We start from the raw sequence: 72089 nt of genomic DNA, 5'->3' as shown, positions 1-72089 counted from the left end.
CCAGCAGCCTCTTGTGGCTTACAGCTAACAGTAGATGCTCACTGGGATTCATTTTCATTGCAAGCCACATCCGCTTATCCATATTATCCATGTCACTGCTCTCTTTAGTAATTCTAGTTTTACCTCTGTTGCCTGCTTGTTTGAGCACTTTCAAATTGGATAGAAAGTATTATATTATGTGTCACTTTAACTGTTTACCAGTTTAGAAATATTACATTTTTGTATGCATCCTCTTTTTCTGTACTGGTAAATATCAGAGGTGTGAATAAATAAGTGGAAATAAAGGGAATAAATAAATAAATAAGTGGAAGTACAGGGAAGCAGACCATACTTTTCTTAAAAATATGTCTAGTGCTTGAATAAAATAAATGTATTTTCCAGGATGGCTTACACTCACTTTGAAAGCACAGAGGTTACAAGGACCTACATGTTGTAAGACCACTGCAGAGTAGACAGCTCTGTCTTGGTCACTGGAACTGCAAAGAGAATAAGGATTGGTAGTTAGCGCTGACAGCAGAGCACTGGTCTCAGGAATGAGGAAATATCCCTGCCCCAGCTCTTGGAATAATTTGCGGACACTTGACCTTAGTGGAGCGCTCTCAGCCTGTTTGTAGAAACCATCTCAGTTTTCCAGTACCTCCCTGGTATTTTTTGAAAGAGACACCAAAAATACTTTTGCACACCTCTCTCTTTCAACGCCTAACCCATGAACCCTGCAGCAAGACTTGCCACAGATGTACATGCCAGGAGGCTACAGCTATGATTTCTCCTTACTTATTACTGCCTCCATCCCCCTTCAGTCGCTGGGCAGTCCAAAGGCAATCAGGCACATACATATTTCTTCAGACATGGAAGCATTACCGTCATGCAGGTGAGGTGAAGGCAGATGCTGATCTTAAGCCTGTACAGACCTAGGACATCAATAACTAGCAGGTCTCACATTTTCATTTCAATCCATGTATTTGCACTGGAGGTATTTTTACTACCCAACTGCTGACTATTAGTCATAAATATTCATGTTGGCTTATAAAATAGCTCTAATAATTTTATATAAAAAAAAGTTTTTCCAGATTTTATTCCTCCTACACATACGTAAGATTTTTGGTCACAAGGAATGTATCTGTGGTTCATTTATATCCGGGTGTTGTTAAGCTCATCACTGTTCAACTAGAAGCCAGCAGTATGATTCACAAATTATTTTCCATCACCATATACCACTACAAAAGAAACTTCTATAATATAATCCAACCTCCTGGTTGTTAAAAAAACCAGGACCTTTCTGTTGTAGGTGAAACATTGAAATCTTGGATTTGTGCTCATCATTTATTCCAAGGGAAAAAATACAAGCACACTTTTTGGCAGATACAAATCATTCCTGTTAAAGAGAAGGTAGGCCATAATACTTTACAAGTTGTTTCAAAAGATAGTAGTGGGAGCTGTTTTTCAAATCAATGATTCCTGAGAACTCACTAGAACACACTGTTTACACATGTGAACAAACTGGATCATTTCCAAAGAGGGGAGAATAGCTTTGAGCCATGACTTCCAAAGCATACTTACTGACAACAGCTTTCTAGCCTGTGTAACTTCTGCTTTTACCAAATCCAGGGTCCACAGAGAGGTTCCTCCACATTCTGACCACCTGCAGTGTGGAGTTATGAATATCCAGAAATACAGCGGTGTTTCTCTTTTTATAAAGTGCACTACAAACCCTCCCCTCTCAAGATCCTTTAATATATCCCAGAGAAATATTCCACAAAATACCTCTTCAGACTGTACAAATGAGCCTCTACAAATGCTACAGATCTATCATATGTATTATACATACATGCAGAGAGAAAGAGAGAGATACTTTCTACAGCTTATTTCTGTGTAGGATGAAAAACACAAACACAAAGAAAGGGAATCAGAAGAAAAATACAGAACTTGGAATAGTTACTCTTTAAAAATACAGTGAGATTATTTTAAAACAAAGATTGCATCAGAGTTTGAGACAAAGAAGTCCTGGCAGGGACAAAATCTACACCCGTATCTAGAGAAAACAGAGGGGAAAAAAACCTGTTAATGAGTAAGATCTTAATTCGGTGTATTGCAGGCATACAAATTTATTACCCATTATCACCAAAAGATTACAATTGTCAGATTTCTGTATATGGAGATAAGTGTGTTTCATAAAGTAGCATTAACTAACATAACTATAAAGGAAAGAAGTGCAAAGAGAAGCATATTAAAATAGTACCCATTCAAGCATTATAATGAATAAATACGTAAAAAATGGAAAATTAGAACTGACTCTACTTGGATAACTGGAGAAGGTCACAGACCTGATTTTTTTCCTCCATTTTTAGCATTATGAAATAGAAAAAAATGAAGTATGAAATTAAAAAGAAAAAGCTCCCTCAAGCCTTCCAAATCCCCTGCAGTTCTTCACTGGAGAGTGATTTTGACATAGTGCTACAATCATAGAAAAGTGTCAACACCATTATAGTGTCCTACTGAAGAGCCTTATGTGCATTTTAATGAAAGGAATAATGAATGGCTAAATGCACATTCCCTACTTTATTGTTTTGTAACAGTAAAAAGGATGTGCTCAAAAGTAGCTTTTAAGGTTCCATTTGTATCTGGTCCTTGTCTATATTTTGTTGTTACCTGCTGGTAAGTCACCTACCCCTGGAGATGGTCTCTAAGCCAGGCCCATGTTTGGACCTGAAATCTTTTGATGCAGTTGGGCTTTAACAGCATCAAGACACCACCACTAAGTTGAGGCCTCTGGCATGCTGCCCTGCAGTGTGGACCCATGCCTTGGGACCCCCCCATCCAGCCATAAGCTTGTAAGAGCCATGTGCCCTTAGGGCTACACAGCAGCCTACATGTCCTGTAACAGAATACACTTTTATAGAAAATCTGGCTTAGACCTCAAGTCTTCAGAGAGTTAAGAGACATCAGAGCAAAGAACATGGGCTTTTGAGAAATACTTTCTTATATACATACACACACAGAGACCTCTTAGAAGTCTTCTAGTTCACAGTGCTGGAGAAAGGCACAGCAGAAACAGAGTTTGCAACTGACAGTTTCTTACATAAAATAATATGAGCTAGGTATCTGTGCTGTGGGTAAGTCATCTTGTAAGAAACCACATCATCAGATAACAGGATTTGTAGGGTAGGGCAAGGGGAATAGATAATGATAGAAAAGACATGAGGCAACAAGGGAAATTCTGACAGAAGTCAAGGAAAATAATTGTCATGAAGGCAGTGGGTAGGCACTGGCAGAGGTGCCCACACAGGCTATGGAAACTCTACCTTTGAAGATACTCCATATGCTGCTGGACAAGCCCCTCAGCAACCAGATCTAACTACTAAGTTGGCCCTGCTTTGAACTCAGGACTGACCAGATGGCCTCCAGAAATCACTGCGGACCTGAATTATTGTTACGATTCTCTGACATGCTAGGAGAAGGGATTTTAGGCTCTTTTTTCACATATGTGAAATAAATCCCTCCCCCATGACATAAAATATAACAGCAGTACTATATTTGTCTATATTTCTGAGGTAATCAAAACACACAAGAGGCTCATATATTCATCACACAAGCAGTATTTGCCTCAGAAATATTGCAGTCTGTAGCCGAGACAAAGGCAGGTGAGAAGTATTGGGAGAGGACTAGGTCATAGTATAATATCCAAGCAGGGAAGATCACTCCAGATAATGAGACTACAGTATGACAGCACGGTTGTTATTTGCACTGCTCATCCATGTGGAGAGAATGAGACACAAAACTCAATGACAGCACATTTATTATCTCTCACCGGGTCTTAAAAGTAAATACAGCTAAATTGGCTGGAATTATCTCTTTTAGGACCCAGATATACCACAAAATATTTGGGAAAAGTGAAGAAATATTACAGAGGTAAAGATACACATTGTGAGTGCTGCATGGCTTGGTATGATCAACATGTAGTATTGGGCTCAGTGGCACAAGACAATGAGAATGAAACTGGGATCTGGCATATTTTCACAGTATAACAATATAACTATTTAAGTGAATAATCATACATTGAATTTCTTCATTTAGTTCACTCCAGTTTCAGTCATGCATCATTTAATGTGTGAATTCTGTTTCTGAAGGCACTAATTTAATTGAAAGCCTTGAGAGAGGACTTTGTCCATGTTGCAAGCACAAGTTTATAGTGTGTAGGCTGGATTCAACATATTGATGCTCAAAACTGGTGCATATCACAGAAACATTACAATTATGTACACACACCAGACAAGTCCCAAAGGTATCTTCATCTCTGTGACTATACATATGTCTGTGCAGCCAAGCCATGAGTAGCATGTAGCAGCTAGGCATCATGATTCTGCTTAAGCCCTCATGGGCTTTGCAAAATAGGTACCTATCTTACCCACAAGGCCCAAACCCAAATGAACTAAAAAAAAAAAAAAAAAAAACGACTAGTCTGGCAGTGGCACAAACAGATGAATAGCACCCTTCTCCCCTCTTGTCTGAACACTCCCAGAAAAGTGACTGCCCTCTATAAGACAGGGTATTCTGGGAACTGGAGTACCCCTCCATCTCTCCTTTCCTACTAAACATTTCAGTAATTTGGAAATTACTAAGATTTTTTGAGAGAAAGCCAGATAAAAATTCACTAGCTTAGTAATTTGGGCATTGATCCAGAAAGAGGGATGTGGAATCCATCTAATTCCATAGTGTGCTGAAATTTTATATGAAAAGTAGAAAGGTCTCATCAGAAGAAGATGGGACATGACAACATGAACTCAGTGCCTGGATCGTGCCATAAGTGGAGGGGGTTCAAGCTCCAGCAGGCAGAGAAGAGAATGGAGTGATCTCCTTTCTTATTCTCCCAAACGATTTGGTAATCAGTTGGTCACTGTCACTGAGCTGATTACTATTTGTAGGGAAGGAGGGGAAAGGAGAAGGATGGGAAAAGGTGAAGTTGCTGCAGATACTTGATTTCAGGAGCATATTCACAGCAGGGACTTAGGGAGTGCTTCTTTGCAGTCCAACATTGAGCCTTCTTGAGAAACGCAGACTTTTTAAGCAGCTCTTTCTCCTCAGCTTTTTTTCATTTTCTAGCTTAGGTGGCTTCTTGGTCAATTCATCTGCTTCTGCAACAAGGTATGGCCATGCCAGCTTCTAGCTAAAAAAGGTACACAGCTGAGTATCCTTTGAAGGACACCAAATGAAAGCAAATATGCTGAGGGAACAAAAAATATTTATTGCCAAGAGCAGAGCCATGGATGATTCTCCATTCTTCCACTGAACACAGTTTTTCTCGAAAATTTCTGAGCAAATGAGGCGCTGCTGCAGGTCTGTGTAAGACCCTTGCACTCTCGTCCCATTGCTGCAGTAGCCTGGCTGCCTTGAGGAACAGTACTGAGCTGAAGGGCACCTGCTGCCCTCAGCAATCAGCTAACACACCCTTGCCTTTTCACAGATTTTAACATACAGCTGTAGGGGAGAACTCAAATGCTCTGTGAATAGAAATACTTTCCTCAAGCAGTGCTTCTCCTCATTTATGACAGTGAAAAGACACACCAAAAGAATAATTCTAAGAATATTAAATACATGCAGTTAAATTAGGAAGTCTAGCCTATGTATATTTCTGAACATTGGCAGACAGTGCAAAAGAATTTGGTTTTAAAGGTTCTGATATCACAGAATCATAAAAAAACCATGAAAAGATACCAGGTTTGGTATGAAAGGTGTTTTCATAAGTAATTATGCTAATGCATTTATCCAAATGTCTTTGCCTTAAACATCTTCATAGAAATAATACTACTCTCCACCTAAAGTTTGTGTACTCATGCAGTCAAGCCAGTCTTGAAATCAAGATGTGTTTCAGATCATCCAAGCAATGTTAATCACTATAAGATCTCTGAATCACTAGATATGCTATATTTGACTTCTTTATTCATAGCAAATAGAAGAACATTGGAATGCTTTCAAAGACCTAAACAGCCCATTTTCTCTACTTCAGTCACTACTCACAGGCTCTTCACTTACATATAGGAAACTAATGAAAACTGCAAAGCAGGAGGGATTGCTATTTAAATAACCATACACAAGTGTTTGTACATACCATTCCTGCTGCTGCAGTTTTGGACAGGATTGGACTATCTGCTTTGGACAGAACATTAACTCACGCTGACCTAGAGCTAAACTCACCCAAACTTTACTTAGACTGAAAACTGAGATTACCATGTTTTAAGGAAACAAATCTACACTTACTCACATTTAATTCTCACGTAATTTCATGCTGTATGGTAAGAGTGAGCAGACACATAGAATCAGCATAGTAACCACTTAAGCTTATTGCAGTTGATTCACAGGAAGCACTGGTAACTAAACAAAAAAGGAATTAAAATGTTTAAAAAAAAGCCCAACACATTTAGATGGCAGGCTTCAAGATTGTCATTGTATCAGGGACATGTCCTGGAGAACAGAATTCAAAACCAGTTGAAGCCAACAGCACAATTTATGAGAGGTAAAAGACAGGATAGGAATCAGGAAAGCTGAGAGGGAATTTGAGGAGCAGATACAGAAAGACACAAAATAATGCATTATGTAAATACCTGTGGAGCAGGATGGTTTTGAGAGAATCAGTGGTTCTACTGGGCTCTCAGGGAATGAAAGGAGCAATAAATGGGTACGAGGACACCACATCTGTTAAAGGCTCTTTTTGCTTCAAGCTTGTCAGACAAAATATCTGTTCTCCTTGTGATATAAAGAAGAGGCATTGTCAGAAATTAAAGCTTTTGAGATTTTCTTTAAGAGCTTTTAGAACAAAATAGTTTAATTAGTCTTGGGCCACCAAAGAACCAAGACTTGATTCATGAGGGCATTAGTGGTGTTTAATTGCTGCCTCATCATTACTCTCAGGAAAAAGTAGTCCAAACTTTACACCCTTAAGCTTCAATCCAGGGGGGTGTGCTGAGGACCCTAGATATTGTGCAAGGAAACTCCCTTGGTCCTGAGTGTGCTGAGGTCCTTAGCACTTGGCTGTGATTTTTATGAGCAAGTTGTTGCTTGATCACCCCTCACAGACCCTTTGCTTCATCTCCTAAATGCAGCACCTGGCATGGGCCACTTCAAGACAAACTTTCAGGCATCATGGGCCACCAGGAGTGTGGTTAGACTATTAAAGAAATGTCTCTGTTCTTCAGATATATCAAGGGGAAGCTCTATTTTTATACTGTCTGATTGACTGACACTAGCATGAGCTTTCAGCCCATGAGAGAGACATGTCATGAGATTTTTTGAGACAAAAGCAGTTCAGAAAAGTATGTAGACTGAGGGACGCCTACTCAATATCAGACTCATCAGCTGAACCACCTCGTGGCTGATCAGGGATTTTAGCAATTCAGAATCTGGCACGTCCATTTCAGCTTAGCCTATACAACCCCCTGCTGCTCCCTGTGTTTCCAGTTTAATTCACTCTAATGTGAATTCAAACAGCAAAAATAAAGCTAGGCCTCTACTTCTTATTGAATAAACAAACCCTGTTTATTCTTTGTCTAGATCAGTTTGGCGTGAGGAGGAGCTGGGCACAAGCTCTCTGGTCCCTTGACGTCAGTGGGAGAGAACAGCGCTGAGTTGCTCCCAGGAGGTCTGAGCCCACTGCAGAGTCAGCTCCCACTACAGCATACCAAATGCTGGATAAAAGCATTTTTATTTTCTTAACATGCATCCCGGGTAGAGTCTCCTTCCTCTTGGTCTGTAAGGAGGTGATGGCTGCAGGTTTATTAGTTCTCTGTCAGATGGAGGGAGGAAGCATTCAGTGCTCAGTATTGTTTTCACTGTGTCATCTCATTTATGCCAACAGCGTGTCTGCTTGCTCTTGTGAGGCTGGTCATTTGGGGATCCTTTCAAAGGTGACGCTGGCAGCAGAGTGTCTCCTTCAATTCAAGTATTTCACCTCTCCCTCTTCTTCACTAAACGAAGAGCCTGTGCTTGCTTCATCAGTGAATACAACAAAACAATTGTCTGCCCACAGTGTGAACTGTTTCCTTTGACTGGCAATGTATGCAAATCTGGCATCCTATTTTTTTCAGCAGAAATTATGTTTTATCATTTTAAGATGCTGGAATATTTTTAAGAGTTGCATAATCTTTCTGTATTCCTCCTTTCAGTGAAACATCCTAAAATTTCCACTATTGAAATAAAATTAATTACAGAGCAAGACCGTGTGAAGCAAATTGATAGAGATGTGTATCTGACTGTGTTACAGAAATAAACATTAGTGGAGGTCTGTACTATGTAAAAAAAGAAATTCAGTCTCCAGTCTGAATAACTCAAGCGTCCTACAAGAGGGTTCAGCAGTGAAAGACAGTGACAGTCAGGTTTGTTTCATTTATCTTGCCTCTGTCAAAATTTGCCCATATGTGCAGAAATAAGTTTCTTGTGTCTTCATCACTGGTGCTGCCTCTCTTTTCTCTCTGATGATAGTTCAGAGCTTTTGAAGTTATGGGCATCCTTATTTCCTCACATCAAGTGACAGCTTCATGAAGCAGTCTATGAATTGCCATTGGGAGTAAATTATATCAAATACCACCACACCTCATTCTGATTCTGGTGGAAACAAGCTGCTAGCTCTTGATTTCTAATTTGTCAGCTTTGGCAATGGTACTTACCAAGACAGCAGGTAATTCCTTCCTTTTCCAGAATTTCTCATGGGCATTGGTTTCTGGGGATACCTGATTTCCTACCTGATGCTTTAGGAAATTTTTTACTTTTAGAAGTATGATTTTGAGTTGAAAATTAGCCTTTTATTTTGCTGTGTGTTGGTGAAATTGCCAGGGTGGGGACAAGATAAAGTAGGGAGCACAGCCTAAAAACTAGACTCAAAAACCTCCATTTATTGCAGAAAGAAGATTGAACTTCCATTCTAGTAAGCAAGTAAATCAATAAATAATAAAAATAATGTTTACAAGGTTATAAATAGGCTTCAAAGTAAACACTCCATTAAGATGAATGGTACGGTTTGCACTCCTCTTAGAACTATTGATTCAGTCTGGATGCCTGTAGATTCATGAAAATAGCACTGCAGCATCCACATTTTAGGAGGTTTTCTCTCTACCAAGAAGTGCTATCTTTCAAAACAAAACAAAACTTTAAAATGGTACAAGGCAATTGTCAGAAGCTGTTACACATGTTTTCAGCTTTATGTTATTAAATAGTGAGGGGTTTTTTCCCCCGTAATAAGATTCTTCCACTTAAGTAATAGTAACAGAACTGAAAAAAAAACCAAAATTAAATCAATTTAGAAGAAAAAAAGTGGCCCTATTTAATCGCACAGTCTTACTCTATGAGAGGCCACCTCGTGAGCAGTTTTAAGAACATTCTGCTGATGACAGGTATTTATACCTTCATTTTTATGCATATAACCCCCTCCTTATTCATGTTACTTGCAGAATATCAGAATAAGAGATCTAAGAGATGTTCCTTAATAGGAAATTGGGTTTTTTTCTAACAAAAGATAGAATCTTGTGTCTCAAAAACTCATTAAAAAGTTTTAGGATTTTTTTTATTATTAAATGTGATACTACTATCTATTGGAGATAGAGTTCTAAATTAGTCACTTTTCCTTCATCAATTAGACAAATGTTTCACATACAACCGTTATCACTGTGGACCTAAAGCCAGGTAAGATGAATACAGCCATTGCATTCTGTCGCTGCCCACATGAATGCCCTCCAATTACAAGTTCCTTTTTGGTCATCCACTCTACCAGCAATAAAAAATATCACTGATAGGTTATAGATAGTAATTTCCAAAATCACAACTTTTCTCACAGAGCATGAACTTGAGGAGCCTGTGGAACTTCCTTTTTATTTTCTAAAGGTCCTTTTGACCATCACAGTCCTTAATGGAGACATATTCTGAAGTGACAGGATATGTTATTGAGTGAATTATTTCTAATGGTGCTAGACCATCTCTACTTGTAATTTGGTCACATGGGCATATTGTTTATTATCTAGATTGCACATAGATATACAGGGAGTGTCTTCAAATGACCAGAATGTCTTTTTTTGACTTTGAAAAAATTTGAGATTGCAAGCAAGATATGACTGATGCCAGCTTTTTATATAATGAAATCCAGCCAGAGATCCCTTGAACTGGACAGCAATGACAAGAGATTATAACAAAATGGAAACATGACAGACCACCTTCTGAGATCTCCTGGTGGTTGCTTAGGTTGCAGACCGTGATGCAGAGGTCTGTCTTTCGCATGGAACTAAATAAACTTACACAATCACTGGAATATTTTGTAATGTCTCATGTTCTCAAATGGTTTCCAGAAGCACACGACTCTCAGGTTTCTCTGCCTGGATCTAACTCCTACGTCCTCCTATGAAATTTATCCATCCTGAGTTTATTCTTCGTACCTCTTCTATGGTTTTGCATGTAGAGTTGTCGCCTGCTAGAATTAGCATAAATCTGGCCTAACATTGCCAGTGTTCTCACATGATCCACATGGCTTGAATAAAAGGTTGGTCATTTCTTGATAAGCTGTGCTTCTGTTTATAATTGTCAGCATTATTCTTCTATATGTGATTGATTCAATGGGTCTTACTCAAAAAGAAGATTGCAGGCAGAAAGCTAGTTTGAGGTTCAAGAATGTAAAGTATTGAATACAATATGGTCTTATGCAGGAATGAGAATGCCCTGCCAATGGATTGGAAGGAATGGAAGACCACTCCCTTCTGCTGCAAGATAGATAGGTTTGAGCTAATTGCTAAACCCCTGGTTTAGATTTCTACTGGTAGTCATCCAGTATCCATAGGAATACTATTGTACCTTGAACAGTGATCAAAATTCGTGGGCTGTCAGCTTTCTCTCTGCTAATTCACAGAACACCTGAGCAGCACTCACAGTCAGTTTGTCATTGGAGTTGAGCTGTTACCACCTGTTTCAATTTAACAATTAATTGTCTTTAAGTGTCACATCTTGATGTCCCTTCTGCGCTACAATTTTTCTTTGAAAAATATATTTCAGTACCAAGGAACCCTCCTCTGCTTTATAAATGCCACTGAAAATTTTGGTTTAAACCCATCAATGTTTGGGTTTGCGCTGTTTTGAAGCAGGTTAAGACATAAATTAAGAGACATAATTTATAGTCAGCATATTTTATTCAGGTCATTCATTTTATATTTCCTCAATTTGTGAGTAAATTAACCACACCTAAAAAAGACATGTCTTCACTTTGCAAGCCTAATAGTCTCACAGAATTATAAGCGTGTGGATTCAGCCATATGAAAGAGTCTCATTGTCACATATCTCTTTCATCTGGTCTAGAATTAAAGCAGAAGAGAGGAATGGTCTTGTCTACTTACATGGACTATCTCACTGGCAATATACTGGAGGACATTCCAGTAGTACTTATTGAACTATATACCATACTGCTTCTCAACATTTGTCCGGAATCCTATAGTCTGTCTATCACATGTGGTCTGTGTGCCCCAACTGTGTGAACCCAGTGGTTTTCCTTATCAATTCCATTGAGCTCTGGTGGTTCACATGCACAATATCACCATTATCATAAGGCAAATGCTTTCCTATGTGAAAATAGCACTGATATGGTAAGAATTAAATTAGGAGTACCATAGCATCTTGAACATACTCAACAAAAGGAAGCACGGTCCCTCAGAGAGTTTGCCTTTTTAATCTATAATCTGAACCTCAATTTCTGTCCTAAAAAGTTCTCTTTAAAAACTTACACTGGCCGGCTTTACAAAACAGAACAGTTCCTGCCCATCTGCCTGGTAAAGGCAGTTAGAGGCATTGCTGGAGAACAGCACAAGCAGACCCTTGGCATGGAGCTCTCTGGGATTGAGAAATTTCCACTGCCTAATGGAAAGTGTGGCAGATCTTCCTGGTGGAAGAATAAGGAAGAACTTCATAAGGAATCCTCATGAAGGTGTCCTTCCCCTAGGGACCCTGCTTGCAGTTTTCTCAACTTCTGGTTATTTTTGAAAGTATGCTGATAAGGAAGTCATTATGGGGATCATGTAGATGTGAACACTGTGTTCCGCTAATGGAACTTCAAGGATGTTGTTTTGCATCTTGCCTAAGAGGCCAAATACATCAACTTTATAATATACTCAATCTGTAAAAGCATGTGTCCTTAAAACTCCAGTCTCCTCACAAAGACAGGTCTCCTGTTAATGGAATCAATTAGTAGAGTTCAACATACCAGCAAATGAGAGCAAACAAAGCCAAACAAAATCCTTTTTTGCTTTAGATTTTTTTTTAATGAAACCTGTTGGTTCTTGCCTTTCAGACCCATCCCCCTTTACTTGCTGCTTGTTTCACTGCCATTATGTCTAAATTAATGATGTGTTTGGCAGTCAGACAACTGATCCAATTGGCTGCAATGTCACAGTTTGAAAATGCTCATCAGTCCTGCAGCCTACTCATTTTTTATGATTGACATTAACACAACCATTGAACAGTGTGCATGCTCCTGCTCTCCCCACACACTCAGCACACAAACAACAGCATTTACGTTAATTTGGTGAATATACAGTCATGCTCATTGAGTATGGGGAGCTTCATTGCAGAGGAGTGGGGAAGGAAACATTGCTGGATGAACAGTGACTTTGCAGCTGACTCTGGGAGCCCAGCCTGGTGTTGCACAATCCCTTTTAGAATAAGGCAGGATACACTTTTAGAGAGGGAGCTCTCTTAGAGTGGGCAAGCCTAGCGTAATTGCATTTCTAACTACTTGGCTGCAGCAAGAAGGCAGAAAAAACAAAGCTATTAATATCTAAGTCTCTCTGGCACTGACTCAACAAAAAGATTCGCATGCCTTGCAGTGCTAAAACAGACATCCCTCTCTTCCACCATCCAGATTATTAATGACAGTATCAGATAGTACAATAACCAGGATAGACTCCTGTGAAAGTCCATACAATTTAGCCTTCCATTTTGACAGTGAAACATCACTAACTACTATTTAAGTACAGTTTTCAAACTCTTTTTATACACACCCATCAATTTTTTTGTCTATAAAATTTTTTCCTTTGCTTGCTTATGTAAATGTCATGTGAGACAGTGTCAAAAGTTTTACTAAGATCAAGAAAAATAGCATCTGTTGTTTCTCCTCAGTGAGCAAGGTCTGTTACCCACTTTGAGGAAGAAATTATATTTGTTTCATGTTGTTTTTTCTTGACAAATCAGTGTTGACTGTTCCTCATCTTCTTACTTCTCAGGTGCTTAGAAATATTTTATTTGATTGCTCATTTATTTTTAGAAATTGAAGTTAGTCAGGCAGTCTGTAATTTCCCAGTACCATTTCTTTTAAAGATAGAAACCATCTACCAACCACAGTTGTCCAGGGACAATTTCATGGCAGTTCATTCACCCATCCCAAGTTCTCAAAGATAACTGTGAACAGCCATAAGATTTCATCAGTCAGTTCTTTAAGTACCCTCAGAGGAAAGTCATCAGGCTTAGCCGACTGAAAATCTCTCATTTACGTGCCTTCTCTTTAGGAGCCTGAGATCTTGCTTACCCATTTGCGGCTGGAATTATTTGTACTACTTGTCACCTCAAAACTCACTTCTTTAATGAAGAGCAATGTAGAAAAACTTATTTCAGTGTATTTTCCTAGAAGGAACCTCTAATACTTAAGTGCTGATGTCATAGGCATTAGAGCTGAAAGCATTTTCCCCTAGGTCAAGTGCAAAAATCCTGGGAAATAAACAAATTAATATTTTCTCATTTTAATTCTTTATCTTTCATTCTGCAGTCTTTTTTTTTCTTGAACTTTCAGTACGGCTACACATTTGCAGCAGTATTCTCAAGAATATTGAATTCTAATTAGTCTCACCATCTCACTTTGGCTTGTAGGTAAAAGAATTTCTTTTTTCCCCAGCCAAGAACAGTTAACAATTAAAGCACTCACAGTACAACTCTTACCTATATATCAATAGGATGATGTCTAATCAATTGGTTTAAGCACAGAACAGTGCTATCCTCTGAACCAGTAAGTCCAAAGCTATTCAGTAACACTACAAGGACGTAGCAGATTAAAGACAACAAGCGTCTTTCTCTGAAGCATCTACTATTAGTTTCTTTTAAATGTATAATTGATTGGGTCCCTCCAATATACCAATTCCTTCTACGTTGTTAGCAAGAACATCTCATCAAATACTCTTTGCTTCAGGACTGTAGCTATACTAACCATCTCACGGCAAGAGTGAAAAGTTCTGTGACAACGGGTTCACAAGACAAGGAAAAGGCTGAGAATAGCAAATGAGACCACCCATGCTTCACTCCCAAGTCTGAGAGCTCTGCAACAACAAAGCTTACTTTCTTACTTTAAACCTTTCATTGCCACTCAGTTTTGCTATGCAAATCAGAGCTTATAGAGGACAAGCAGAAACTAATATGAGAATGAAATGCATTGGTTCTAAGACAATCTTTACTACTTTACATGCCTGATCATTTAGAATGTATGTCAAAATTAGAATTATGCATGTGAACAAAAGGTAGTCTGAGTTAAATGTCTGAAAGGTTTTCTAATTGCAAAAAAAGTCATCAGCCTTCTTGGTTCACATAAAAGACGTATGCTTTACAGGCCTCTGGGAGAAATCTTTTAGCCTCCTCTTAAAAAATAATTATTTTGTGCACTTCAGGCTTTGTCAGTATCTATATCTAATTTTTCTATAACTAATCATGCTTTTCAAAAGAGGCATATTTTCATGAAGTCAGGGAACCTCCTTGAATTAGGTTTTCCTGGGTAAGCAACTGCTGAGAATATAAGTGCAAAAGATCTGGCAGCTATTGAAAAAGGTTACATGAAAAGCACAATAGCAAAATATGCCAGTGTGGAAGGAAGTAGGAAGCAGAGCAAGATGAAAATATAGAGTCCTTTGAAAATCAAAAGACAAGTAGGAAAAGCAACATATGACTAGGGGTATTGCAGAGCGGCTTTTGTATTTCACTGTAGCAAGGATTTACACTAACCCACCCAATATACCATCACAATGAATTAGGAACACCTCAGCTATGGAGGCAGTAACCTCTAGCAGTGGGATGGTAATGAACTGTAAGGGTCTCTTTCAACCACTCCAGTGAGATAAAGTAGAGCACCTCCATCTATACCCATAGGATGTGTATAATGAAACAATGTAAGCGTGGAGGATAAAATTAGAAGTGTTGAAGTGCAAAATTAATTATTACCAATAAGGACATGCATTTGAAATCAGGGGAAGATAAAAGAAAATATAGGTTCATCATTTAATGGAGGAGGAGAACAAATAACAGACACAAAGAAAGATGAAGCTTCCAATGATTGTTTTGCTTCAGTCTTCATGAAAAAGATTAACTGAGAGCAAATGTTACTGCAATTCATTTAAAAGACAACAGTATGGAGGCCAGAACAGAGAAGGGGTACATTCAGTAATATTTACTTAATTCAAATGTATTTAAGTTAGTGGTTCCTGATGACATTCACTACTGAGCACTTAAAAAATCACCCAAAGCAATCCCTGGGGCACTAGAACTACCTTTGAAAAGGATTCAAAAGACTGCAGAGGAGTCAGCATAGCACCTATCATTAAAAGGGGGGAATAGGACCATGGCATTATTCAGTGTCAGAAGCAATATTAGACAACGAACTAAATAATCAATGTATAAGCATCTTTAGGATATTAAGGTGATTAAAACTGCCAACATAGATTTGTCAAGAGTAAATCATATCAAATCAATCTACTCTCTCCTTGCAGAAGGACAGCTGCTCTGGTAATTGAAAAAGGCACAGTAATACCTGCAGTATACCTATACTTTGATAAGGTTTTTGAGTTTGTTTTGCATATCGTGGTATACATAAATCACACAAATATGGTCTAGATAAAATCACCATAAAACAGATGCAAACCTGACAGAAAGCGCATTTAAACCACAAATGCCCCAAATGCATTATCAGCATGGGAATGATTCAAGCAGGATTCTGCACTGAATTGTCCTAGACCCAGTCTGATTCAATGTGTTCATGAATGACTTGGGTGACAGAACAGGGAGTACACTTAAGACATTTGTGGTGACATAAGCACACAAGGGAAGACAATATCAGAAATCTAATTGATCTTGATACATTGGACGTCAAACTTGAAATTCAATAAAGACAAATGCAGAGCACTACACCAAAAAGAGACATCAGATACACAATTACAAAATGAAAAACTGAAGAGGCAGCAATCCATCAGAATGGAGCATGCTGCTACAGCAGTTTGCTGAGTGAATATGAGTAGAAGTTGTGACACTCCTGGGGAAAAAAATTAAGGCAAATCTAATTCTGGATGAAACTCAGAGGAGTGTCACAGGTAAGAAGCACAACACACTGATTCTGCTTTTTTCCAGTCAGTCAGGTATCCACTGCACCATGAAGCCCCATTTGTTCAACACGTGAAAACAGACAAAGCGTTTAGAAACAGGATAAAAGCCTGAAGGAAAAAAATCAAGCTAAGGAGGAGACACAGCAATCCATCAACATGTAAAAGCAGAGAGAGCTTATGATGGGTAAACAGAGGCAGCTGTGGCAGACAGCCGGAGGCAGCTAAACGGCCGTGGGTTACTCACAGTGCTACGCCACAGTCCTAGAAAGCCAGGCTGCCTGCTGCTGTTGCCACTGCTAAGAAAAGGGCTTGGATGCGTAGGGTTGGGGCTATTCTGGGGAGGAAGAGATCCCAGAAACAAGAGTCACTGTCCAGGATTGGGACAGAAGCAACAAGGTCTGTTTTCTACATCTTTCTGCTTGCAAGTTTGGCCTTTCCCCCTGGAAGCTGTCAACTTTCAGTCTTGCCTACACCATCGAGACGCTTTGAGCTGCGCTGTAGAAGGCATGTATAGAAAGCATGGGAATCAGTCCTTGATATCCACCCAGGGAAGGATAACAAGAATGTAATAGCTTTACAGCAGAACAGGTTTAGCATAGATATTAGGGGAAAAGTCCTAAAGAGAAGCACTGGAAATCATTGCCCAGAACATTATGGAATGTCCTTTGCTGGAGGGATGAAGACGCATTAGGGAAAAGAGATATTAGCATCTATAAGCAGGTGTGTGTTTTGTCTCTCTGGGAAGGAAGACAGAAAAGGGACCTCCTGAGGGCCCTTTCCATCTTCACATTTCTGATTAATAATATTCATTATGTCTCCACATTTTACTGGGAAAAACTGAAAGCAGCATATTGCACTCTGTGCTGATGGCAACTTTCAGAGTCCACCTTCACAGCCCTGGGACAACTAACTGGTAGCATAAGGTTCAGTATCATTTTTAGCTAGGATTATACGGTGTGTGACATCAGCCCATAGAAATTGTTTCTGGCTTCACTCTCTGGCATCAGTGAGCAAGTGCTAAGTCATACATCTGTTTGGGAATGCAATCACATTATTATCTCCAGACAGAGAACATAATCAACTAATTTCGGCCCTGGTATAAATGGATAACCGTTTATTATAAATGGATAACCATTCTCAGTTACCCTCTGAAGAAGCCTCCTTGTCTCCATTACTGCTGTATAGGTAAATTAAACTCCTCAATTTATGTGCTCCAAATTAGTTAAAATAATTTAAAGTAGATGGAGTTAACCGCTTGGAAGTTATTTCTCAATAACTAAGCTATTAGTAATCATTCCTAGGGCTCTTTATAATCAATGCTGGATTGTTTCTCAGTGAATATGCACATCTCCTTGATATTACTTCAGTGGAGTAATGCCAAGTTAAACCAACTGAGGATTTGGCCCACAATATCTCAAGGGTACTTCCTTTTAATTTAGTAATAATTACACCCTAGGCTAATATACTAGAAGGTCTTTGGCCTTTGAGTTAATGAAATAATACCAACATGGCCCTCAGAATCAATTTATTCAGCAAAGAGGAAAATTATTACTTCACAAACAGGAAGTAACCTCAATTTATTATAATAAACTTCATTGTGTATATAAAAAGAGAAAAAAAAGACAGAGGAGATGAACAAGTAGGAAGATAATTTTTAATATGATTTTCTATGGTTCTTATCTCCCTAGTCTCTGATAACCCAAACCAAAAGTGTAAACCATGGGCACACACACATGCACATACACACACACACAAACAAATTAAATTAATCCCAATTTCATCACTTACTAAAGGCCTCACAGAATTATTAGAAATGTTACAAAGGGATGAGAAGCAATATATGTTCTGCCACCCACAGGAAGGATTACACCTCAGACTAGATTAATAATAACCTGGTAATATATATCTTCCATCCTCCCAGTGAACTAAGTAGGGAGACCAAACATGTGGTCTCAGAACAAGAACCTAAACAACAAGGTGATGGCAGCTTCTCTCTTCTAAACTTCTCAATGAAAAGTTCTTTCATTTCCCTCTCCCATACCCCATTTTTGTGGAGGAAAAATACCAGGAAGAGCAAGGAGAGAAAAATAATAGGGTCCTTATAGCTCATTTTCTTACACTGAGCTAATTCTGTTGACTACCACACAATTATATCCACATAATCTTAGAGATAAACAGAGAATCAGGTCCTGCTGAAAACAAAGGAAAATTCCAGAGTCTCATACATTAAACATTGTATCCAAAAGGAGAGTTACAGCGGATGGATTTTTAACATTTTGGTCAAGTAAAACATGCACTTTATGCAGTAAGTTACATGCATATCCCTAAAATAATTATTTCTCATTCACGTCTGTACACATCCAAGGGGTTTATTATCGGTTTTCATAGTACAACTGTAGGACGAGAAATTTGCCCAAAGCTTTACACAATTAAATGGTCCTTCCCTGTTTTATACGAAAATGTTTACCACACTTCCAAAGAATAATTTAGTAGAGAACCCAACTAAGAGTGAATTTTTTAAAATATGACAACCAGTATTGATTTATATACCTAGACTACCAAACTAGAGCAACATCGGTATTGTAAATTATATTTTCACTCTCACAAGACATGAAATCATGCTGTGGAACAGAAGTAAAGGCTGGTTTTGCACATGAGCTACAGAAGTTTGAAATATTCTGGAGGGGATGCATTTACAGGCATTTCTGAAGAAGACTAGGTTATGTGATAATTTTGCATTATAAGCTTGATAAATTTGTGGTTTCACATCTTAATATGTATTTGGGTAAAACTAAACAGTTGCAGCTGATTTTTTCACTTGATTTTTAATTTAGAGAAATCTGGGTAACAGTGGAGAAGAGGACAAGTGAATCCTGCAAATACTGGAACCAAAGCAAAAATGTGTATGAAATGTTCTGAAGCACAAATCCTGTATTTTGCAAAACATATAGCAATGGAATTTAAGATGTATGCTTTGTTGTGTAAACTTGCTTCTCCAAAAATTAATGTGTTTTTCTGCACCAGTTGTATCCAAGCAGATACATTAACATAGAGTTCATACATGTATATACAGACACAGATATTAATTTTAAATAATTAAGTAGGTATGTACAGTTGCATTGAGGATCTGTCCCTTACATAAATATTATTTCACTATATTTACCTTGCATATCATGAGGTGGCAATATCTCTAATCATAAAGCCTTTATTAATTTAAGCTTAGTGCAATCTTCCCTATGAGCAAACATTGTATGATTCAGTTCATGTCTTCTTTATTCAATAAAAATTTAAGAAGACCATGAATGGTTCTTGGAAATCAATATGTAAGTGAGGAATGTTCTGAAGAAAATAGACTAGATTTCATTATAAGCTGAGTATTGTCTTGATGTATCCAGTGACAGAGATTTCCTGGAGTGAAGTCAAGACAACAATTTTATACACTGTAAAATGGTCTGAAAGTGTTTAGTCTGTGAGCTCCGAGGAAGGTTTTTGGCTTAAGTGTATATAAAAATAAAACCTTGCTAAACCTGCAAGCATAGAACATATATTTTAAAAATCAGATAATAGCCAGAAAGGACTCCATATTAATTTAAAAAATGGAATCTGTGTCTCTACATCTTCTGATGCTCTGGCAAGGGCCCAAATAAGAATAGGATGGAAGGTGTCCTAAGAAATGCTGTAGTTAGTCCTGCTGATGTTGCAGTAGCATAGACAGTACCAAGACTCAAGTTTGTGCTGCACTGGTAAATTAATTATTGAGGAAACCATAAAGCATGTTGCTTTTGATCATCTCTTTATCAAGCTTACCATCATGGTTGCAGATGCAAAACTGACATCATAAAATCTTCCCAGTTTGGCTTGTTGTGAAGGTTTTGCAGCCTTGCAGAACCTGATGGTGGGATGTACTTGGAAAGGGAGTCACTGCCAAATCTGAATGCTTGGCAGACACCTAGTGTCCTGGAAACATCAGCTACACATGCAATGGAGAAATAAGGTCCTTTACCCAGATGCTCAAAGAATATGGTTGTAATACAACTCTATGAACTCTTCTTAACAGATTGCACGAATTTTAAAGCTACAGAGTCACACTTGGTTATTTTATTGCTGTGTGTTTCTTTTTTCTGGGGCAGTGATCTTTGCATTCTTTCCTACACAGTGGTTGCATGAACAATGCACCCTGTCTCCTTCCTCCCTTCCCTCATCCACCTCAGCTACAGGTACTGAGGGCACTTACCTAAAGAGTCACTGGGGAGAGACAGAAGCCTCTCAGACTGTTGCAGTATCTACCATGAGGCTCTTCATTGGACAGAAGAACCTGCCTCCACTCTAAAAACAGTGACTTGAGCACCTGACAGTGTGTGGTTCAGATACAACCTTCAAGCTGGTTTGTCTTGACTTCTCGCAGGTGATGCTGACTTTCCAAACCATCTCCATGCCCTGTACTGCAGTTTGGACTCTGGTTTGGAAACTATGCAATCGAAACTTAAATACTGCACTAGCTTATCCTGTTACTTGGTTCTTCTACTGTCAAAGATCAAAATGTTTCTGCAAATCATGGGGACACTTGAACTGCTGTGGAAAAGGAGATAAAACTTTATAATAGAAAATACTAGACACACTAAATCAGGGCTTGCCAACAGTCCCTTCTTCTTACTTTATAAATCAAACTTGAATACATTGTTCCCAAACTAGTTAAAGCCCAATGCTTTTGTTGTGCTGCTGTACTTCAGAGGTAGCTTACAGAATATTACAAAAGTTACAGAATGAAACTGGTGTGAATGATAAGGGAGTTGACCATTCAAGTGTGAATTTCAAGCCTTACACTCTCAGTCTTGAAGAATCTAGAAAATATTGTGAAAACTTTGTTGACATTGGTCCAGAACCACTCAGCAGTCAGTTTATCAGGAAGAGAAAAAACACCAAAAAAAAAAAAATATTTTGTACAGAAACACTGCAAAGTGATGCAAGTATTTCACCTTATTTTAAAGCCCTCTGTAGAATTTTAGAGTATATGACATTTACTATTTTCCTATTACAAACAAGTGAAGATCCACTCTGAGTTAGTCTCATTGGGCAACAGTAAACTGGAAACTATAGTTAGTCCCAACCCGTTTCTAATAGCCTTGTGCTGGCCTCAAGGCATAACTGAAATTCTAATATATAAGACTGGAGCAGCTGCTAAATTTGAATTTATGTGTTAACTATTTAGAGGAATTAGTTAATTAACTTTAACATTGTTATAGTCTCTTTAACAGTGTTTCAAAATAACTGACCGTGATTAATAGACCATGATAGGAATTTTGATCAGTTGTGATCTAATGTTTCTAGGTTAAAAAAGGAAGAATTTATTACACATTAAATTTTTGTTTGAATTATTTAATTGTAGATTTCAATCTTGTCTCAAAATGTAATCTTCATCCATTCAGTGACATAAGAAGTTAGTGTCCTCTACCCAAACATTTACAAACCTTGCTTCCATTTCCTTTCCTTCTGTCATTACTTCATTTAATTTCATGTGGTTTTAATGAGTGATTGTTTTCAACAATTTTTGAGAGTTTCAGTCAGCAATATTTCATTCTGGAATAAACGCTAATGATCCATAAATTCTTAATGCCATATTTTTATAGCCAGTAAATTAGTCTTAAATGGGTTCAGTAAGTTCTGTGATGTATGTCATTAATTGTTAATGGTGTTTTAACTAGATAATTGTTGTAAAAGGTTGTTTATCATCACCATTGGTGGGTGACTGTTCCTTGCAATCTGTTCCGCCTGGTACTGCTGAACTTATGCTGTCTACCATTGTGTGCAGCAAAGAGATCAGGAGACTGTGAAGCATAGTTTGAATATCAAATTCAAACATGTCCAGTGCATAATGAACCTACAGACCATCAGACTTAATAAGGTCAGATTACTTTTCATCTTTCAAACAGAAACACATGTGTATCATATACTAGTGCTCTCTGCACATAGTGTAAATGAGTTATAAATGAGTCCTTCCGAAGTAGTAAAAATGCCTAAGCTTAGATCCAAGCCAATTCAGGCATTAAATTACCTAAAGATTATGCTATCCAGTGACTTAGTGACCTGAGTAGCAAGTGAAGCTTGGGTAGTCATTAGTGGTTTCTCCTTAGGATAAAGAGGTAGTATTACCTTAATGACATGCAGTAATTAGAGGAAAAGTTCATCAAGTGCTAAGTAAAGTGCACTTTTCAATACACAAGAGTAAGTCAGTAACAGTGAATTGAATCTCCTCTTTGGACTTGAATCCTTAACCAATATTACAACTTCACAGGCTGTTTCCACCAAGTTAATCATCAAGGAAACAGATAACTTTGGTAAGGTCAGATCTAACTACAAAGCATAGGAATACAAAGTCTTGTTTCACCAAACACAGGAGGCACTAAGCATCCAGAAGCAATGCCTTTGCTTGCTATTCCAAGTCTCTTTCTGGTTTGCCCTCATTCCTAAAAACACACGTGCTCTTTTGTCCTTGATCTCAGGGGTGGGTTTTCTTAGGGTATTGCTACAAATATTGCTCTTTGGTGTCTTTGGGTTCTCTTTTCACATTTTCTCTGGCATTCTTTGGCAGCCCCACAATTTTTCTTTGACACACAGCTCCCTCAGAGGAGTCCTGGCCCCTTGCATTTTCTTTCCACTGGCAGTCAGCTGCACAGTTTGACTCCTAACTGGTTGGTGCATGGCCTGCTGGTCGGTCACAGTTTGTTTGCACCCCATTCCATGCAGCTTTTATATGTTTACCCCAAATGACAGGTAGTGGACATTTGACCTCAGTTTTAGGGTAAAATCTTTAGCATAAGATGCACCCAGTCCTTAGGAGAACAATACAGGTAGAATGAACTGTGCAGACTGAGGCCAGCCCCTGGATCATACCTGCTGTTCTTTCCCCTTATCTCCTCCTGTGCCTGATGTTACATGGAGCACCATGGACAGTATGAGCAGAGGCTGGATTTTGTGTGTGTAAACAGGGGCTAGTGAAAGGGTATTATGTGCCAGCTTCAAATCCTCCCAGGACAGATTAGGTGTTTCTTAAGGGAGGGTACTTAACACTGTCAACTGTTCTCCCCAATGCCTACTACAGCAGGGAGGGCATAAGGCTCTGGAGACTTTTGTTTGCCCTCACCCCGAACATAACTAGCATGTGTGAGCTGTGTATGCACCATGCAGAAGGAACAAATGAAAATTATAGTGACTTGTTTGGCATGCAGCAGTATGATGAGGCTGTAGTGCTGTATTCTGCCAAGAAAATCAGGTACAAAGGGACATGTTGTGCTCATGCTGTATATCACAATATTTTACCCATCTCATTGGCTGCTTACCCTTACCAGCTCAGTCAGTGCCCATACTGCTTTTCCCCTTGAAAAGGGGACGGAACCTTTCAAAAATAGAGGAAGAATCACACTCATTCTTACGGTGTGGAGCCAAAAGATGCTGTGATTGCCACCACAATGTGAAAAGCAGAAGTGGTTAGAGCATGCACCCCAAAACATGGCAAAAGCCAATCCCCTGAAAAAAGGCCATACCATGGGAATACAAGTATCTCTAGAGGGAACATAGGGAGTAGGAGGAGTTCTCTCTAGTTTTCCAGTTGAAGCAGCTCCTTTGTACATATAATATTAAAAGATTCACTGAGGAGAGTGAGAGCAAACACGGAATTTTCCAGGAGGAAGACAAGCTGATTGCTAGTCCCTGCTCTTATATGTTCTTACACATGCTGTTGTATTTTACCTACAACCAGCATTGGATAAGAGGTACCAGCAGACCTTGGGACCTTGGGATTTAGCCTGCTCAAGAGCAAGCTGCACCCTCTAGGTCAGAAAGCCATGCTCAGTCTCATTCCTTCTGTCCAGCCAAGAAGGTCTTCCATACAAAGAACAGCTTCAAACAGTCTGGATAAGAGAGGGAGGGAGGGAAGCAAAACAGCAGTACCTCACTGGGCTGATGAAGAGAGCACCTCACAAGGTGAACTGGAATTCAAGTACTTCAGGTAGACATGGGAACTGACTGGCATCCCACAATAGGTCAACCCTCAAACTACCCAGGTGTTGTATAAAAACTGAGAACCACCACCTCCTTCTTTAGAGATTGCAAGGTTTTGTGTGAAGCCACCACCAGCCCTGAGATTGCCTGCCAGCCCATAATGTCTTGTGCAAATGAGTGAAAGCATGCATATTTAAGGAGGCAGTAGGTCTTATGCATAAAAGAGGTGATAAACTGCCCACCTTTGAAAATTCATAAATAAACTGAAACTTCAGAAAATTTTCATTTTCTGAAAATCTCAGCCTGCAAAAGCATGCGAAGCTTCAGTTTTTTTAGAACCTGAATTAGCAACAATTTCATTTGTTTCTATATTAAAGGTTATGGCAGTGTCAACTAATGTGTCTGCATGTACAGTGAATACCATGGTACATAAAAATCACTTACCTGAGTTGCATTATGAAATGTTTTAAAGAACTTCAATAGGTCTTCAGCTTACTGAAGTGAATTCATTACAGAAATTGGGTTAAAATCCTTTGGGGTGAGCTCCTTTCGATATCTGGGGTGTTATTTGTAATATCTATTATTTCACTATGCATAAATCTCTAGAAATGTCAGCCATTATTTCAGCGCAAGACTCCAGTTTCTACTCCTGCGTTTACTCTTCTCACATAAGCTTACCATAATCCTCTTAATAACTATGTGTTCTGTTTACAATATTTTGAGCAATATCAATCCTAAGCCACTAATTTTTTTTTTCCAGTTGTTTAATGAAGATTAGATTAAATTTATTAGCATTCAAAGGGTGCTTTTTTTCTGATGATCAGCCATAGTTCTGCTGGGATTTTTTAAAAAGCCTGAGGGAGGTAGTTATCCAAATACCAATGAATTTCAATGAAAATAGGTTACATAACACAGGCCATTGGAGAATCCTAGCTTTAATTATACCTGCAGTCCTAAGATCAGCTCTTGAAACACATTGTGCATATCTGCACAGTTGCTTGGAGCTCAGTCTTGAATCACACTACCAAAAAAAAAAAAAAGAGAGACGTGGAAGTGATTAAAAAATAAAAAAATAATAATTCATAAGCCTCACATGGTATAATGTGTGGGCTGAGGGAGATGATACGTTACGTTAGCAAAAAGGGACTTGGGCAGTACCTGCCTTGTTAGTGCTGCTCTGGAATCACAAAAGCAGGGTTTTCCCTCAACACCTGCTGTCTTCTCCCTTTTCTCTTCTTCTTTTCATCCCACCCTAAGCCTTCATACTGAACCAGATCCTTAGGATCTGGCCAGTGGGCAGGTTCACCTCTCTAAGGATTTCTCATCTATGACGATGTTTTGTTTACATCCATCAGCTGTTTAAAACTGGCAGAAATCTCTTTACAGGGAGGACTATAATAAATTCAGTCCCCTATAGAGCTCACAGAGACCTCAGCATCAAAGGATACATAAAATAAAATGCTTCTCAGTTTAGCATAAAGTATGCCTGACACAGATATTTGGGCTAAATATCTGATAAGACTTTTCCCAACCCTGTGATTCCATTTGTTGAGTAGGACTGGTTCTCATGTAGAGGATGTGAATGAATACAAACTTCTCAGAAACATTGACTTTAAACGATGCTTGGCCTCGCTGGCTATTGCTCCTCTTTTTCACAGGTGACTATTAACACTGCTCTTGACCTCCTCTGTTCCCCACGGAGACTCTGCTCAGGAAGTCACTGATGTTTCCCCATGCTGAGAAAGAGGGAGGAACTGCACTTTCCCTAAGCACTGTTGGCAGGGAGGAGGAAAGAGAGAGAAAGAGTCCACTGGGAGCATCAAAAATACCTAGAATGCTCTGGCTCCTTTTAATCACTGAATACAAATGACCTAAAAATGACCCTAAAGATAATCCACCTCCAAAAAAGAAAATTAAAAAATGAGGCAAGCAGGGAAAAGGGAGGATTATGAAGACACCCCTTTGATAAACTCTGCCCCCTTACAAAGGCTGGAGGGCAGAATTTGAAGATACAAGTGGTGATGGTAAAGGTGGCAGCTTTCCATTATCAATGTTGCCAGTTTATCCTGAAAAGCTGACCTTTTTAAACTAGCACAGAATCTTTTTCTGTATGACGGCATTTTGCCTTTTTGTGGAAACAGTTCCCTAACAGGTTTTCTCTTGGCCGTTTATTACACATCGAGTGCTAGGTTTGGTTTCTAATAGTTCCTTTTCATCTAGCTGCCTACTGCTGACTGTGGAAAGTGTAGGTTTGGCTCCACTGATGGCTCTCTGTAATGGCTGTGATTACACCCTCTGCATCTTCTTCACAGTGCCAGCCTTTCAATTGAACAGCACATTATGCCTGGATAAGACTCAAAGAGCAGCTTAATATCAGGGTTCTCTGGAGCTATAATAACTGGTTCAAGATCTAACAGATAAAACCACATCAATATTTCTGTATGGTCCATGAGGTAAAACACATCAATCCCGCATATGTCTATCTGTGAGTTAAAGCTGTATTTTACCATCACTCTGGGGGGAAAGGGATGAAAATAAACCAATGTCATCAGAAGGTCCACAAAACAGCAAGTATAAAGCAACCTGTCGCCTGCTGCATGCGTCAGCAGCATAGTCTCTCCATGTCAGACCCAATAGATTGCTTTGCAAGTCACCATTCTTAAGCAGGTATCCCTCTAAACTTGAGAAAATGTGATTCTGCAAAATATTTCACATTAGCTGAAGCCAGTTATTTCCAGGGAATCTACTAAAATATTGCTGTAAGTACAAACAGAATGGTGTCTCCATGGGGGGGGGGGGGGGGGGACCTGGGAAGATGCTGGATATGAAAGAGAAACTGCTTGTGAGTTTTTAAACTAGATAAATTTACTATTCAGTTTTGTAATCCTGAAATGTTAAGAAAACAGGTCCAGAACACAAAATATAGAATAAAATAAACTGGTAGTCATTCATTTGTTATTGGTTCCTTAGAGTGTACATTTTGAATTTTTTTTCTGTGCACAGGTAAAGCTTAAAAAGGGAATTTTTTAACTGAACTTTAGTTCTGTTTCATTTTACTGATTCTCAAAACTGGGAAGCAGCTTTAAAAAACACCAAGTTTTACAAGGATTTTTCGTGAGGGCAGAAAGGATGATGGCAGAGCTGTCATCAATACTTGTATTCAAACCTTGCTTCAGCTCCAGCTCAAAGAATAGGTCAGTAAGCACACTTACCCAAAACTTCAACTATGGCGGTAGTGGTGCTTGTGTGAAAAGCTAAGAAAATGCTGCATGCAATTTTCACAAAGTATGGGACTGTGGGGCCTTTTTGTTACACCAATCTTTTACACTGTGCTGTTCACAGGACAGGCCTCATACAGGTCATGTCCCTATCAGCAAGCAGTGTGGATGAGTGGGAGTGGGCCTCCATAGAGTAAAGCAGTTAGTGCTGAGGACCTGATGCTCTCAAGGTGCACATTTCAGAGCAGGGTTTTTTTGGGGGTGGGTCACTTCAGACTAGCTGTCTTCTGCCTATTTGTGGTAGAGACCACTAGATGCACATCTGGAACTGATCTTCCAGTTTAGTTTCATTTGAATGGAATCCAGTTCGTTTACTCTGAGACTGCTCCACGATGCAAAAAAAAAGTGCAAGTGGAGGCAACTGGGAGATTTACTTCAGTAACACCCTACCGCTCTGTACTCAAATATGAGCATAGATGCACCCTCAACATCCAAGAAGCAGCTACTCTCTGAATGGCTTGGTGTTGTGAAGTGCTGAAGTGGTATGTGGGACACTGGACTTTATTTAAATAGCCAATTCATAGGTTCATCACAATAACTTTGTTCTTAGTTTTCTGCTACAGAACAGCTCATTAAAACAGATTTTTCAAAACACCACTCATTACTGTGGGGAAAACAGATCCTCACATTTATACAGTAAGGTTGCGTGTGCCATATAGGTACACTGTGCATTTTATCCAACAAAGTTTCCGCTTGTCTCCAAACAACGAATCTTTCCATTTCAATCCGAAGTTTAACTCCACTAACATCTTTACAAGGCTCCACCAGCACTGAAACAACTGCTGGTGTGTGGAACCACAGAGGGGCACTGTGATTGTTCAGCAGAGCCAATGTCATCCACTTGCTTTTCCACCTGCCATCAGCAAAGACCTGCGATCTGACAAGAGCCAGAGAAAACCGTGCAAGTTTTGTTCCTCCCAGGCTGCTCTGTTCCCCGAGGTTTGCTATCTTACTGAGGCAGGCACTTAGTGAAACTGCCATCAGAGAGATCAGGAGTGACAGGCACAAATTTCCAAGAATCCTTACAAGTTTTGTGCGGATTTTAAGCAAAACTGGCTTTGATTCTTTTCTTTGTAATTTTTTTTTTTTTAAAGGGGCTCTGGCAACCTTACTGGAGCTCACATGTATTACCCAGCTGAAGCCTGGGATTTAGCGTGTGAGCAAAAAAGTGCTCCCATGAAAAACACACTGGTGTTATGTGTCTAGTTCCCAGAACTCTGATGCCTCCCTTTGCGTCCACCATCAGCAATGCAATCATTCAAATAAGCTGAAATCAATCATATAATGAGTCCCACCATATGATACTTATCTTTGAGGGGAATGAATAAATCATTGTGCCTTTGACAGGGTATTTATGCCATAAATTGACCTAGGAAGTGGCATGGCAACACTTTGATAGTTATGGCTGTGATAGTGACAATTTAGGAATGAATGCGTCTTTGTACTTTGACCAGTTCAAATCCTGGCACCTGTTGAAACTAGAACTGTGCAGGGAAAAAATCCTGCCACTAATAGAGACGTTGGAAACAAAACGGAGAGCCGTCAGAGGAGAATGCTGAGGAGGCCTGATGCATAACCCCCCTGCCAGGAGGAAACATACCTGGGAGCAACAGGAAACTGATAAGCTCCTTTCTCTTCGGTGACAGAGCAAAGCTTGCAGGTCTGAACCGAGAGCAATCACCAGTATTCACCTTTCAGCACTGAGCCACGCTCTGTAGCAAGGAGTGCTCTCAAAACGATCACGTTCCTCCTTTGGGCATTTCTCCATTTCTCACTGCTCTCTGCCCATACTCAGCAGGTTTCTCATTTATAATTAATATTTTCATAAATAATGCAGTCAGAAAAGCATAGATTTGCAGTAAATGGCCACGTCTGTCCTTTCTGGCCAATATCAGCTAGTCTCTACTTACACATGACTATTATGAAGGGTTAGAGGCAAGCTTTATTTGCTCAGAATAAACTAAAACTGAATGTGAAGGTAGCTCTCTTTTGCTTTGGATTTGTTTTTTGTATCTACCACCTGCAAGCTTTGTGTCCTGAACAATATGATATTGAAGACATCAAATGTTGGGTGACATCAGCCTGTCAATCTTTATTCTTGCTGTAGTGATTTTTAGTGCTAAACCCATTATTTTTAAGAGAGTACTGTAAGTGTGAACAAAGCTTTATAACAGATTTTCAGGGGTTCTGGAAACTGTAGACAGGATAAGTATTTGTGAGGCATAATGGAGACAGTGGTTTAAAAACAGCTACTATAAGCAATTATTTATTTATATCATAACTGCTATAGTATATGCACACAATCTTTCATATATATATAAATAGAAATAAAATTAAAAGTATATTAAAATTGTAGGTAAATAAAATACAAACTATATACAATATATGAATACAAATATATATTTATATACATACACACCCAACTCTTATTCCTTCTCTGAATGTTTGGCGCCTCTCTGGAACCTCCTAGCTAATTGCAATACTAATGCTTACAGATTTCTATACTTGGTACTCTAGACACGGTTCAAAATAATCATGTGGCATAAGTTAATAGTGTTATCCCCATTTATCAAATGATAAAGCTGGGCCATAGGGTAGATATTAACACAGGGCATCTGTGTTTTACCACTGGATTCAAAGATACCTTCAGAACCATCAAATCCAATTCCCTGTTCTCATGGTTGATTATGTTGCAGATTTTATTTCATGAACAGATCTGTTTCTATCTGGAAAGTGATTGGGATTTTTTGCCCACACAGCTCCTTTGGAAGACTGTTCCCAAGCCCTACAGTTCTGATGTTTGCAAGTGTTTTCTAATTTCTAGTCTAAGTGTATTCCTAGCTAGTTTACAGCCTTTTATTCTTATGTCAATAATGTTCTTTAGTTAAATACTTTTCCTCTTCTCTGATGCTTATTCTCTTGACATATCTGTAGAGCACAGTAATTCCCTCTCTCAACCTTTGTTTTCTTTGGCTAAACAAACGGAGCTCTTCATTTCCTCTTGCAAAATAGACTGTCCTTTCCCCTAATTACTGTAGAAAAGCTTCTCTGTAGCTACTAAAACTTGAATTCACCTCATTTTAACATAGGTTCTTTATCATAGAAGTATCTTGTTCAACAACATTCATAATTTCCATCTCTACTGGAAACACATAACCTAAAAGCTAGAATAATGTTTGTCTTTTTTTCTTGGCTGCATCATAATGGTGACTTACAGGCTTTCTATACTACCCTCTCGACTACATCCTCCCTTCCACCTAAGTGGTATTACATCATCTCTGCTTCTAACAGGTCTGACTCCTTGCTGTAGCTAATAACATCTGGTTATGAGTAGGTATTGTGTGCATGGTCTTGCACTTTTCCAGTTAGACTTCATTCCATTCCCAGGAATTAATCTGGTTTATTCTGTAAAGTATCATGTAAGCTTTCTCACTGACATTGGTTCCACACACTTTTGTGTCAATAAATATTGACAACTTGCTCCCACTTCTTGGATTGTTCATCAAAGAAAATACCAAACAAGTGATTATTAAGTCTATCCTGAGGAACATCTCTTCAGCCTCATACTTCTAGGTGGGTTAGGGCCACACATTTTCTTAGGTAGACAACTGTGTCAAAGAAGGGTATTGTGTTAGGCACTGTCTCTCTCTGAATTTTGTCTCCTTTTCCATTACCTCCAAGTCTTTCTTGAAAGACTTTCCTGACAACCATACTGAGTTCAATCTACTGTTCAAAGAGTATCCTGCATGGTCTTCCATTGAGCCATCCCTCAACCTCCAGTACAGCAGTCTTTTCCTTCTCCACTTCTCTTACCCCTGTAACTGCCTTAGGGGCAACATCCCCTCAGTTCTCAGTTCTCCTTGATTTGATAGCTAGAGCCAGTGCCAGTGCTTAGTTTCCTGACTGCTGGAACCGCTATTTTTAATGATCAGTACTCCACCTAAGGAGCTGATAAATAAACACATAGAGAAGCACTCTGGCTAGTCTGCTGACAGTAGTTTGCACCCTCAGTTGTGTGACTATCTTCCTGATCAAACTGGATGCTCATCTTGTGTTCACAAATAAACTGGTGGGACCATTGGTGTTCCTGGACTGAACTGGCTTTCCAGCTGAGTGTATTGCCTTTGCAGACCTGTCAGATTTTGACAAGTGCTGTGAAGTTCTGATTTTGAAATAGTGCTGGCTTTAGCCCCTTTCTAACATGTTTCATGATCTAAGATAAAAGACTTCTAGGATGGGTATGGCCCTCCTTCAGGTTTGTTTTAATCTTTCTTTTTTAATGTCTCCTCCCTGGTCCAACTGAGTACACTGCATCTTGGTGTGTTAAATGTTTCAAAGGCACTCAGGCTTCCCATAGATGTTGCACAAAATCTGGAATGACTTTTCCTGGGAATTATTATATTCTTTGTCATCCATTCTTCTGCACATTTCTTAATGGCTCCAACCTCAGTGCCCAAATGGAAACCTCCTATGTCCACTCTAAGATGTGAAGAACCTTGTTTAGCTTCGTCTGATGGAAACCATTTCGGACATCATACCAGTGGATACTTGCACAGTGGATTAACTACATCATATATCCTCAGTCATTGAAGAAGGCACTATCTTGTTTTCAGTGACCAGGTCTGCATGTCAGTAGTTTCAGAGGACACATATGGGGAGTCTATATCAAACATGCCTTGTCTTCTTGGAATATTCTTTTTTCAGGTATTTCTTTACGTTGGACTGCTGAACAAGGACAGCATTGCCTGCTCTCCTGCCTTCCATAGAAGAAAGTATATTGTGATCAAATCCATGGAGCCTGCTGCTTTAATAACCTGCTGTGAGTGCAAAACTATAGAAACTGCAGTTTACAACTGGGAGGGAAATTATGAATTCTGGCAGGCCTTGTGTTCCCTGGGTTGCATACAAGCACTCTTCTGTTATCCTTTAGGATTAATACTGTTTCCTTGTACGTCAGCAACATGAGATCAAATTTTTCTAGTCTGATATTTCTGGGATTATACTGCAGCTAACTCCACAATTTACCTGGATTCAAACTGGTGTTTGGCATAACAGAATTATCTGCAAATTTGCAGCCTTTTCTAAAGTGTTCTGTCTTCAGAATCTAATTAAATATCTTTTTCTTCTGCTGTTGCTCTTAGTTTATTGTAAAAAAAAAAACAAACAAACAACCAGGCCCAGTGTTCCAAATGCTATTCCTGCTGAGCATGGCTGTCTCACTTTTTACTTCCTCCCCTCTTGTGATGATAAAACACCAATACCTTCTCTTTCTCAATCTCATCATTCACATCAAGTTCCATATGCAGAAATGATCTCTGCTTCCTACCTTCTGCAAGAATTTAAGTCTGTAACTTCCAGCGTTTTAAGTCCTTCCATACTATTAAGCATGCTTTCTTTTTTGCTGTAACAGCCCTAATGGGTGAGGCAACCTAATGGTCACCCAGGCAGCAGCCCCACAATGCTGATGGCCAGATCTAGACCTACTTCACCTCCTTCCTTTTAATGTTGTGCCCACTCATGTTTTACATGGGTAATGTCAGCCACATGCCAGTCAGTGCCAGTCAGCCATGCCAAGTCAGTGGTATCTCTTCATATTCATGGGTTACCACCTCTGCTTTGGACATCCAGTACAGGTTAAGTCATGCACCTCTGCTTTCTCTAGCCTCTTTCTTTATGTTGCTTCCTGTTTACCTATGTGAGCTGCTGGGAGCTCCAGCAAAGGTTGCATGACATAACAGGCTTCATTAATACACTGCAGTAAAGATACAAAATGATTAACGGAAGTTGAAAAGTCAGAGCTGCTGCATGACTTATTCTTGTCATTAACAATGGGAAGGCACTGAGGGACAGCCAGTGCTTACCATGTACTTAGAAGGACTCCACCTCTGGGTCCAAAGGGCAGCTGTTTGCTGATCAGCATGGTCTTTGACGTGGTTGGAGCCATTCTGATGGAGCCTCAACTATGTTCTAACTGCCCTGGACTCACCTAGCCAGAGCAAAGAAAAAGGAGGGCTCTCTTGTGCTGTTGGCAAGTTTAGAATCCACTTTTTAGCCCTTTTGATGCTAACATAAAAAGGGATCATGAGGCAGTGGTGAGAAGGATTAAAGCACTGGCCTTCTTGGTGGGATCATTTGCTTCCATTCAGAGAAGGTGCCAAATGCTCACAGGTCAGAATACTAGCATTATACCCAGGAGACTTCAGAAAGCAATTAAGATTCAAGCCCTACAGACTCCAATCAGTCCTTGTTTAACTTCAGTTCTATGCCAGAGTAATTTCACTGAAATCAGGTGAATTACTTCTGTATTATGTTGCATGAGCAACCCCATCACTTTAAATGGAATTACACTGGCATAAAAGTGGTGTAACGTGGGTGACATGAATCAGGCCTCGTGTTTGCAGCAGCCTTGAATACACCAGTATTGAGAGGACCTTTGGAGCTGGGCCCAAAGCACTCACAAAGGGAGCTCCTGCTGTTATTCCAACCCATAGGCAGTTCCCCGAACAAAGACCAATTATCTGAGCTTTGTGTGAAGGGGGTAGGGGACATGCACCAATATTCATAAATTAGGCAGCCCTGGTGTTTACTAAAGTGGAGGGCCTTCATTCCTATTAAAGTCTGTCTTCATTCCTTCTATGAATTCTTCATTTCCTTCCCTTGTGATATTTGTCAGTTTTCATCTGGATATTATGACGCACTTCACAGATGAGATGAAACATCATTGTTCGCTGTTTACAGATTGGGAAACCAAGGCATAAAAAAGTGAAATGGCTTGCCCAAGAGAATAGCCCCAAGGTCACTTACTACCTAAGGTAGGGCTTTGCCCACATGCTGCCTCCTATTAACAATTCTGCTCACTTCTTCCAGTGGTGTGCAATAAAAAGAATGGAAATTAGACTTTTTCAAAGGCTTTCTTGCACCACACCTTAAAAAGAGCTGCTGCATTTTTTTTATTTTTGTAAAAAAACAATAAGTAAATAGCCATAATATTACCAAACCACTTAAGAATGCTTTGAACCTATATGTTAGAATGTAAAGGATTCAGACAGAAAATTATAAAACATTTAAAATAGTTTGTTTTATATGAAAAGGCCAATTAAAGAGGGAGAAAACTTCAGAAAGAATTTTGATAATGTCATTATATACAGTATAATAACAAGATCATTATAAGTTGTAAATGTCATGTCATTACCCATTGTAATTATCTGATTACATTCACTTACATTAACTTTATAATTAGATGTAATTTCACACTTATCAAGTAAAATCATTTTAACACGTATGGCAGTGCAGCTCTGTCTTTCTTTTTGCCCCTGGCTTGATCCCTCAAAACAGGAGGACGGAGAAGTTCTGAGCAAGTAGTCCTTCCTCAGGACAGCAACAGGAATGTCTGTTCCCACATGTCAGAAACAAGAAAAAAAGAGAAATTCAAGTAAAGCAGATAAGTCATTTTAATACAAGGCTAAGCCTATGTTACCTTATCTAGTGCAAAGACAAATTTTACTTATGAATGTATTATTTAGAGAATGTAAAACTACATTTAAAGGAATAGTGCCAACTGTCAGCTATAGTCCTAAATTCCCTTGATTCTTTGTCTTTTCTGACAAACTTTCACAACTGCTTTTCTGCTTTCCTGAAGGTACTCCATCACTATATCAAAAGCCCCACAGTCAGAGCAGTGCCTGTGCAGGTACAGTGGTGCAGAGGTTAAGAACAGCTGTACTGGGTCAGCCTGAGGGACCCTCAGATCCAGGACCCTGCCTCCAACAGTGACTGTCTTCCTGAAGCTCTTACCCTTTTCCCTTTCCAGCCATGCCCTCCCCTTCAGAGACCCACCAAGCTCCCAAGACCATCTCTTCACCACCTCCTGGCTCCAGCCAAGCTGGCCTTTCACACCATGAGCAGGAGGAAATTTGAAAGGGACCAGTTTCTGTTCCCTTTTCCTACCATGCCTCTGGGCAGGGCAGCATCAATTGGCACCTCATGCATGTCCAGAATTGCAGTGGGAGCTGTCTGGGTGCTCAGCACCTCCTATAGTTCCCCAGCTGCACACTTTTGATCTTGTGACCTTCACCCTCCCCTTCCTTTCTCTCATCTGTTATTCCCAATGTTTTCTCCTTGTTTTGCTTTCCCTGCAGCCCTTTCTTCCTAAGGCCAGGACAACATACACAGGGCCCATGCCCTCATACCTCTCAGAAATCACAGGCTCAGGTATACCCTAAGCCAGAAGAGGGATCCTGAAATGTAATTCCCCTTGACAAACTATTCTCTCATGATCTTGTCTAATCCTTGAAGCCAAAGACCTTTTGCATAACCACATCTTCGGGCAATGCATCCCATTCTTTCCCTCTACTGCATGAAAATTACTTTCCTTCTTGCTTACTTTGAACTTATTCCCTGACCTCCTAATTGGCTCCTCCTAGTTCTTTTATAAAGACAAATGGAGAATAATCATTTTCTGTTCAGCTTCTGTATTCTACTCAGGATCTATAAACCTCTTCAGTCATCTCTTTCTCAAGCAAAAGAGCTCCAGTCTATTTAACCTCTCCTTGTACAGAGCCATGCTCCTATCATCCTTGCCCACCTCCTCTCTCTTTCCTGCTCCTACAAGATCCTTTGGGAAAGCAGTCCTTCACTGCTCATACATTGCACTAAGGCAGTTCTGTGTCTTCATTTGGCTTCCCCATTCACTTCTCTCACCTCTTGAGATCTGCCTTTCAAGGAAATGGCTGGAGTGCGAACTCCTTAGTCCTGGAATCTCCTGGGAGAGAGACAGCGATACAGTTCAATCTCAGCCATGATGAGCATGGCTGGTCAAGTCTAAACACTTTGCAGATGTCAGTCTCAGTGAAAGACCAGAGACCAGAGTCCCTCTCTGACCCCCAGGTGGAACTTCAGGAGTTTGAGGCAACCCAGATGTCTGTCTCAGTTCTGCACACAGCAGAGTTCCCCCCTTTACCTGAGCAATGCAAGGAAGCAGAGACTAAACACAGACACAGACCAAACCCTTTATTACAGTGAGATGATTTCTAGAAACAAATTGTAGCAAAAATCATGGCAAAAAGGTTTACCTTTGAAGCTAACACCTTGCAACAATATTAAAAAGTGGAAAACTATGTGGCAAATTTATTTTAAACTTAAATAATAAATTCCCTTCAGTTAGAGAAACTTCTTCACTTAAGTGAGCCACCTGGGAATTTGCCATGTCTTAACTGTCTTTCAAAGTTAGAAGGGGAGGTGATTCAGGCTGCCTGCATGAAGACCTGGAGAGAGCCTAAGACATGGCCAGATCTTAGTTGTCACCTAATGGCATTTTTCCCTCCACCTTTGTGCCTATCCATCCACTGCTCTCCGTGATTTTATAATCACTAGTTCTTCCTTGGCATAGCTGTTTTCAATTCTCACTCCAGCTAAAGATGAGGGAAGCTGTTGGGGATGATGTAGGCTGAGTCTCATTATATCGCAGGAAATAAAATCTCTTTATAGGGCTCCAGTCCAAAGCAATCACGCAGAGCTTTAAACTTATACATCTGAATTGTCTCAACACAGTAGGTAAAACAACAAAATACCCAAAGTAAAGCACATACTTTAGTGGTTTGGTAATGCAAGTCTGTTACAGCTTGTGTAGGCTGATGATATCAGCTAATGTGTCTATTTGCGAGAAATTTGCCAACATGCTGGTCTAGGAGCCTTTTCATTCTTTTTTCAAATGAAATTGAAATGCACTGATTGTTTAGATGAATCATTTCCCTCTCCTTGTTTTGGATTACACATTCTTTTTTTTTTTCTCACCTCACATCTTCCTTGCTCTTGATGGCAAAGCTAACGTCAGAGCAGACAGAACTAGTCCCAGATTTCCCTAAGTGATATTTCTGAAGCAGAGCAGGTGCAGATGAGGAAAAAGGATCAGCCAATTTTTAAGAAGTCAGATGGCATTGTGCAGCAAACAGAAGGCAAAGGACTGATTTCAAAGCACAAAATCAGGTTCTTTTATTTATGTAGAATGCACCAATTCGCAGAATTTGAAATGGCTGGTTACATAAACGTATACATTTGATCGCAGTTTAATTTTCCATGGACTGCAATACCTAAATCAGGAGAACTGTGAACATGGCATACAGGTTGATTGAGTTCAGAAGAGTCACCTGGAGAGTTTCTTACATGGAAGATATGGAAGATGTAGTTTATATTATCCAGTAAAAAATCTTATCACGAGCTTTATTCTTAGAGCATTGTCTCTAGCTGCAGGGAAAAAAAAAAAAAAGATACTAAGCAATTTTGTCATAAGCATTTTTTACATATTTTGCCCTGAGCTGAGTTCTCTGTCTCCCTGTAAATTTAGTAAAGTACACAAAAATGAGATACCAGTTCATCATGCTTCTTTTGTAGTAGCTGTCCTATGAGATCTATGAAAAAGCAGGCTTGCTAAAATGAAAATGTCAGTAACAGTGAAACATCAAGCTTGTAGCTTCTCCAAGACCCTACAGAGTGGTTTCACAGAAATCTCATGTTTAAATTATTGTATGAGTGAGATCACTCAAAGATCTAAAATTGCTCCAAAAGTTCACACAGCCTTTACTCTTCACTACTGATCAGGCAACACCAATTAAATACCAACAAAAAATTCTGAAAGCTTTTTTTGATAAAATGACCAGCTTTTAAAAAGAATGTCTTTCTAATTCTGCATTGCTCACCAAAATGCAATGGATGTACAAAAAAACAGCTTAGCTGCATATACATATATGTGAACTTCTAATTAACTCCTCAAGGCATAATTACCCTCAGAAAACATAGTGGTAAGTAGACCGAATGCTACTAAGATAGCTACATGTCCTAAAATGCTGCTGTAATTGGAAAAGTTGTAATTTCATTCAAATAACCATAAGATTCACTTCCACAAGTTATATCAAAGCAGGATTACAAAATAACAACTAGATATTAGCGAGGAGATCCTATCACGGTGTCAACGGCAAAGCTACTGCTGTCTTCCATAGAGTCAGGGCATCACGTAGGATTTAATAACTTGCTCATTCTAATTATTTATGATTTTTTTTTAAGTGACAGAAAACAGAAGATAATTGCTTCTGGTCTTTCTCTTCTGGTGCTAATTCCCAATGTTAAGACAATTATACTCCAAGAAAGTATGTGGCTTCTGCTGACTAATTCCTATGGTTAAAATGGAGCTGCAGTGCTTAACAGAGGTGTAAGCAGCATCAGTTGGGCCCCTTTACACCAAACCCCATCTCTAGAACAATTTGGCACTGCAAAACTGGAACAATGCAATTAGCCCAGCCTCCCATGTCCCTCAGGCAGCTCCTGAGAGCAGAACCTGCGTTCACCAGCTGCCAGAGAGGTCTTCTCAAACACCATTTGCTCCAGTATTCCCGTCTCTGCCAGCTCCCCTGCCCGGTGGATACTTCATCCATGCATTACCTCTGAAAGAAGTTTCCCCAAGAGTGGCATTTCTTCACTATAACACCATTGGAGGTTGTGCCTAATCCTCTTGGAGATAAGCTAAAAGACTGTTACTGATGGCATTACTGTGAACCCTCTGCCACACATAACTGCAGATTTATTGTCCAAATTGTGCTTAATATTGCAGTCATTCTGACCTGCAGAGTGGCTGGAAAGTGCTGTCCCTAAGATAATGCTGGAGGAGCCTGAGGAGCAGAGAGAGAAAACTGTATTGGCGCAACCAATAATCACAGTGATAACAATTTCACTGTTCAGCAGACCACATACACACACAGATATTTAAAATCCAATCTTATGACAATATCTTGATGACAAAAGGTTACCAAAATGTACCACTGATCCAAACATATTTTTCTTTTCATACAGTGGGCGCCACCTTCACCAAAAGAAGTTCTTTTCATTTTTCTTCGTATTTCCTTTTGGTAAGCCGAGGAAGGCTCCTTTTTGTTTTTTACTGTCTCTATGAATTGCTTCTCTCCACCACTTGGTAAGCCCCAAAGAGATTGGCAGGCTTGACAATTTTACTGCCAGTTCTCTTCTGCAGCTTCAAGCGCGGCCTCCTGTAACATTCCCAGTTCCAATCTCAGGATGAGCTGTTCAAGGATGAGCAATGTGGGAGTTAGGCATGTTCCTACCTGTCAGTCCCATGAGCTTTTTGGCAGCCACAATCCCTGGCAAGATCAGAGATTATTGCATCCACAGGGAAAATCTACAAAAGCCAGTGTTCAGCAGAGAATTCACTTTCTTAACTTCAAAAAAGAAGCTGGCAGTGAGCCTTCTGCTTCAGTAAATTGTTCCAATTTCTGATCTGAAGATTTAATACTGGCAAGCTTAAAATACGTTAAATATAGTGTGCGCATTCACATACACACTCACATATGTCTTCACACAGACACATGAGATCGCTTCTAACAAAAATATTGCATTTCACTTCATTCTGACATTTTTTTAATAGGCCGGTTCAGGCATCAGACCCCTTTGACTATGTATCATTTCAGGAGCAGAAATTAAATGTTAGCAGAGGAGGGCCAGTATCCAGAACAAGAATCATGGCATCAAAGCAATATTAATTCATCTTCCCTATGTCCAGGGATGTTCTCTCATGCAGGCATAAGGTCATTCTGGTGGTTAAGAGTTAGTCAAGATCTGGGCAGGAAAGAGAAGAAACTACCTCATGTCCTCATGTAGGGTTTTCCTCTGCCAACCCTCTTCCATTCCCATGAGCAGTTTCTAAACTGACTCAGCACCAACAGCTTTTGCACTGGTATGACATGCCTTCCCATACTGAGGAGTCTTCCTGTATTCTAGCTCTTGGAGTCATGAGATTATATGAGAATCTCATTTAACCTTATAACAAGAAAGAAAAATACATAGAAATATAAGAAAGAAAAAATAACCTTCAAAAAGGACAATTTTAGCCTGGTAAAGGCATCCTCCTTCAGCTTGCTTTAGAGACTTCCAGAGATCACAGCCTAATTGTAGCTGCAATAAATTTGGATCAGCAGCACATTTTGGTAACCTCCTGTCAGCAAGGTATTGCCATAAGTTTGGCACTACTAGGAGGAGTATAACAGACTTTGCCTTACTGAGATGGGATAAAGATGTGCAGATACGGAAAACAGCTGTTCTGTTTCCAGTAGGAAAACTTTATAATTTTCCCTGTTTTTTTTCAGATGTCTGATGTACAAAACAGGCAAATCGGGAGGAAAGGAAAGAAAAGAAAAAAGCATTTTATGCACAATATTTATCTCTCACAATGAACAGCAAAATGTTATTTTTTCTATTGTTTTTCAATCAGATTTTGATCACTAACAAGTATTTAAAATTAGTATCTTATTTTAAAACTCATGGTAGTAGCAAACTGTAATTCTTACAGACATACCTTTCTTTTTTTCTTTAAAAATGAATAATATTGGCATTTTCTGCTTCAACAGTGCAATCTCTTTCATATTTTAGAGACATGTCAACAAGGAGAAGCTGCACTTAAATATTTTAGCATTCAGCACAATGCCATAACTGGTGCTAGACACATTTGTCACTGCTCCAAAAAATGTATGTGTGTAGAGAGTTCATAAATATACGTGGCAGTACTCCCCATCTGCTACCTAAATGACACATAATACAGTTTTTACTGCAAGAAAGGTAAATACATTTCAGCTTGAAGTAAATTGTGAAGTTGTTTGTTGTCCTTTCCTCTCTGCTCTGTTCCTTCTTCTTTCCTTCTCAAAAAAAAAAAAAAAAAAAAAAACACAAACCAAAAAAAACCAAAAAACCACACAACCAAAAAAACCCCCAACCTTTAAATTTTACATTGTTGCTGTGGGTACAGAGTCCAAATAAGAACCCAAGCGAAAGCAACTAGCTTTGCAGGAGAAAGGGAAAAATTAACAGTAGGACATAACCTTCAAATGGAAATTAAGAACTGCAAGTTTTATGCAATGCCTGTTTCCCTTCACTGGATCTCCTGACATCTGTTTTCCACAGTAAATCCCAGGGACTGCCTAGATACCATGTTGGTAGACATTTTTTTGAGAACCACAGCTCCACAGACAGATATGCCTTTCTGTCCACTCTAGTAGCTGCTTGGCCCTACTGAAAGGTGCACAAATAACCAATTATAGAGCAGACATGACTCCACCTTATGATTTACAGCAAAGCCTTTTTAAACTGCTTTGTCAGCATAAAATACTCATGAAATGGATGTCATTTCCTCTCATTTGAAGATTACTTTACTCTGCAAGTGGCAGGCAGGTGCCATGAGTAAATGAGCATCTGTCTATGAAAGGAGGAAAGGATCTGGATTTGTCCATACAAGAAGGCAATTCTGTTATGAACTAAAAGAGGAACTGACCTGACTCTGTCAAAGGACATTTCAGTGATGGTTCCTGGGAAGAAAGCAGTCTGCTGCCTAAACAACAATTACAAGGCCATACTGGAGATGGTGTTGGAGATCATAACCCGGAATGAGTCACCAGAGGAAAAAAAAAAAAGTGGGGGGAAACAAAAAGTGGAAAAAAGCTGTAGGGTAGGATGGGTAATGAGAGCAAAATGAGCTTCCTGTATATCACGTAAACCACCCAGTGCCATCTTTGGAAAAAAGGGTAGGAGTGCATAGAGAAGGTTATTACTGAAGCTGGCACTAGTTTCCCTCCCCTGGAATGTCATGCCCACTTCTGCTGCCCACTGTTCACGGAGTGGTTCCCAAAAGAAGGAGAAGAACCACTCAAAAGGTGAAAAACACATCTTAAGAGTGAGAATGTCCATCCAAAGGAGCCTTTCATGGTCCTGAACAAGGTGCAACGCCTAGTGACTCCAAAAGCAGCAGTGACCAAGCAGCAGGCACAGGTGGTGTGAGTGAGGACCCAAAGAGAAAATATCTCCTCTGGCAAAATGCCCTTCAGTTATCTACAGAACCTAGGGAAAAAAGTACAAAACTGATGGATAGCAGCACAAGTTAGTGAGAGATAAAAGTAAAACACATTCGTTCTTATCCTCACTACGTACAATTTTTTTAGTTAACAGCGCAATTGGAGGATTCCTGTGGGAGCCACTGCTCTGTCCCCAGGGCCAGGCTGTGGAATTTGTGTGGCCAGGACACGTACATGTGCACACGTGAGGGGGAGAGCGAGCTTTCTAGCTGTGAAGACGGCTGCTGGGTGAGACGGCAATGGGAGGGGGTGGCATATTAGAGCGCTCACTTTAGTCTCTTGGCTGGTTGCCAGCTGTACAGAAGTTGAGAAATCATTTGTCACGAGGATAAAAGCCAAATACATTGCTCTGGGTGAGATGTAACCTGACAAACAGTCTCCTGTGACTGACGCATTTGAACTACTAATACACTCTATATAAATGCCTTTTTTCTGACAGCTAGCAGTCATGTTTTTTAGCTTAGTTTTTCTGCTTGTTCATGCTGAGCTTTCCGAGTTCCTAGATATCAGATTCCTTGGCAAGGAGCACTGGGCAGGAGGACGGTTCTCTGTCATGCTAGTTCCACACCACGAGTTCAGAAGGAAACAAGCTACAAAAGAATTAGAAAAACAATTTTTTAAATGACTGTTCCTTAGTATCTCTCTTTTTTTTTTTCCTTCCTCTTTTTTTTCCAAAATGCCATACAGTCAGCTGGCCAGCAGGAACTTCATTTATAACTGTCAATTTTACAGTTCATTTATTTCATTAAAGCAGTGAGACACAACAGGGGTGTGGTAACCATGAGATAATCACACCTCTGGGGTCTTACGAGGCAAGGAGAAACAGCCAATTCTCTCTAATCCCACAGTGGTGTGATTAGTGCTCCTGATAGCTACAGCCAAGGAGGTTATGAGACAAATTGTGCATTTCATGTTCTAGAAAAAGAATTAAATTAAAGTTAAATGTTTAACCAGCCTCATTCGAGTTCTCTAACTCATCTTGATTATAGATATGTATGATAATGAACACCGATCATATACATTTGTCTACTTTAAAATGTTTGACAGACAATAGGGGTAGTCATTTGGATCCAGAATTATACTACACATAGAAGGTATAGCATATAGCTGCCTGTCTGTCTACGAGCTTTACAGGGAGGGATCCATCATCATGCTATCCAAGAGCTTCTCTGGACATGCAATCTTTACATGCACATCTGTACAGTCTAATTGGATCCCAGCAGCAAAGACACTGCTTTTTTCTTAGCTGTTATGGGTAACCCTGCTAATCAGTTTCATTAAAAGCTTATCTAATACCTATGTCTGCTATGGAAGGTCCATTCATCTCTCATATATGACACTTCCACTAGAAAACATATAATGGGTATTGGCAGACAGACAACTGCATCATGGAGGACAGAAATTACAGAATTAATGACCTCATCTATTAGGTCATATTGCTTGTTTCCATCCTCCAGAGTTGTTGTCTGTAGCATACTTTGTGCTGTTGGGCTCTAAAACGTTCCCTAAAGAACACCAATTTATTTTTAAAGTGAAATATCTTTAAAGAACAATTTTTATGATTGTTCTGAAGACTAAACCAATATTCCTTTACCATTGGCACTGGCATATGAAAAAGCCTATGTCAATGTTTTGTGATTGATTCCTCTTCCTGCTTCTTTCTCCTTCTCCTGAAGTCTTGACTGAAGTAATGATGGCCCACCCTTCAGATCCTCTTCTGCACCTCCATGAGTCATTGCCCTGGGGACTTGTGGTGGGTTGACCTTGGCTGGCTGCCAGGTGCCCACCAAGCTGCTCTATCATTCCCCATCCTCAGCAGGGCAGGGGGGAGAAAATAAGATGGAAAAAAAAAAAACATGGATTGAGATGAAGGCAATTTAATAAAGAAAAGCCATCTTGGAGCTGGCTGGAACTGGCTCCATCCAACATGGGGGCAGCTCCTGGTGTCTTCTCACAGAAGCCACCCCTGCAGCCCCCTCCACTACCAAAACCTTGCCACATAAACCTAATACAGGAGTCTGAAGATATGAGTACCGGTATCAGCCACGGTACAGGTGTCATGCTTGTTTCTGAGGGCAAGAGCAACGTGTTCAGATTTACAAAGGGGACTTTAAAGTAAGATTGGAAAAACCAAAAGGTATCTGTGACTATTGCATGTGTAAAATGACCCACTGCATTCTTCTGCGACAAACCAAGTTTCCGCTATTGTGTGTCACTCAGTTGGCCCGTGCTGGATGTGACAGTCAAGTAGTTCAAAGTGCCTCCTTGGGTAGTTGGGATGTGGAGGCATGCAGGGGGAAGCTCTATCAGAGTGCAAATCCTGCAAAACTTTCCAGAGTCTCTTTGAGGTTTGCTATCTCTGTGGAATGACATAGGGGCCTCCAGGCAGACAGCCTGCGTTTCCGACTTCTCAGGCTACGGTGCTGCAAGCATCCTCAGGATAGGGAAAGCGATACTAAAATTCCCTCAGTTGTCGTGGCAATTTCAGTTGTCAAAGTCTGATCTGACACCCCTCAAATCTTTTTAGTTAGTGCACTTGAACACTACTCATCCAGCCTGGGAAACGGAAAGCGTGATCTGCATACTCTTAGTATTTCTTGAATACTTTCATTAGTTTTTCCCATTCTTCCCTTTTTCTTAATAGACCTGGCTGTGTGAGAGAGGAGACGAAAGGATAATGATTTACTTCACAGAGATTTCTTTAGCACATACAAAATGCCACATAGGTTTCTCCCAGGATCCTGGACCTAACTCCAGTTTCACTCTTGTTTTACAGAACAGCATAAAACAGCATAAAATCAGAGTTCTGGGTCAAAAGAAGGCTACAGTCAGCTGAGGCTTCTCCCAGTTAACCCTATTTTAGATGCAAGAGATCTGATTTCTCTGCTGGTGATAGGGGTATTACCCTTGCAATCTCAAAAAAAAAAAAAAAATCCACCCCAAAAAACAAACCCCCAACCAAAATATCTATTCAAGTTTTCAGAATTTATTTTAATGTCATTATTCACCAAATAGGAACTTATTTATTGTTAAGATTATCCAAAATTATGGTTGTTCGTTTAAGTGACTGCTAAAAGCACCCAGATCTGGTGGTTGCTTTCAATGGTCCCACAATGTGTTTCATGGCTGTGAACAAATGGGATACAGGTATATTGTTTTAACCATCTCACTACAGCTGCAATCCAACCCTTGGCTGCCTTCTAAAGGGGATGGTCAGCTTATGGGATGGAAGTTTTTAAGCTTCATGGAGGGATTACATGCATGGCAACCTCTTGCTCTTCATTGGACACCTACGGAGCAGTACTGCAGCTCTAAGTCTGGTTTTCTCCCCACTCAGCTCAAGGGTGGTGCTGCCTCTTTGCAGAGCAGAGCTGCTGCTGAAATGTAGAATCATATAATAGAATAGAACAGAATCATAGAATCGTTTAGGTTGGAAAAGACCTTTAAGATCATCCAACCATTAACCTAACACTACCACTATGTTTGTACCACAACCACTATGTTTGTGAAACAAACATAAGCCTTTATAAGTCACTTGAAATGTTATAATGAAAAGGTATGTGAAACACATAGGTCTCCCTTCCAACAATATTTTGGTGATTATTTGAATCTCTCTGGGCTACTCTAAGTAGCCCAGATCAGGCTGAGCCTGAGTGGAAGAACGTTTGCCTACTCTGTAACAACAGTGCAAATCCCAGCAGTAGTATTTCTGCAAGAGGGAATGCTTTGGAGCAATGCTGGCGTATTTCTGTTACTAAGGCAGGTTTGGGAGAACCAGTGCTTTGATACCTGGGGCACTCTGCAAAAATTAAAAGACTTCTTAAAAAAATTATTCTTCTTTCAAAATGAAAGAGAATTATAACCCTTTTGTCCTAATGATAGGGAAAGGGTTTTAAATTCCTGAGTGTTCCCTCCCTCTAGCCCCAAAATTTTTGTAGCTGCGGCACTGAATGCAGTCCCATTATTTTTAATGATATATCAGGACTGGGTAGAAGAATAGCATACCATATATCAAAAGCTACACCCTTGGAAATCACAGAGCTCTTCAAGAAGCCACCAACGGGTTAAACGGTGACCTGACCAATTTGCTATGGTTCATTTGGTCTATGCTAATTGTTTTAAATGCTCACTTTGTGGCATATTCTTTACTGTGCTGATGGGAAGTAAGGTATATTTCTTTAGAGCAGGGATTCAAGGATACATTTATATTGGAAAGACTTTTTCAGAAAAGTACAGGCACACCTCAATAGTACTACATAAATAGTAATTAAGCTTCATCATTTATCCAGTTTAAGGAAATACATGAAATAAACACTTTTCAAATCTTTTTGCTTTGCTTGATTTTTCAATGTCACACTTTTTTCTCCATTCTTCTGAAATGCTTAAAGTCAGATTGTTTCTTTCCCATTACCAGGCTTTTGTGTCTGCCTGTCTGGTGGGCGGCTTCTTTTTTTATCCCTTCGGACCCTGACCTGGTAGTCATTATTTTGTCTTTTATCTTCATCTTCTTTCCCCTTTTTTTTTCTTTCTTTTTTTTATTAGACTAGTCAGACTTGATATTAGTCTTCCCAAAGCTACTATCCATTACACTGTCAGCAAAGCAAGCTGCCTTACTGTAGGCCAAGTGTCAACAGAAGGTGAGGCAGAAAATCAGCCACAATCTAAAGCTAATTACCCTGCCTAGAAGTTAATTAAATACTTGTTAGGAGCAGCAGGGTAGATCCTAATTAAACTTGTCTAATAACAGTATGCTGACATACTCTGACACTGGGAATTCCTACAGGGTTTAAATAATTGTACAAAGGGCAATAATACCTGTCACATCATGGTGTGCAGGCAAACCCTGAAGATGCACATTTCTCAGTATTTTCTGTACTAATTTGCCACATATTGTGCACTTCACATGTGTTTAATTTACACATGTTTTAATTTTGGTGCCCTAGATCTTTCTAAATGACTTTGCTGTTGCTGATCTAAGTGTAAACCACTGCAAAGGGAGACGGTCACCAGTATTTCATTGTATGATTTAATACACTGAACCTGATAAAATCCTGCTGATGGTGATACCTCCAGGGTTACTTAAGTAAAGCTGTGGCCTCTCTTTTCAGACTTCAAGACAGTAGTTATTTTATCTGGAAGTGGAGGGAAGAGCCTGGCCACCTTGCCAGCCTTCCCACATTCTCCATGGCCAAATTCTGCACCCACCCACAAGCTTGGATTTTTACCCATTGCATTTTTAATTCACAGAAGTGCCACTGACAGAGACCTTTACCCCCACTGCTAAGCGTGTCCTAAACCAACATCTCTTTAAACTAGTCAGATCTTCATTTACATTCAAAACAAAAGGAAAAGGAAACCACTAAGAGGTGTAACTGCCAGCTGAATTGAAGGGGAGAAGAGAGGTGAAATGCAGGAGAAGGGGCTGATAACAGAAAAGAACCTCTCTCTTCTGCTTATTTCCAGCCTTTTGATGGGCTGGAAATATTTTTGTTTCCAGACAGCAAAACACATTTCAAATAAATGAAGGTTCCCCACAAACTACAGCAGGGCTTTTGTCTAATCGTTTTTAAGGGATCCTCTATGCCAGCGTTTTTAATGCTGGTTAAAAACCTGCCATTTGACCAGGTTCTGTTTTTCAACTGATGAGTTGTCACACTGCCTTGCATGAGGGTTAATCCCCCATTGTGTCGCCTATGCCACCGCAAAGAAGGACGGCAATGACAAATATGCAATTGCTGATAAAGCTTGTCTCTTCTCGAAAAGCTCCGAGAGGCTGTGTCACATGCTGATGGTTGTTTACCGCAGAAAAATGCTGATTTTCAATTTTGGGAAAGTGATGTTTCAAAACTTTTTTGTCTTTTCTCCCGGTAAATCAGTTCTATCTCTCACCATTCCTTTACTACCCTTGACTCAATCATCCTTTTTAATAAGGGGGTTAGGGCTTTTGGGTGGTAACCGGCAATGGATGCTCAAAAGTAGATTTGATGTTCCCATCACTAGACCATACTTGAAATGCCATGTCAGTGAAACTAATGAAATGGAGTGCCGTGACGTGAAACTAATCAGACATGAGACAACTTTAGAGGGGGGGAAATAACAGACCTGCAAAGATTTAAGCCAATCATAATACTCTCATTTTGCACCCTCTCCCTGAACAGCAAGGATTAATGGAAAGATGTAAGCGCTCTGATCTTTTCTGGCAAGACTGTTGCAGAAATAATCAATTAACCTTGGGAGATCAAATTGACAGAGCTTAAGCATGGAGTTATTTAAAATGCCAGATTATCTAGGCAGATGAATACATTTGTTGCAATACTAAAAGGAAAATGAAAGTATTTTTCCAAACTTCATTTTTCTGAACTGATTTAACATTATTTCCCCAGGAGTCAACTCTGCCTTTTTCAGTGCGCACTTTTAACACATTAAAACAAAATGAGATTTGATGTACTCCATAAAGAGACTAGCGATTTTTCTCTTCCTTCGTGGAGAGGGAGGGTTATTATAGAAAATAGCTTATAGTAACCTTATGCTTTTAGCTCTTTACTTTTGTTTATTTGACAATTTGATTATTTGGGTTCCTGTCTTTTGTGGTGATTTTGGTTGGTTTGCATTCTGGCTAAATCATCTGCTGCTTCATCTATGGGGTAAGAATTCCTTTTGTCCTTAAAAATACAAAGAATGTGAAATATTTTATAACATTGGTTATTTTTATCAAATACAAGAATCTAGTCAGATGTTCTTTAAACAACCAATTTAACTTCATTTCGTTTGAAGAGATAGCAATTTTATTTTATTAAAATGCTTTGGGCTGTGTTATTCAGACTAATAACCTCTCTACTACTTTATCACACTGTAATAAGATGAGGACAACATGAAGTTCTAGCAGCATCAGGCTGTAACTCTAGGCCCATTGCTGCAAGCTTCAGCTGTAATCCAGCATGTAAGAATATGCATCATGTAAGAATGTGCTTCATGTAAGCACGTAAGCAATGGCAATGCTTGCATGCGTGAAGGTAAGCATGCATACATACACAGGCTTAAGTCCTTCTTTTAAAGAGAATTTTTGAACAACCCCATTGATTAAATTGGTACAGATCTATGGTTACGAGAATGGCGCAAATTTAACCACATGAATTTTAAATCAATTGTTTTGTTAAAGTGGAAAAGTTGTTGTATTTCATTTCCTCACTCATTCATACTTTCATCCATTTAATCTTTTGTTACTTTTTCTTTCTTCATTTATTTAGAATGTTGCAGCATTCTAAATATATATCAAATATAGCAATTAAATTTGCGACCACACTAGAGCTTAACCTGACTTTTACTAGCTGAATTTATACAGTTAACTCCAAGCTAAACAGAAAGTACAAATGCATTTAAGCCAGTAAGGAAACATTTGCACACAAAGACATACGGGCTGAATTGCAAAGGTATAGTGTGTAAACCTGTTCAGATTGATCAAATTAATCCAGCTGCACTTTGCTAGCAGCCACACCAGTTTCAGAAATTGCCATCCCCAACCATTTGTTCCCACACCAGCACTGGAGGTTACATAGTGGAATAAAGGAATATATCTATGTGCACCCCAAATTAAGGCAGAGACGGGTTATTTTAGCCAGTGCTAGTTGTGACTTGAGCTAACTCAGTTGCCTTTGCCTGAAGCAGGGCAGGGAACATCCACTGAGCTCTTCTCCTGAGCTGCATTTCAGCTGGCGGTGACAAGCTGTTTGGGAGTGCTGATGTGATCAGCCACTTCAGTTGGCTGCAGAAAGGGCATCTGTCCACGCTCTCCTGCTTCCATTACTTGACTATGTACAGTCTCTTCACACAGTCCTCCTCCAGACTATGAAGCTGTCAGCCTAAGAGGGAAGCGAGGACAGGAAGCAGAGGACAGGAAGCTCTTGGTGGGGCTGGCACTCAAGACAGAAGGCAAAAGGAATGGGGAACAGCTAGGACCAAAACCAAAGTGTGAAGAAGGGGTTAGTTATGAAGTAGATGTTTGGGGAAATTATTCTTTGAACTTGGAAGAACTGAGAGGAAAAGTCATTTGGAAGGCCTTGAGCTTTTACATATGGGCAGAAGTGCTAGAAACTGTCAGAAAATGGATAGCTTTTATGGACAATGAGTCATTGAAAAGCAGAATACATGTCACAGAAGCCACAAATAAACTACTGGCCAATCCCTGATTAAAGATACTCAACTCTCAGTCAAATGCTTTCTTAATATGTTTGTCACTGAGCACATGTCCTTCCTCTAGCTTAGGACAGTGCATCAAACATGAACGACACTTTTCAAAGGCTTTCAAGTGGCACGATTCCTTTACAACATAGTGTGGCCAGGACAATTCATGGCAGCAGAAAATTACTGGATGTCTTAAAATTGTAAGAAGTCTGCTTTGAAGGAGCAAATGGGTTAGTAGCAAATGACATATCTTCCAAAAGATAGAGCTGGAAGAACATTTGAAGACTAGAATCCCCCATACTTGGAAAAACTGTCCTGCAAAAGACATAAAAGTCATGATGGGTAGCCAATTGAACATGAACTCTCAGTCTACTACGGTGGCAAAGTTCTAGTATAGCTCTTCAATTCGTAAAGAAACAGGAGTAGAAAGTAGGACTGCTGGGATTGCTTTTTGGACCCTCTGCCTGGTTGTCATGTCCTCAGTTCAAGAACAAGGATAATAAATTAGAGGGAATTTAAAGAATAACCACAAGAAAGTTTTAAAAGTTGGAAACATGACTTAAAGCAAGAGAAATTCGACTTGTTTAATTGAAAAAAAAACCTAAATGAAGGTCAAGAGGTGATGATGGCAGTTTGAAAGTATAAACACAAGGAGCAAAAATATGCTAATGGAGGGCTCTTCTGACTAGCATACAAACAAGTGAAAGAACCAGGGTACAAAGTTAAAAGGTGACAAATAGAGTTTAGGAGCAACATATTTGTCCTTAACAGTAAATGTAATTAGCCCCTCAAACAACCTGTAGCTATGGTTGATTCTCCATTGCTGGGTATTTTTACTTGATACTCGACATTTTACAAAACACTATCCCTAACACCAAATAAAACTTATTCTACAAAGCCTATGGCCTGTGTTGTGTTATACTAGTACTCATAACAGCTGACTGTGCTAGCTCTTTCTGGCTTTACAATGTATGACACTTCTAATCGGTGACAAATGAATTGAAGCAAAGGAAAACTTTACAAAAGCTATTCTAGAAGAAAAAAAAACAACTACATAACTTCTTTTTTTAGAAGTCTTTCATTGCCATCACTTGCCCTTGGTTTTTAAAGTTCACTTCTCTACCAACCACAGCCACTTGTATGCTGAAGCACTGTTGCATAGTAAATGGTGCAAATGCAGGTTTTTCTTTTTAAAGTCCAGCTTTAAGATAATACAATGGAAATAATGGTGCTTGTGCCTCTCCTGGATAATCTGCATTCAACAATCTCCAGCCACTGCCAACATGCCAGCACAAAGGGAGAGAAGTGCAGGAAGACCATTGTACATCAATGGCACAAAGTCCCTATGAATGTTCTGGGTGATTTGTCCACTGGTTCTTATGCAGCAAAACCACTCTTCTGTAGTCCACCTTTACAGGAACCCTTGGCCTTCCCTGTTCTTGGCAAATAACCACTAAAGGCAGCTGCCAAACGGCATGCCAGAAAGAATAGCAGTGACTTGAGGAACTCTGTAAATTTTAAAAGCAAGAATGTACATCTCTAGCACATCCCACAGTCTTACAGAGGGAATTCCAAGCAGCATACCTTGCAAAGGTTAAAGCCCCACAGCTTGAAGGTAATGACTCTCTTCCATGCATATAAAGGGAAAAACAATGTATATCCTTGCTTTGAAAGGGATGCTTGCTGCTCCCCTTCTTTTCTGTGCAAAGATGAGACAAAGCAAAGACAAGTCAGAAAGCAAACTGTGTGTTTTCTCTGCAAGACTCCACTCTAAATGCACCACAGCAGACCTTAAACTGTATGCACAGTCTCAGAATAATGGGTGGTGGATTTGCTAAAATCATCAGCATTACATTGCTGCTTCGGTGTGTACACTGATTAATTGCAGTCAAATCCTTAGTTGCATTAGGATCAAACTCACTTCTGTATCAAGCAAGAATGCCTCTGTTGTCTTCCTTTTCTTTGACTATTACCATCTATTACAGCCTCAGGGAAGTGCAACCTGCCATCACATTTGTCCGGTGCAGGAGTGATGGGCTTTGCCCTGGCAGATTCCTTTGGGATTATATTTAACAATTGAATACTTCTAATGCTGCTAAGTGATTATTTTTACCAAAGTAAACATAGTTTAAGGAGATGGAGAATTATATGATTGGTCTGCTTTCCCATGAAAACATGTTAACATTTTTCCTTGGACTTTCTGTTACTGTAGCACTAGAATAGATGGTCTGTGAGAGAGAAAGTCCTTCTAGAAAAGATAGCTAACATAAAAAGCAAAGGAAGTTATGGGAAAAATAGCAACAGCATTAATTAAAAAAATGCACCATTCCAAGCTTCTGTGAAACACATAGATGTAAGCATGCTACTCACTGCGCTCAGGCACCGAAGAACAATCTGTACAGCAAGTCCAATCTGTCTAGCAATCACTGCAAGTCCAAATATTAGGTATCTACTCCTGGAGACCTGCCTGCCTAGGCCCGTTGACATCTCCCATAAGACCAAATCTTCAACTTGCCTTTAGCTGCATGTAAAACCAGCAGAATGACAGAGAAGTGTATCAGGCTAAGGAGCTGCTACCTGTGGCAGATTCGTCTTTTTTTTAAGATCTGTGTGGGGTCAAACACAGTTAGAACAGGAATTTAGGAAAGAAAATTCCCCCCTGTTAGGCTCTTATACAACCTAAGTTTTCATGTCAAGAAAGGTAATACTTGTAGCACTTACCTTTACCCATCTACATATAATACCTGGGTGAAAAGTATTTTGTAAGTGCAAAATACCATTATCCTCAGTTTAATATATACTTATTAATTTGCTTTACTTTTGGATTGTGGGAAGTAAGCAACCAGCCTTCTTGTGGAAGAGAGAACTTTGAAAACTTGCTCATGTTAATTCAGCAACTGGTAACATTCAGACATTTTGGAAACACACCTAATGTTCTTTCAAACAAGAATTTAGCAAACAGAGCATACAAGGTAACAATAATGTTTTACCTGTCAGACTTTACTACAGGAAATGGGGCTTGGATGATGGGGAGAGAATACAGAAAACTATAGGATAAAAGAAAGGAATAACAAATGAAGGAAAACAGGAACGGGGAGAAAAGAGATGGTTAAAGGAGAAAAACGTTTTGCAAGGATACAAAATGAAAGCAAGGTAACAGCTAGTTAGTGAATAAAAGGGCAAGAATCCAAGTTCTGTAAAAAAGAAGTGATGAATTGAGGCAGCAAGAGAAAGGATTAGAACAGAGAAGCTTTAATATAATGTAGTTAGGAAAGAAGACTGTAAAAAACTGTAAAGCATAGAACAGTGGTATACAGAAAGGAATTACAGGAGAGAGAAAAGATGAAAACTGGAAACAAAAAAATGGACGGCATATGTCCATTTACTAAGCAGTCCACTGATGGACAGAGGGCTTGACAATAAATAAAATACAGTTTGCCTTTCTTATTCTTCTGATTTACTGGATGACAAGAAATGGTAAAGACAGAGTTGAAATTAGGTGAGAAACAAATGAATAGAAGTCAGTACGCTTAATAGCCTGAAAATGCTACCTATTCATTAAGCATATTTTAGCCTGGATTCCTAAAAAGAGTAGCCTTATGCATTTTTGCTCTTCAGCTATCCAGCTCTCTCTCATCCTTACTAGCTTTGCCAAGTCCAACCAAGAGTGTCTCAGAGATGCTAAATGTTTCTTGTTTCAAGGAAAGCAGCCTCTATGAAGAGGCAAGAAATCCAAATCAATCCTTACCCACCAATGACAGAAGATTGCAGTACACGCACAGATGTTCTCTCTTCTGCAACTAGTAAATAAACATTGCGCAGTTAATAAGCACAGATGCAGCCCAGAGTCACCCACAAGACATGCTGCCTCTTGTTCAGCTGGTAGTTGGAGACAGAAGAGGGAAGTGAGGAAAATGGTGATCTGTAGAAGGCTCATCAGGGACCTTAAAAAATCTGGGAAGTTGTGGCATATTGTAAGAAATGCTGAAGGGAGGTCAAAATATGGTAAAAGTGAGTTAGTGGAGAAGAACTGTAGCACAGGGACATGGGGAAGAAGATCCCTGGAGGACCTGGGGAGGGGCTAAGGTTATTGTGGAGGGAAAGCCACAGGACGCAGGGAGGAGAAGCAGAGTCCTTACGGCATGGCGCTGTAGGAATGTAGGATGTGAATCCATGGGAAGCCTACCTCCAGCCATCCACTCCTCCTGAAACTATTAGTTTCTTCAATACACTTAGTGACTTCACTAGTGTGCTGATAAAAGCTATATAGAATGAAATGCTCATAGACTATTACAGGCTTACAGGCGCTTAGAACAGTGTTTGAGGGAATTGTTCATAAAGTACAAATTTGTAAAGGAAAACAAGTGGAAGCTATATTGCCTTTGAGGTGAAAAGACATTTTTCTAATCTTAGTTACGCTGGTATAAATCAGAAGTAACACCAGGCTGACCTGATGCAAGAAGTTTTATAATCATTGGCAAAAGATAAAACATGCTTATGCTGTACAATGGTGCCCACATTTTATTATTTTAGCTATGTCAGGAATTCTGGATATTCATTTGTAAAGAATAGCTTCCACTAGCACTTTAAAAAAAAGTAACCAGAAGGTCATCAACAAGGGAGCTGAGAGAATAATATATCATGAATAATGTATTAAATTATTTCAGTCTTTATCTATTAATGAATTATCTTCAATCATCTTATAATTTTCTTGAATGTATTTGTAATTCAAAAGTACTCCCCATGCAATTTCTCCAAAAAATTATTTCTCTGAATTTTTCTTGGTCTTTTTTGTGGATAGAAAGTAGCTGAAATTTTAATTCAATTAGTTTGTTTTTAATAGGACATACAGAGTAGGAGTTTCTGTTTCTGTTCCCTCACAAACACATTTCTAAGGATCGTGTTACCTATACCTAAACCTTGAACCATGAAATCTCTTTCTCTAATATTTTTTTAAATATTCTATTTCCACCAGTACCGTAATAAGATGTGCAGTGTGCTAGGGCAGTCACTGAAATTCAACACCTAGGGTCTACTGCCTATTCTTGGCACAGTTTTTTTCTTCCTAAAAGAACAACCTCTTCTATGGATATTCCCTGCCCTCTTGAACAATTTAAGTGCTGGAAAGTCATAAAAAGAATATTTTCTTTCGGAACACATCGAATGGTAGTGGTGTAGTAGCTGACCAGGGTTTTTTTTCCTGTATCAGGCTACAAAAAAATCCCAATGACCATAATAGGAATCTTTGGTCATCCCTATATGTAAAGAAAAAAACACAAACTTTCGTTCCTCTTTCCAGCACACCAAATAATATCCTGTACCCCACTGACACACTTTTTAGATATTGTGAGTTGACTTTATCTTTACTTCTAATACTTTCAGTTATAATAGTGACGACCATACCTGCATTGGAATCCTGCAGTCATAATATGAGTGACTGAAAAAGAGATTATTTTTCATTTTCATGGCATAGTCACAGAACCAATCTATAGCGACATGCCAAATAAAACCAATATTTCCATGCTTAGCTCACTTAGTTCACACAACTCCTTCCAGTGTGCAGAGATGTGCAGAGGTCCCTTCCATGTGAAGATCCAGCAGCCTTTTCTGAAATATCTAAGGGTGAAGGAATCTTACTGATTTGGAAAATATTGGCAAAGGCTGGCTCATTTTGAAACTCAATTTTTTATCACTGATTGTGATAAGTGTCTGGCAAGTCTGTATTATCTGTCCAAACACTATGAACCCCTAGAGACACACCTATTGCTGTGTCTTCAGCAATAACTTTTTGGCCCTCGGTTAGTGGTGTCCAGCTGGCATCTGTACATCTTTAATAATTTCTCAGGAATGAAAATACATGTGCCTACCTGAGACACAGAGTAAAGAACATTCAAAAAATTATTAATTCCCACATTCATCTCACGGCTGTGCTTTTTGAATGCCATTTAAAATAAGTTTCTAATAGGTAAATTGTGTCCATCTGCAACTCAAATTCACAGCACAAAATGACACAATTTCTATCAAGTTGAAAAGAGCAAAACAACTTCATGCCTTCTGAATAGCAGTGAGTCTGCCCAAGTTCCAAGCTCTTTTCTCTTGGTCACTCGCCTGTTCGTTTTGTTGGCACAGTCCTTGTTTTTTTCCTCATCCTTTAGCCATAAGCGATGCCGCTACCTACTCCACCTAGGGCTGCACCCAGTGGTGTGCGAGAGAGTTCATGAAGCCCATCAACGGACTTTGGATCAAGCTCTGACCGTAGTACTACAGCAGCTGCAGATCCTCTTCCAGCTGCCCTTTCTGCTAACTTGATCCCCACGGAGAAAAACCCTAGTGGGAGGACACAAACATCTGTAATCAATGCTGACATCTAAGCACAGTCACTAAAATATTTTGGGATTCTGGGCATCAGTTCTGGGAGACAGCAGCTCACAGTGAAAACACAGTATTTTTTTTTTCCTGGAAACATCAGGCATACTTTAATCCAAGTACTATTTTCTTGTGAATAGAATCAAAGAATTTAGGAAAGTACTCAGGGGCACAGAGTTTCCAGATTGGATTTTAATTAAAGGCTATAAATACTCATAAAGAGAGGCTGGCACTCAGCTTTAGGGATCAAGCTGAGTAATCCTCATCTGGGGCTTTCTTCTGTTTATATGATCGTGTTAGATCTTGATAAGACAGTGACTTCTCTAAGGCAGAAACTTGCAAAATCTCCATCACATCAGAACAAAGCATATTCTGCCAGGCTTTTTAATACCAGAACAGGTCAGGCAGGCTCATCTCCAGACTGCTCCAATGCCAACTGCAAACCCCCCACCTCGGCTCCCAAAGGACAGCATTCTCCAGGGACTTCGAACAGGTGTGAAATCCTGCCTGGCCCCACCTGTAGGGAGCACAAAACAGCCATCAGACAAAACCAAACACGCAGTTCCTAATCTGGTCGCTGGAACTCAGTCAATGATCACCCACGGTAAGCAAGGAGCAAATGCAACAGGACCAACAGGAAAAAGAAAAGGAAAAAAGGCGGACTGGTCCCTTAGCACTACTCACACAAATCCCTCCAAATGCGACCGAGGGGTGTGATGTGCAGCAGATACGCTGTATCGCACAGACACAGGCATGTCTGCATGAATCAGAAAGACTGAATCCAGTGAGCAGAGTTTCAGGACACGAGCCTTTATGTGAGAGCAGAAAATATAAAGGGAGGGAGAGGAGCAAGCGATCATAAAACTTCCTGACATCAGCTGACAGAGCAAGGGCAGAAAGGACACATCTAATTTTAATCTTTCCTCTGCGTGAGTGTTTTTTCCTTCCCCTCAAACACAGTGAAGATGTTTTGACTATAAACTGTTCAGCAGGGACACCGCCTGACTTAGTAAAGGCGATTTATGCTCATCTGGCAAAGTTGCCAATCCCCATTTGCAGGCTCAGACAGTCTGTGCTGGCTAACAAACGGGGGGCAGTGGTGGGAAAAGAGGGGGAGACTCCAGTCCATACAAAGACTGGCCCTTCCAATAGCACATCTTTGTCCAGGTAGGTCAGATCCTGAGCACCTCAGCCTCCTTCCCAGCTTTTGCAACTGCTCTTTTAGACCATTTTGGCTCTATGCATCAAGCACTCGCCTGCACAGCCACTACACAGACCCTCTTTCAGCCGGTCTTCTCCAGAGGCTCCTTAATCCCATTGGGAATGACCTCCAAAACTCGACAGCCTTCCCCTGTCGTGGATTGCTTTAAAGATCACTTTTCCACAGAAGTGTACAAAATTACCACCAGATCTGTGGGTTTATATATATTATAAATATATATATTTTATATATATGTGTGTATATATATATATAAAAAATTGTTAGCCTAACCCAAAATGTGTTCACTGGATTTGAAGTTAGAGGAGGAGAGAACTCCCGTTGCATTTTACCTTCACAATGGTGCTGGAATGGTTGAATAAAGTGTGGCCCCGCTGCCCATATGCCATTCAGCTTCTGTCTGTCTTTTTGTTTACACTGGGAATACAATAGGAACTATAGTCCTTCCAATGCATCATTTATAAGTGTATTCTACCTCTGAATGTACAGACAGAACTGGCTCTGTGAATGAGCTTTGTGAATATTGCCAAGACACTGTGCTTTGTTCAGCATTATTCTTCACAATAGATACCACACTTTGGAAGTAATTTTAAAAAGGGAATCAAAATAGTGGTACTTTTAGCCTTTGTTTCTTTTATACCACACTGCATTCTCTGTCTCTCACTCAGCTGCTTCTATTATACTGACAAATTAAATAAACCACTCCATTGCTAAAGAGGCTTGGGCGGGCTGGGCTTCGGTACACTGCCGCACTAGGAAGTTGAAATAAACATTTATGCCGGTTTTATTCTTAACAAATTTAAGCTAACTTTAGTCAAGCATCTTTTTTTTTTTTTTTTTTTAAAGAACAAACGAACGAAAGAAAGAGGGAAAGGGGGGGAAAAAAAAGAAAGGAGTACTTCAAATTTTTGAGCCGATCTGCAGCACCAAGGGATCTGGCATCTGAAGCAATGGAGTAATGAGAAGCCATGTGTCCAGGTAATGAGCCTGCTTTTTTAGTGCTCCACTATTTAGAAGCGCTGCAAGTTCATTCCTGCCGCGGGGCCTCTGGGAGTGTGGCTTTGGTGAGTTACGGGCAGAGCGGTGTGGTGCAGGCAGGGTGCGTTGCAGTGGCTCGCTGCAAGGAGCCTTGCAAACTTCTGCGGCAAACTTCCCACTCGATCCGGGAGTTTCCCTCTCCTGCTGCAGGCACAGCTCTGTTTTGCAAGGCATCTTGTTCGCGTGCTGTTCAGCGTACAGAAATAAGGGCAGGTGGGGGAGTGCTGGGCAAAGTGTGCTGGGTGGCGAGGGCAGGTCTGGCTGCTTACAGGTATATATTTATAGCTAGCTAGATGGATAGGTGGAAAAATATGTTGATTTGTATTTTGGCTGTAGACTCATAGTCCCGTTGCGTCTGGAGCAAAGAGAGAAATAAGAGACTGAGGAGAGAGTGGCAGCGTGACCTTTACCTGCATCAAGGTGCTTTCTGACTTTTGGCTCTTTCCTTCAGCAGGCAGTAAACAGAGGGGAGAAACGGGAGCGATTTGTGATGCTCTGCTTGTGTGTAGATTAGGTGTGAAAGGCCACCCTCCGCATTTGCAAGCGCCGGTGTGGTGGTGGGGCTGTAAGCCGGTTATAAAGGCTTGTCCGTACCGTCCAGTATTCTCGAAAACGCTGTCAAATGAACAGCGTTATTTTCCCAAACCAGATCAGGGCAATGAGCGTAATGTTGCCCGGATTAGGTCTGAAAGCTCCTCCCGTACTCCTGGGCTAGCAGTGTGTGAATAATGCAGGACGAGCCTCACCCCGCCGCGCCTCTCCCCTCCTCTCCTAACAAAGCAGATGGACTACGGGCAGGAGCCTGAGATAGGGAGGGAATTTTTTTTTTTTTGGTTTTCCGTTCGTTTTAGGGGATCTTAGAAGCGGCCAGCTGTGGGGTTTGGAGACCTGAGCCTCCTCTCCGAGGCGGGGAGGCTGCGGCACAGGCTGGGGCCCCTCCGGCCGGGGCACCCCTGGGCCGGCCAGGCGGGGAGCGGTCGGGGCTCATCTTTTATTACTAAAGCAAGACTTTTAAAAAAAAAAAAAAAAAAAAAGAGCGGGAGGGGTGGGGGGAAAAAAAAAAAGCCCTCAGGCGAAATTTCCTTCCATTGTCTAGCAAAATTCCCTTTAATTTGTCCCCAGGGATATCCAGCCGCCCTGCGATTCCCCACTCGTCTCTTGTCAACGCCAAGGTCTGGGGGGGGGCTCCCTGGAGGAGGGAGTGGGGGAGCTGAAGGTCAGGGTTACCCACTGTGGCATGACTTTTAAGTTAAAGGGGTTTTTATTTCTCTTGTTGCCGTGTCAGGTTTAATTTGGTCCGCATTATTCTAAAAGGGTGGGCCTGCTCGTGACAGGAGGGGGTTAAATGGGATTACAAGCTTTAGAGGTTGTCAGCAGCCACTGCTGCCTGGGGATGTTAAATTGCGATTTAATGGTCAGCTTTATCTGTATGGTATCGGTGGAAATCTGCTGTTTTCAGCAACTTAATAGGCACTGTGTTTTCAGGAGGGGCCTTTTGGGGGGGGGGGGGGGGCGGCGGGTAGAGCTGGCTCGGGGCGTGGCGGGGAGCGGGGTCTCGGCGCCCCCGGGGCGGCGCGGGCAGCCCCTCGAGCGGGGCTCCGGCCAGGGAGCGGACAGGCCGCGCCCGCTGCCTCAACGGGGCTCAACTTTCCAAAAGCAGCCGGGCACCCCGCGCCCCTGCCAGAGGGAACAGCCAGGCAGGCCCGGCGGGGAGGCGGCTGAGGGGACGGCCGGGCGGGAACGGCCAACCAACGGAAACCAACGGCCAACCGCGCCCCCCGGGGCGAGGCGCGCAGAGGGGGGGTGAGACACCGTGAGGGCAGGCGGGGGCGGCGGGGCGCGCCGGCAGCCACCGGTATTGTCTGCTGGCGAGTGAGGGGTCAGTCCGGAAAGTTCAGGATTAGTAAATTTAATATCCTGTCAAAATTCTCATGGTAATGAGGCCTGGCTGGCGGAGCTGGCGCAGCAGCCCCGGCCCTGCCGCCCCCTGCCAGCGCCGGCGGTTTAGGGGGAAGCGATCGTGCTGCGCTGGCGTGGGCCGAGCTGGTCCCGCCGGGGAGGGAGAGCGGCGGGGCCCCGCCGGCTGCCTGCCGGGGAAGCGCAGCGGCCTGGCTGGGTTTTAAGTGATTCTTGCTCCTTCCCAAACCCTCCCAGCTCCTCCTTGCAGCAGCTTGGCCGCAGTGACAGAGGTGGGCTGCGTTTGGGGTTTTTTTTTGCCTCTCCCTCCCTTGCAAGAGTTGGCCTGCACTCGGGATTCCGGGCATTAAAAAATCATAGGGAAGAGGGGCAAAATCATCATTGACCGTGTACATATCGCGTTACAGACTGATTTTCAAAGGGCGTTTCTCTAATTTGCAGGGCTGCTAAGTTTAAAACGGCGGACAGGAGGGGGAGGTGGGAAGAAAAGAAACCGCAGTGCAAACCAGTAGGATTGTAATCAATAGTAAACTGTGGCCCCAACGCAGTATTTTTTGAGCTGATGGATGATATTAAAATACAGTTCCTAAGCGAGTAACAAAAAAGATGGGGGAGGAGGGATTGAGAGGGGAGGAAAAAAAAGGAGGAGGGGGGAGAGAAAGTTCCTGTGCACTTTGTTCAAGGTTCTGCACCTCTCTAAGCAGCTGTCACATCCGTACATTATGGTACATTGAATCTGAATGAGGCTCTCCACATCAAAACCTTGCATCCATTATGATATCATCTCCTGCTCTAAGCTGTAATGCTTATTAATTCTGCACCCATACTCTCCAAGCTTCAGCAAATGTATTCCATCAGCCTAGCATTTAATTTAATTAGTACAGCTGGGCTCTCATTCTCCTTTCTGTGTCAGAGGTATTGTCAGCACGTTCTGCTATAACACAATTACTGATTGCTTTTAGATAGGCAGAAATATGATTAGGGTATTGGGTGACTGTATCATAAGCCTTATTAGATTCATTTGAAATCTGGAGATAAATAGGAAACTTTTATTTGCAGTGTAATGAGATTATGCTTATTAGGCCAAGGCCTCACAACCTTTTGCAAAGAACATAGTGTATCACTAGGATTATACTCTGGAACCACACCTTTCGCTCATAGCATCCAAGCAATTTCTCAGCAGCTTTGAGATTTAACTGTTGTAGCCCTGTACACATTTTAGAATTGTTTTCTGGCTCAGTGGCTTTCTGCTCTGATAGATTGTGCACACCTTCCACCGTGTGTTTTCTGCTGCTTAAACCCAGAAATCTGGGGAAGATATTTTATTCAACAGGGAAAAGATGTTTGGGTGAACCATGGCCACGTGTGGATGAGTAAACATGCTGATATGTTGGACAGAAGAATTTTTGCCAGTACCAGACTTTTTATTTAAACTTTTCCCTCAGTAGAAAGCTGCAAACACGTTTTGGGAATAGCATTTTTCAGAAGCTAAAAACCGTTGTTGTTACGATACTTCTGAGGTTGAATCTTGACGTAGAAATAATGAGTTAATTTTCTTGTGTAAACATTGCTGGAAAGGCTGCACATTTCATGTCATGTCCAGAGAGAGTGCATTTAAATCTTAATGCATACATCACAACCTTTTGTATTATACTTTCCTGACAAAACATGTGGCATAATGTTTAAGAAGCAAGAGTTACGTTTTTAAAAGTTCATTTATTATCGCGATTCAGAATTCTGATCTGGTAATTTCCCTGTAACAATCAAAAGTACAAACAAGCTATCACTGACTTGACAGGTTATAGAAAGGAATCCATCAGTTTTAACATTGGCGTCAAATTTAGGTTTCATTCTGTTTCTGCATAAGTTTTGCTACAAACTCCAGTGGGAGCAAGATGAGGCTCTTACTGGGTCCTTTTCCTTTGTGAGTGGTATCACCCAGCGTGGAAGCATTTTGTAACTGAGTGTGGCAAACCCTGAACCTGGTTTTGTATTTCTTGTTGCATCGCTTGCTCTACAGTTAAGATAGAAAAATTTGTCAGTGTTGGTATCTCAGGCTAAGGATCAGACTCAGGGAGGAAAATGTGCATCGGTACTACTGCGATAATTTATTTTGTATTTGCCTAGCATTGAAAGTGTGTCTGCAAGGGCTGGCTTGTCTCTGACATTAGCGAGCTCCATGTTGCATAGTTTATCTCAAACATTTGTGATATTTTAAAATTGGTATGGGAATAAGCTTTGAAGAAGTCATGTGAAAGTTCTTAAAGATGACATTTCTGTATTTCTCATCTCGTTTCTAAGGGATTGACCAGAGAGTAAGACTATTGCCACAGCCCAGTGGAGGCCTTTGCCAAAATGGACTGAGCTTTGGGGTTCCCAGCGCTGCCTCCGCTAGTACTTCTGCAGGCGCGTCATTGTGCAGGTCTGTGTGATTCTCCAACTGGGGAATCTCACACTGTAGCTATGCTTTTTACTTTCCTGGAGAGGTATATGCATCAGCTTGCAACAGCTACTGACTTGCCTCAGGAGCCACAGTATGTATGCCTAAGCGACAACAGCAAAAAGTTATTATAGAGGAATACTTCTGTAATTGGGAGACCTCGGTGTTTTGGAAAAAGGGAGGGATTGCTCTCCCCATTTTAGGTACAGGCAAGCTCACGCACAAAATGGTGCATCAGCTCAACTTACATATCTAGGAGCAGCAGCCTTGCTAGTGCTAAGTCTACTAAAAAGTCAAATATTGAAAATCTGGTGTTTGCACTGTACATAAGAAACTATTTTATTGTTGTATAGCTTTATAGAGAGAGATGCCACTTTAAGTCAGGTGTATTTTGGAAAGGAGGTGATTTCTCAAATAGTTTTAGAGGAGAGAATATCTAGCTTCTTTCTGCCAACCAAAAAAAGATCAACAGCATCCCTGTTTTATACTGGCTCCAAAAGCAGCAGAGATGACAAATGCCACAATTTTCCAGTATGTTGCTTCATCAAGAAAATATTTTAAAGTGTGGTGTAATTGCTGTATGTGAGAATGAACTGGTGGCCCTGTTCATTTGTCCCCTGTCACCATCATCCTGATTTGCAGTGAGCAACAGGGTTATTCACATGCTTAGATTACACACATGCTTCGGTGCTCTGCTGGATCAAGGCCTAATTGACACCCTAATTGACAGGCTCAGTTGAGAGACTGAAGACTAAATTGGGCTTGGAAGCTGAAACGTGATGTATGTTTTTACCCTCAGAGGTGGTTTGTCCAGGCTGCGCTTGAGATGTGTTACCAAATAATGTGTTCCACCTTCTGCTGTAGCTTTTGTTGCTTTTCTTTTGTGGCTAGATCGAGGACTTCAGCTGCTGGGCAAAAAAAACCCAAATAAATATGTTAGTCCAAACTAATGACATGTTGAATGCTAAATTGAAACAAACAATTTTATCTTTGGTCTTTCTAAAAGAACAAGTTTGTTAAAAGAAATACTAACAGCCATTTATTCAAAACCAGTTGATTAAATGGAAGTGTAACTAATTGTTAGATGTTTGTTTCATGTAGACTCAAAGGTAGAATCACAACAGAAGTAATTAGGGTAATTATTAAGGTCTGTATTTAATTCAAACCCTCAGAGAATATTGCATATTCATTCAAGTGAGCTATATTTCCTATTAAAAAGATAGCAATTTCTCAAAGCTTTCATTTACAGGTATGTTTTTGGTAGTGTCATTTTATATGGTATCATGTCATCTTACTCTCTTTCTACTGTGACAGTGTTTGTTATTCATAATGATGGCAATCAAAGGGGAAATGTTACTGGTAATTTCTGTGTGCACTTCTAACCCCTAAATATTTGTAACAGTCATTTACCTAAGGCATTTGAGAATTTGAAGATGGGGACATTAGGATGAACTTGCCTTGATCTCTCTGCAGAATGTACTGTGTGCAGTAAAATACTAAAGCTAGCCATTTTTATATACTCATAAAGAAAATGCAGTGAGACATTATTTATAGAGTAACTGAAAAATTGAGGCAGTAGTTGTACCCTTTTACTCACAATGAAGAAAAATCTAGCTCTGTTTCACATATGATTTTCTTCTTTTTAAGACTGGTCTTTATAAAATGCAAAGAAAATCTACAAAACAAATGTTTGGGAGTGTTTACTGTGGAGAGGTTCTCAAAGGGTTGTTTCAAACTGTAGAGTGGAGATTAATTTGTATCAGAGCATTATGGGGGAAAAAAAAAAAAACAACCAAACCGAAAAAAACGCTTCATGGACCCAGTTCTTACATGTTGCTAATCGTGCAGGACACAGAGTGGCAGGATGTCTTCCAATATTTGTTGCTGGCAGATGACACACACCATCTTTACAGGGCAATTGGACTGGTGTGGTCTCCTCCTGGATGGATTTAATGCTTGGATTTAAATCCAGATTCTTGTCTCAGTAAAGCCAGTTATTTCTCTTGAATTCCTAAAATGCAAAACTGTGTCGATCAGACAGAAAACAATGTTGCTTGCTAAATTAGTAAGTACCATTTTTTTCCCCTTCTGTTTCAATCCTGCCATAACACTCAAACAGTATGCACTGAGTACATGTATTTGGTAGAAACAAACACAAATAGGATCAAAGTTGTCTCAGCCAGATTCCTTAGACCATACCATTCAAATGATAAGCTACTGGAATATTATTAGTGCCATTTTTTAAATAGATACATAACACACAAGAATTAAAAATAGCAATGACAACAGATTTGTATTGCCCTTTTCTATTACTGTAAAAGTGCAGTAGTGATGATAGTAATACCTAATTAATCTAATTTACTTGTACAACACTAGAAGTATAAGGCCTTAGTATGGAGCTGGCTATAATAGTCTGATGATGGTCTGCCTTTCTAAGGTACAAACAGTTGGTGCACTATGGAGCTGACCAAACAACCAAATGGGGATAAAAAGGTTGATACAATCGCTAAAAAAAAGGAGAGAACACGGGTTATAGGTGGTAGCATTACAATTAGCATAATTACAGCTCTGCCATTGAAGTTGTATCTGCATATTCATTGTAGTTCACATTTTACCTCCTTGGACATAGGGGGTTTTTTGGGGTGTTTTGGGGTTTTTTTTTTTTCACCAAATGAAATCTGCCTTCTTGTTTGTGACCATTTAAGTGCACATTGTTAAATGAGAAATAGTGGAGGCTCATTATTGAACCACTAGGGACTATTGAGATAGCGTAGGTGTCTGCTAGAAGACAGAAAACAAGGGGTTGCTCACTGATGAAACCTTTTGGCCAAAATGATTGCACAAGCACTGTGCTCATGTGCTAGGACTCAGCATTTTGTTGCTTGTCCACATTTCCAGAAGCATAGCTAATTAGAGAAAAAATAAAGCTTCCTTTCTGTCTCCCCTCCAACTGAGTTGGATAACCCTTGCTCTCTCTGCAGTACTCTTCCATCCTTCTAGCAATGTCCTTCCTCTTCCAAGCTACAGGAGAGCTAGGTAGGACTGGCTCTGCTGATGTCGATAGACGTTTTCCATCTAGACCCTGTTTCTTCCATCCCTCCTTCCAAAAAGTGTGCACCTTTTCCACATTTAAAATCACCAATGGCTTTATGAAAAGGTGCTGTGAGAAGTTGCAATGCAGCAGAACTGAATCCCCGCATCACCTTTTTGCAGTAGAGTCAGGATCTTTATCATACAGCTGTAGAGTGTGCATTTCCTAACCCAGTAATCCATTACTTTACAAATGTACATAAAACTGATTTCAGCAGAAAGGCCTCACCTGCCTTACAAGAAAGCCAGGCTTGGCCTTCTATGCTGTGTCATGGCACTGAACCGATACACTGTGTCACAGAGGTTTTACAGAGTTATCTATTAGATCCATTTCTAATGGTAAAGGAGTTATTTGGTCAGATCCATAATATAAAATGCCTTTGCCTTCAGGCACTTTTGACATGCATACACTTTTGAGTGGGCATAGAAAACATGAAAACTTGCTGTAAAAAGGATTAAATTTTGTAAAATTACTGTTAACACTTACTTGGCTTTGGTTTCGTTTATGCACCAGTTCACATGCAAATTAAAGAACATATGAAGACTTTCCCCCCTCTCCCCCAAGATCCTTGTCTAATGATTAGCTTCTCCAGTGTTTTTGTTGAGGTGGACTGTGCCGTTAATATTCCTACAAGCCCTCTGTAGGTTATGGCTTAGCGTATTTGTACCCCTACAGATAGACTTTTTTCTTGTCCAATACATCCTATGCAGCAGCAACCTGAAAAACTGCATTGTTAGAGGTCATCAGTTGTGTTATACGCATGTTCTCTGCTCCCTCTCTCCACCTCAGTATTAAAATGTATTCAGTTTTTTTCTCTTGTCTGCCACGATTTTTTATACTTACAGTACAGCATGGGGGGTGACGATGAACACTTCTCTTCCCTGCTGCCTTCCTGTGTGCTATATGGAAAACAAGCAGAAGGGTTAAGACCGTATTTCTCACTTTCCAGCAGCTGAGTCCTAGATTCCATTGCCGAGACTGAATATAACAGGGTACATGATGAGTGTTTATTTCTTAGCATGGAGAGCTGCAATAACACACAACACCTTGATTAAGAATGCCACTAAAAGCCAGGAGAGTTAGATTTTATTCCAATCTCTAACTTTTACTTTCCATTTAACCTGGATGAGAGTTCTGAAATGTGACTGCTGGTTTGTTTAGAAATCTTACCAACGCTTGAATGAGTCTGCTGGGATAGATGTTCTGGTGAGTTCTGTTGCCAAGCTATCTGAATGTAGCTGCTGCTTATGTTAGCCAGTGTTCATAAACCACTTCCCCAAACAAAATATACTTTATTAACCAAAAGATGGTTTTGTTGGTATAAATGTGTAGAAACAAAATCCTATTCCAGAAAAAAATTTTAGTGTCTACTGTGTACCACAAAATGTATGGTAGCACCCATCTTCTGAAAATGGGTAGTCTCTATACAGTGACCCAATGCAAGCACCTGCGAACCTATAGATCTCACTTTGGAAAGTGTCAAATGTCTCAGATTCCCACCGCTAAAACAATCTTTCATCAGCCTGTTCTGAGACTAAATGAATTGTTTTTAACATAGCATGCAAGTATTTAATTTTAAGACTCTCTAGGTTAGTATTGGTGAAAATTTCCCCAAATTTACAATTTTCAAAAGTTTGCAATTAAAATTCCATTTTTTCTACAGACCTGTTAAAACTTGTAATGACAAATACAATGGTTTTGGCACACCTACTGATTGGAGCATTTTTATAATCCAAAAAATGGAACACACTGGCATTTTTCAAAATATCAAGGTAATACTTAGAAAATTTTCTGTGGCATATTTTTAACATTTTTATAATAATTATTATTGTTTAAGGTAGCTCATATTGTTTACCTGTATTGTAGCCAATTTTTTAAAAACTTGATAGATGAAAGTCAGATTAGAGAGGTAGGAAGCTACAGGAAGTCAAATGGTGAGAATAACCAACATGATGTATAGAGATGTATGTGTGTAAGGCAGCATTGAACAGAGCAACACATACAGTAGAAATGTAGAGGTTTGTTGGAGTAAAGTCAGTGAGAAGAAGAAAATTACACAGAGGTGGGAAAGGAGGCAGGGAAAGCAGAAAGGGACCAAAAGGGTGTTTGGAAAAATGGTTGGGCAATGAGGGTATGATTGAGAGCTGACGGGATAGAAAAAGGGTAAAGATCAGAAGACACTGTACATGGCAAACAAGAGGAAAGAAACGGGAATCCAAATTTCACAGCTTGATTTTCAACCATGTTACATTCTATTATATCATCATAACTCAGTCATTTTCATGTCAGTCAACAACACCAGGAAACTTAATCACTGGAGCATCTGCTGCTTGTCTAGGAAGGGCAAGTGTTGGACTTAGCATCCCTTGGGGTCTTTTGACACATCTGTAATGCAGGGAACTGAAAAAGAGTTCTCACGTGCGTTTGCTTCAGTAGCTATCCCTGGTCATTGTGAAGAAGAAACCCAAGAAGTCTGAGGAGTTCTCCTGTGACTTCCCATTGAGACCAGGCCTGAATCCTGCTTAGAGGAGAATGGGACAAAGGCTGTTAAATGTGAGAATTAATTAGGCCACGTCTTTATTATCAGATTCTGAAGTGTTCACAGGTTCTTGGGTTTCATCTGCATGGTGGCCATGTCCTGACTCCGTCCTGGAGGACAACAAGGCACACACCAAACTTTGTCTTTACCCTGTGCATCCAGGTTTCCATTCAACTGGATGACAGTGGCCTTGTCCAGTTGGTAGGGAGCTATGACTCCAGGTCTTATGTCAATAGGTATGTAAAATACAGCCTTAAGCAAAGAAAAAAAGTCAGATCCTTACAACCTTAGGAATTGCTTTTTTGAGGAAGGAATGCTAAGTACTGGTGATTTCTAATAGTTGTATGATGTCTCTTAGGACATACTGCTGGTTTCACTGCCATCAGACAATAAATTCATCTTACTTACGTGGATCTAAATTTCAGCTAGTAATATAGCAGCAAGAGTTTGTGCATTTTTCAAGTTGGTGTGGACAAAATACTGATTTAATTAATTTATCTCAGTATCTTGTGACAAAAATTACAGTAGGATACCTGTTTTTCCCTGCTTCAGATATGATTTATACATAAGGCCATAGCAGGGTCTAGTGCTAAACAAAATATAGTATTGACATTTTATTAGCTGTTTTTGGTAGGACTTAATGTGATGGTGGTGGGGGGAAAGATACTTTCTTTTAATTCAAACAGAATATATGTCATACTGGCAATTTAGGATATGAGTGTCAGTATGGTACATGTCAAGATCCTCTTGATCCTCCTTTCCTCTCTGTGTTGAGCATGCAATTCTTGAACAGAGCTGATAATAGTGCTGCGCATGTTGGCTGGAGGTTGAGGATAAAGGGTTTCTCTTATATCCACAAAGCATCGTCAGCATGGAGATAGTGTTACAGGTGAATGTGCACTGAAAGAAATCCTGAACTCGAAATTATTTAGCATAGTAAAGATTTTTGCAACAAAACTTCAAATGCTGGTAAAGCCTAAATGAGAGTGTGGAACTCTTACTTCCCTTACAAAAGTAGGACTAAAATAATGAATAAAATGAATATGTTGAAACAACAAAAAAAAAGCGGTATTGAATCACTAAGATGACTTTTCCCATTTAAAGAACCTTGTTGCTACTGAGCAATTACCAAAATTATACATATTCTTTGGCATCTAATTCAGTAACAATGTTGGAGGCACCCAATGCTAATCAGATCTGTCCATTGCTACCTTTTTAAAAGATTGCAGGCATTCACATTCCATGGGATGTGAAATTAACAATGGATAAAATGCCCCCATTACAATTCCCATGCAGCCTTAAATTCTTTGCAGTATTTTCTAAGGTAAGCAGAGACTCCTGGGACTGTGTACTGCGACCTTCTGAATAATACACAACCTCATACAGATATATACATACATATTTAAACATATATATGTATATCTATTTTACAAAGTTATCCAATTTTAAATTTGAAACTCCAGGCTAACTGTTTCCTAAAGTGAGGTAGCACATATAGCATGATCCCTGGGTCATATAGTGAATCTCTAACTCAATTATTGATGAAAATAATGATAGTAAATATTATGGCTTATTAGGTGTGTAGGCCTAACAGAAACACCACCACTCAGCCTCTACTCATGTTTGCCATTTTCAGTCCCCCAAAAGGGAAAATGTGAATTAAAACTGATGAGAAATGCATTCATTGGGGTATATGTCACACAGCTGCAATAGGGATAATTGGAAGCTTAAGCCCTAATCCTGCAAGCACTTAAGCGGTGCTTAACTTCAGTGCATGCAGGTTGACTCAAATGCAATTACTCATTTTTTTAAAAGTGCACTTGCTAAAGCATATGATAGAAAGAGGCAGAAATGGGGCTTTATTTAGCACCAAACTGCTGAAACTCTTTGCAAGGAGACAGACCTGTAGAATTGCAGTTGACTCCTACAACATTTTCACATAGCACATGAGCATGTGTATACAGTGTTCACTTCTCCAATATTCTTCAAGGATGTTGCAATTATTAATGGAGTAGTAATTTGTGCTTAAAAGAGAACAATATAAATAGAAAAACAGAAAGCACATAGCAAATGGCAGTATGTTTAAGCTAATCTATATGCGTGCACCTGTAGTATAGTGATTTGTCAGTGAAGAATGTGTTGGATGGATGTAACTATCAGTGTTTGCACCTGTCATGAACTCACTCACCCTCAGCAAGCTCTGAGTTTTTTAATGTTAAGATATTATTTCATTTTTTTTCTTTTAATCTGAAAGAGCGACCTGAGATCAGTAAGGGGGTGGTTTTATCTTAATCATCATTGCTTTCTTCATAAACATGCAGATGTTCAGCCTTCTAGTAACTCCAGTGATGATTTTTGTGATGCATGAGGACAATAGAGTGAAGTAGTTTCACCTTAAACACTATTAAAACTGATAGTCTGGTTATATTAATATCAGAAAGGCATATTATTGCCTGTGCCGCCTTAGAAGTTGAGAAAACATCACAGCAGAGCTTGGAGTGAGGTTGCTTTTTTCTCCTTTTACTCACTAGTGACAGAGTGTGACATTGACAGGACTGTTGCTGGGCTTTTTTAGAACGGTATATTTGAAGATATTTTTCTTAGCTCCATTCTGATCAACAGAATTGGCAGTTTCAAATATCCTCATTTTTTGTAGAGGGAAGCTCTTAACCAACATTGCTTCTTCCAGGAAAACACTGATGGAATTTTTTAAGCATTTATCCTCTATGTATATAAAAGGTTTCCAGTGGGT

This window comes from Pelecanus crispus, chromosome 1, assembly GCF_030463565.1.
Source record: "Pelecanus crispus isolate bPelCri1 chromosome 1, bPelCri1.pri, whole genome shotgun sequence".
NCBI lineage: Eukaryota > Metazoa > Chordata > Aves > Pelecaniformes > Pelecanidae > Pelecanus > Pelecanus crispus.
The sequence above is the reverse complement of the archived record's forward strand: the minus strand, read 5'-3'. Positions refer to the sequence as shown.